The sequence below is a fragment of the Amphibalanus amphitrite genome, unplaced genomic scaffold (genome assembly GCF_019059575.1).
Source record: "Amphibalanus amphitrite isolate SeventyFive unplaced genomic scaffold, NRLGWU_Aamphi_draft 000663F_arrow, whole genome shotgun sequence".
Classification (NCBI taxonomy): domain Eukaryota; kingdom Metazoa; phylum Arthropoda; class Thecostraca; order Balanomorpha; family Balanidae; genus Amphibalanus; species Amphibalanus amphitrite.
The window spans coordinates 8009-77643 of NW_024882157.1; the positions used below are offsets into that span (position 1 = coordinate 8009).

The window sequence follows — 69635 nt, forward strand, 5'->3', positions numbered from 1 at the left end:
GCGAAAAACAGACTTCACCATTGGAATCAGCGTCCAAAACTGTAACCATGGACCAGTTTTTATGAAAATCTAAGGGGTCCCCCTTCGCCCAAAAAAAACTTTGAATGCCTCTAGGGGCCAAAGTATAATATGTGGCGAAAAACAGACTTCACCATTGCAATCAGCGTCCGAAACTGTACACATGGACCAGTTTTAATGAAAATCTAAGGCGATCCCCCTTCGCCCCAAAAAAACTTTGAATGCCTCTAGGGGCCAAAGTATAATATGTGGCGAAAAAACAGACTTCACCATTGGAATCAGCGTCCAAAACTGTAACCATGGACCAGTTTTTATGAAAATCTAAGGGGTCCCCCTTCGCCCCAAAAAAAACTTTGAATGCCTCTAGGGGCCAAAGTATAATATGTGGCGAAAAACAGACTTCACCATTGGAATCAGCGTCCAAAACTGTACCCATGGACCAGTTTTTATGAAAATCTAAGGGGGTCCCCCTTCCCCAAAAAAACTTTGAATGCCTCTAGGGGCCAAAGTATAATATGTGGCGAAAAAACAGACTTCACCGTTGGAATCAGCGTCCAAAACTGTAACCATGGACCAGTTTTTATGAAAATCTAAGGGGGTCCCCCTTCGCCCCAAAAAAACTTTGAATGCCTCTAGGGGCCAAAGTATAATATGTGGCGAAAAACAGACTTCACCGTTGGAATCAGCGTCCAAAACTGTACCCATGGACCAGTTTTTATGAAAATCTAAGGGGGTCCTCTTCGCCCCAAAAAAAAACTTTGAATGCCTCTAGGGGCCAAAGTATAATATGTGGCGAAAAACAGACTTCACCATTGGAATCAGCGTCCAAAACTGTACCCATGAACCAGTTTTTATGAAAATCTAAGGGGGTCCGAATGTGATTCTGAAAGTGAATCTGAATGCCTCTAGGGGCCAAAGTATAATATGTGGCGAAAAACAGACTTCACCATTGGAATCAGCGTCCAAAACTGTAACCATGGACCAGTTTTTATGAAAATCTAAGGGGGTCCCCCTTCGCCCCAAAAAACTTTGAATGTCTCTAGGGGCCAAAGTATAATATGTGGCGAAAAAACAGACATCACCGTTGGAATCAGCGTCCAAAACTGTACCCATGGACCAGTTTTTATGAAAATCTAAGGGGGTCCCCCTTCCCCCAAAAAAACTTTGAATGCCTCTAGGGGCCAAAGTATAATATGTGGCGAAAAACAGACTTGACCGTTGGAATCAGCGTCTAAAACTGTACCCATGGACCAGTTTTTATGAAAATCTAAGGGGGTCCCCCTTCGCCCCAAAAAAACTTTGAATGCCTCTAGGGGCCAAAGTATAATATGTGGCGAAAAACAGACTTCACCATTGGAATCAGCGTCCAAAACTGTACACATGGACCAGTTTTGATAAAAATCTAAGGGGGTCCCCCTTCGCCCCAAAAAAAACTTTGAATGCCTCTAGGGGCCAAAGTATAATATGTGGCGAAAAACAGACTTCACCGTTGGAATCAGCGTCCAAAACTGTACCCATGGACCAGTTTTTATGAAAATCTAAGGGGTCCCCCTTCGCCCAAAAAAAAACTTTGAATGCCTCTAGGGGCCAAAGTATAATATGTGGCGAAAAACAGACTTCACCATTGGAATCAGCGTCCACAACTGTACATATGGACCAGTTTTTATGAAAATCTAAGGGGGTCCCCCTTCGCCCCAAAAAAACTTTGAATGCCTCTAGGGGCCAAAGTATAATATGTGGCGAAAAACAGACTTCACCATTGGAATCAGCGTCCAAAACTGTACACATGGACCAGTTTTTATGAAAATCTAAGGAGGTCCCCCTTCCCCCAAAAAAATTTTGAATGCCTCTAGGGGCCAAAGTATAATATGTGGCGAAAAACAGACCTCACCGTTGGAATCAGCGTCCAAAACTGTACCCATGGACCAGTTTTTATGAAAATCTAAGGGGGTCCCCCTTCGCCCCAAAAAAACTTTGAATGCCTCTAGGGACCAAAGTATAATATGTGGCGAAAAACAGACTTCACCATTGGAATCAGCGTCCAAAACTGTACCCATGGACCAGTTTTTATGAAAATCTAAGGGGGTCCGAATGTGATTCTGAAAGTGAATCTGAATGCCTCTAGGGGCCAAAGTATAATATGTGGCGAAAAACAGACTTCACCATTGGAATCAGCGTCCAAAACTGTAACCATGGACCAGTTTTTATAAAAATCTAAGGGGGTCCCCCTTCGCCCCAAAAAAACTTTGAATGCCTCTAGGGGCCAAAGTATATGTGGCGAAAAACAGACATCACCGTTGGAATCAGCGTCCAAAACTGTACCCATTGACCAGTTTTTATGAAAATCTAAGGGGGTCCCCCTTCCCCAAAAAAAACTTTGAATGCCTCTAGGGGCCAAAGTATAATATGTGGCGAAAAACAGACTTGACCGTTGGAATCAGCGTCTAAAACTGTACCCATGGACCAGTTTTTATGAAAATCTAAGGGGGTCCCCCTTCGCCCCAAAAAAACTTTGAATGCCTCTAGGGGCCAAAGTATAATATGTGGCGAAAAACAGACTTCACCATTGGAATCAGCGTCCAAAACTGTACACATGGACCAGTTTTGATAAAAATCTAAGGGGGTCCCCCTTCGCCCCAAAAAAAACTTTGAATGCCTCTAGGGGCCAAAGTATAATATGTGGCGAAAAACAGACTTCACCGTTGGAATCAGCGTCCAAAACTGTACCCATGGACCAGTTTTTATGAAAATCTAAGGGGGTTTCCCTTCGCCCAAAAAAACTTTGAATGCCTCTAGGGGCCAAAGTATAATATGTGGCGAAAAACAGACTTCACCATTGGAATCAGCGTCCACAACTGTACATATGGACCAGTTTTTATGAAAATCTAAGGGGGTCCCCCTTCGCCCCAAAAAAACTTTGAATGCCTCTAGGGGCCAAAGTATAATATGTGGCGAAAAACAGACTTCACCATTGGAATCAGCGTCCAAAACTGTACACATGGACCAGTTTTTATGAAAATCTAAGGGGGTCCCCCTTCCCCCAAAAAACTTTGAATGCCTCTAGGGGCCAAAGTATAATATGTGGCGAAAAAAAGACTTCACCGTTGGAATCAGCGTCCAAAACTGTACCCATGGACCAGTTTTTATGAAAATCTAAGGGGGTCCCCCTTCGCCCCAAAAAAAAATTTGAATGCCTCTAGGGACCAAAGTATAATATGTGGCGAAAAACAGACTTCACCATTGGAATCAGCGTCCAAAACTGTACCCATGGACCAGTTTTTATGAAAATCTAAGGGGGTCCGAATGTGATTCTGAAAGTGAATCTGAATGCCTCTAGGGGCCAAAGTATAATATGTGGCGAAAAACAGACTTCACCATTGGAATCAGCGTCCAAAACTGTACCCATGGACCAGTTTTTATGAAAATCTAAGGGGGTCCCCCTTCCCCCAAAAAAACTTTGAATGCCTCTAGGGGCCAAAGTATAATATGTGGCGAAAAACAGACTTGACCGTTGGAATCAGCGTCTAAAACTGTACCCATGGACCAGTTTTTATGAAAATCTAAGGGGGTCCCCCTTCGCCCAAAAAAAACTTTGAATGCCTCTAGGGGCCAAAGTATAATATGTGGCGAAAAACAGACTTCACCATTGGAATCAGCGTCCAAAACTGTACACATGGACCAGTTTTGATAAAAATCTAAGGGGAACCTTCGCCCCAAAAAAAACTTTGAATGCCTCTAGGGGCCAAAGTATAATATGTGGCGAAAAACAGACTTCACCATTGGAATCAGCGTCCAAAACTGTACTTATGGACCAGTTTTTATGAAAATCTAAGGGGGTCCCCCTTCCTCCAAAAAACTTTGAATGCCTCTAGGGGCCAAAGTATAATATGTGGCGAAAAACAGACTTCACCGTTGGAATCAGCGTCCAAAACTGTACCCATGGACCAGTTTTTATGAAAATCTAAGGGGGTCCCCCTTCGCCCCAAAAAAACTTTGAATGCCTCTAGGGACCAAAGTATAATATGTGGCGAAAAACAGACTTCACCATTGGAATCAGCGTCCAAAACTGTACCCATGGACCAGTTTTTATGAAAATCTAAGGGGGTCCGAATGTGATTCTGAAAGTGAATCTGAATCTGAGGCTGTCTTGACAGACGTCCGGTCAGTCGGATGCGTGGAGCCGACGGGGCAGTAGCTGCCGGGCCCAAGGCCGTATGCCGGACCGGGGCGGCTCGCATTGGACATGGCTGCCTTGCGGTTGCCGTTGCAGTAATAACGATACAGCAGAAACTAGCGCTCGTAATTAGCGCACTAGCCTTCGTTATTGCATTTATCGCAAATTAACCTACACCATGTCAATCAATAAGATATACCTACTTTAATACTAAGAACAGGGCTAGTGACTGCATTTTTCTTGAATGAACGTCATTAAAAAAAAATCGTGGATGTCAATTGACTGTGAACTGATGCAAGACGTCGGTCAGCCTACGTCAAATTTGCAAGACATGGTAAACAGTTACACCGTAGCATTTAAGAAGTGTGGTTGCAATATGAAATATATTATGCTTATGCGTATGCTTGAGATGGATTCATGTGATTGCGGTGCAACATGAACACCTTCACAACTAACCCATTTTATAATTGGCTATAGATTGAGATCACCGGACTGACTTGACCCCAGGCTTTCGTGTTGAACTGCAAATAATTAAAACACCTGTAAGTAAGTAACCTACTGCCTCACTATTGGAGAGCTTGTAAAATTACTTTAGTTTCACAAAGAGACGCGATTTCTTTACTAGCCTATGCGCCTGTTTCCCTTATTTTGATGTCACATTTCTGCCATGCGCAGTAAATCCCACATCACATTGCTGCTTCCCGAATTACGAACACAGCTCGTGGAGCGATTTCTTAGGCAATCGTAAGTGCTCGCGACTCATCATCCTAATCTGTTGTTTTCTGGATAGATATAACAGCGTCTTCAGAAACAGCGATTGACGCAGCCAATCATATCGATATTTTCGAGTGGTGCAGAGACTTCGCATGATGTCATAGGTGACAGAATAGTGGCACGACCTGACCATGAGATATGGGCGACAGAATGTGCATTCATTCAGATATTCAGCTGAGTCAGCTCTCTATTTAAAGTTGGTTCTGGGGAGGTTAATATCCTCATTATGAGTATTCTACATATTCTGAGCTGGATCGGATCGGTGTTGATATACTAAGAAGGGAGAAGCGGTTACCAACTCCCCCAAATGAAGAGCAAGCTTTCGCTCAGACACCCTGTGTCGATTCCATGTATGTTTCCAGTGCGCGGCCCCCGTGCGACCTCCCCGCGGTGCTGCCGCCGGGCGCCGACTGAGCCGGCACAGACCCAGCGCGGTCACGGCCAGTGGGCGGAGTTTAGTTGGGCCCGGCCACAGACTTCTCTATACATGGACTGTGCACTGATCTGGCCGAAGTAGCATAAGGGGCCCAAAATTGTGGCAATACGTTTGAAGCATTTGCCAGGGAGCATGGCCATTTTTCTTTGAATTATTCATTTTAACGTTCTGGAACCTTCGCTTAAATGGAAAACAAAACATTTTCCGCTATGTTTTCAGGCCAGAATTGCCAATCTTGAGTCAAAATTCCAGCCTGTGGACTTAAATATCAAACGAAGATCAGAGGCATGCAAGTGTTTCTGTGCATTTTGAGTTGTGTGTTCAATGGTAGGTACTGTCATAAAACAGAAAGTTATACTCCCAGCTACAAGTGGACTACTTTTCACCATCGATCAGGTTCAACAAAGACAGTTTTGGTTCCCACACGTATGTATTCGTAACGATTCCCTACGGCCAGCATGGGCACAAACACCGATTTGGTCCACTATCCCAGCCCTTGGGCCGATTCTCCTGGGACGTCTTGGGCCGGCTCGTCAGAAGAGGCAGCAACAGCATGCTCTGTGATCTCTGTGACGGCTCGCTGGTCGTTTTCCAGGCGTTGATGAGAGACAGGGTGCATGCTACATGTTCTTGAACAGGCATGAACTCAGCTCGCGCCCGTTAGTTTGCGGATCTTGTCCGAGTCCACACCGCGCCCACTGGTGCGCGTCGGCGGCCCCTTTCGTTTCTTGCTATGCACTTGGCTGTTCACATCCTTCACGTGGTTAGACACGAACACGTTAAACAGCGCTCCGGCCATGGTGGCGAGGATATTGCTGGTAAACTTGTGCCCCCTTCCACAAGCCACTTCCTTCAGTTCTTCGTCATCGCCGAGCATGTTCTGAACCACAGATCTGAACACATTCTTGGGACTTGAACTGCCAAAGAGGATGGTGCGAGTCTCTGACTGTGAATTCACCAGAAGTCTGTAGAGCTGGCAGACCTCCATGACGACTCGCAGGCACAGTTCACTCGGTTGCAGGAGCTTTCCACGGTTGAGGAGGTCGGTGAAGCTAGCAGCCACCAGCTTTTCTTCAGCATTCTCTGCCACCACGGTTACCAGTTGCGCCCTTAGCCCGTCAGAGAGTAGCGCGCGACACTCATCACATCTGTGAATCTTCTTGACTGAGTGGGCTAAATAGCCTGCTATGTGGTGCAGAGCCTGCTGTGTCCCTTCTGGGACGTCTTGGGCTGGGTCATCAGAAGAGGCAGCAGCGGCATACTCGGTGATCTCAGTGACGGCTCGCTGGTCGTTTTCCATGCGCTGCTGAGAGACAGGGTGCATGCCAGCCGTCACTGTGCTCAGACCATAGCCTGAGAGCCAAATTAGGCTTTTTACGCGGACGATAGCCTCTCCTTCAAAAAATTGACGAGAGCTCGCCCAGAAGTTGCCTCCGGCCAGTTTCCGGAGATGGCCGAAGTGACCTTCTAGCCGGTCGGATTGAATCTTGCCAAGCAGGACATACTCGAGATCACACTGTCTGAGCAGATACTTGGCCAGCCCGACCAGCCCTCGACAGGTTGCTGCCACTCCACGTATCGTGTCGAGCGACATTTGCGTCTTCTTGTTTCCCTGGGCTTCCCAGCGCAGCATCATCTTTCCGAACTTCTCGATGTATGCCAGCCCTTCTTCATCTCCAGTGGAAATAGGCTGCAGAGTCGAGTCGTTGCGACGAACATGCTTCCCAGGGGACTTCACGTTGACGATGTCGAACCACCTCCGAACTTGGTGCAGGAACTCTGCTGTACCGTTTAAGGAGCCGTACTCTGCATGTTGCCCATAGTAGCGGAGCGCAGCGATGGTTGTCTCGTGAGTGGCTGCTACGGCGAGCTGCACGTTCACGCGCTCTATGCTTGTTGGATGGAGCACCTTATCCGTGAGTCGGTATGCCATCTTGGCATCAGAGCTGTACTCGATGGAGTGTACCTTTTCCAGGTGGCTGAGGTGAACATCCAGAGGAGGCCCACCTGCATCGAGTGGCGGACAGTGCAGTTGTTTTTTGTTCAGGAGGTTGAAGTACATGTTTTTGAACAAGTGGACTGAGTCGTACATGGTGTATATCCTGTCATCACTGTGTGGACTCCAGGGATTCAGGATATACTCCTGATGCCTCCCATCTTCTCCAAGCGCTCGATGGAAGGCTTGGTTTGTTCTGTGTCCGTCAGTTGTAACGGACACTACACGGTACCCAAGATGGGTGAGACATCGCAGGACTTGGAAGAAGATTCTCTTCATTTCTTGGGTTGTGACGTGGGTGACTGGCGACATGGTTACCAAGTCCTCGTAGTTCCCGGCAACCGACGAAATGTGGGTGCAGAACAAGGTACTGGCGACAGCTGTTGCTTCTCCGCTGCTCTCCCCATGCAGTCTTCCTCCCGCCAGATCGAGTGCTGTGGCACAGTAAACCTCGTCCATGGCCAGATTTACCAGCCGTTCTCTTGGAGACAACTTGGCGACCCGCATCTCCAAATACTTGATGGTCCCGATCTCCAGTCCCTCTTGCACGCTTAGTGCTGACGTAAGTCTCCGGAGAGTGACTCTGTGTGGCAGGACCAGAAGACCCGAGCTGCGCATGTCTTCATACAGTCGGGGACTCGTTCGACTCCACACCACTGCAGTGGACATGAGTGTCGTGCTGTACCTCCTCCTTTTTGCTGGACTGAGTCGGAGTTGCAGCTGTTCAGCGGCGAACTCCCCAAAAGTACCGCATGATCCAGCTGCATCGTCCGTGCTGATTTTCTGCAGAAAATGCAGTGCAGTCATCACGTTGCCATCTTTCAAAGACTGTGCCTTGAGGAACGCCAGCACGTTCAGGACCTCAGTCGTCGTTTCGAAGCTCCCGGGAACGCTTGTCAGATCAGCTGCCCTGAGAGTAGGCAACTCGCTCCCGGCTGCGTACAAACGGAAACGAAGATCACTGTAGATCGTCAGGTTTCGTACGATGACTGGAATACCTTGATCTGTGTCAAATGCCTCCATTCTGATCGTCACAATGTCCTCCTGAAGTTCAGGAACATGCATCTGTACGAGCCGGTACCCAGTCGGCAGGTCCACCGTAGAGAGCTTTCTCACCATGTCGGTAAGAGATGCCACGTTCTCGGAACGAAACATGGATGCGGCTTGTTCCTCCCACAGTTCTCTTTGCAGCAGCCTTCGTGCTGTTGGAGTCGCGCGTATAGTGGGTCGTGGAGTCTCCTGTCCGCTCTCATTCCTGCAAAAGGAGAGAAATATTTCATTTAACAACTGCATTTAGCAACGGTTGCAAAATATATGGGAAACAAATTAGCATACATGAGTAATTTGGACATTGCCGGATAAATGCTATAAATTGATAAATGTAGCTCGGAACTTTTATACACAAAAAGAAGTTATATACAGTTATATACACAAAAAGAACAATTCAGCAGCATGTGCGACCCTTTTTAACCGCTATGTATGCATGCAGGTTAAAAGTTCGGCCTATGGAGGTCATGTTGTAAGGTCAGCTTGTAAGGTCGGGTCGGGTCAGAAAAGGAAAAGATTAAAATGTGCTGAAACCGACTCCAACTCCGGGCCGTCAGAGTTGTCTGGATCAAAAGTTATTCAAGAAAACCATCAGAAGTAAAAACGAACATTTTTCTTCGGTTACCTCTGGTTGGTGACCCAGTTTTTGACCTGACCGAAAAATGACCGAAGTACTTTCTTACTGTTTTTTTTTTTACCGTTCTTTCGAACGCCGCCTACCGCTTGTCTCTACGACGCCCCCCCCCCCCCCCGGCCCGCTGATGGGGCACCGGCCCGGCGCGGGTTAACGTCTGACATGATCACATTAATGACGTAACAGATCAAAGGTTATTTGAGGTAGAGTTCCCAAATTTTCATTTTTCACAGGTGTCAAAATGTAAAGACCATCCTCAACACCTAAGATGTCCTTAATACCTTACTAATGCCCATATTGCTTTGATGAGGTATAAACATATCAACTTACTTGTCCCGGGGTGGGAGCACTGTTGGAACTGCGGTTGGCTTGAGGCGCCGTCGCTGACGGTCGGTTCTTCTTGTCGTGGCAGTGACACAAAAGTCATCACTGGAAAAGTGGAGCTCACAAACCCCACCACTTTTAGGGTATGATTCTTTTACACCTCGTCTGATTGCTTCCAGCCACTTCTTTCGCAATGCACATTCGCGTGGAAAGCTAAATACCGATACCTTTCCCTTTCTCTTGTCACTTCCTCTCCGATGCCGTGTGATTCTATATCCAGAATAACAATTACGTACCGTACACTTCCGTGTCATCAAAAACCCTTTCAAAGGAAAATAGAAAAGATGGAAAATAGACAACTAAAATCATAGGCTAAATATCCTAAATGTGGCGAAGCCTTGCTTAATTTTAGGGCCTTGGCTTGATTGTGGCAGTATTTCCAGAAAATAAAGAATTTGCGTGCAACTCATTGGTGCTTATTTGCGGGAGATACCTCCGATATTCTCAGATATCATTTACCACTACTATTTTCATGAAAACTGTTATTGTTTTTAACGATTTTTTTTGTTTATATCGAAATCAAAACATTTTTTTTTACTTACTAGACATATAAAACTTCAAACAATATCCATGTTAAATTTTGCCAGGTTTGCAGGGTTCTTAATAAGTTAAAACTAGGTTCACTTTTGGGCCCCTTATGCTACCTCGGCCAGATCATTGCACAGTCCATGTATAGAGAAGTCTGTGGCCCGGCGCAACGTGATTGGCCAGCGCTCCCATCCAATCCGCTGTGGTAGCGAACGAGCCTCTATCCGGGTGCAAAATCTTATTAGCATTACGAGCCTATGACAAGTGCTCTAAATATTGATATTTTGTTAAGAGACCATATTGATGAAAATTGGCGCTTGAGCTGAAATGTCCAATGTCAAAATTTCAAACCAATTAGACAAAAACTGAAGAAATAATCGCCGAAAAACAGGGTCTCATGGGGTCTGAAATAGTTAGTAGCTGACGGCTAAGCTACGGTCCGTCCCGGCCGGGCCTGAGGCAGGGAATTGATGCACGATGGCGATTGAGCCAATCCATCCCTCACCCTGGGGAGGGAAGCAGGAGTGAACGTCAACATCAGCAACAGGAACCGACGGACCGAAAACGCTGCACGTGTTACCGCACGCACCACAAAACGCACACACACTCACAAACACGAATATCCTGAGCCGCTGATGGTCGGGTGTGAGCCGAGACGGTTCATCGTTCAGTGGCCATTGACCTCACGGTTGGCCAACGCTCCCATTTTTATAGGTACTGAATGACACAAATAATGCGTTGAATTTAGGTTGCACAAGAGCCTGTTTGGTTTTGTCAAGATAAGTCTGGTTGAGTGTAAAACTAAACTTACGATAGGTAGTTTAGGAAATTAGTGTAAACAGTTTTATGTATTGCTGCACGCGCGATGATGAGAGCTACCCTACCCCGTTGGTCGCCGTATGTCAAATAAGGCACGCTGTATGCTGCAAGTGTGCCTTATTTGCGTCCTCCCCACTGAGCACCAAGCTACCGTAGTTGACGTACAGCTATGTTGCAAACACAGTTCTCGGCTGGCTGCACCCCGCTGAAGAGGCCTTTGGAGTTCGGTGCAGCGAAGCAGCTCACAGGCTCCCGCTACACATACCGACCCACTCCACTTCTAACGAGGCAGTGCCGAGCCCAGGAGCCTGCCGGGGAGGTGAGCCGACTCGGCGCGGCGGGGGCAAACAGTGGCGCAGACGCGCCACGGCTCGCCGCATTTGTCACCGCCCGCGGCGCACTCCAAATACCGACCCTGCGCCGGCATTGTCGCAGCGGCAAACACACTCACCGAACGCAAACACGCGCCGCAATGTAACTGTCCCGGGGGGAGGGGGACACGCGACTGCCGCGGCCCACACAGCCACGGGTTTTGTGTGGACTGACACCCACTGGCTTGGTGTGGACTGACACTTTAATGGAACATTGGAAACTGAACTCGTGTGGATTGACAGGGACCCAAACCGACTGCGTGATGGGCAGGCTCGCTGTTGTCACACGATGCCCGTCGATGTCTTGAGCGCCTTTTGTTCGACGTAAGCAATAAAAAAGGACAGAAGTATTTTCGTGATGGCACTTACTAAGCTGCATACTGTCAGTCCTTTTTTCTATTATCGTCAAGGGTCATTCCACTGTTACCACCGACCAAACCGTGTTGGCTTGGTCTTCCGCTGTTTGTGCAGACTGCTGCAGGTCAGTTTGGCATCTGCTCAGACTATGTTGGGCTGGTCTGGTGTCTGATCTCTCTCGTGCAGACTATGTTGGGTCAGTCTGGTGTGTCTGATCTCGTTCGAGACCGCTGCTCAGACTATGTTGGGTCAGTCTGGTGTGTCTGATCTCGTTCGAGACCGCTGCTCAGACTATGTTGGGTCAGTCTGGTGTGTCTGATCTCGTTCGAGACCGCCGGTTAGCTCCTGACACCGCTATGGACGGTGGTGCCATTCGGCAGAGCCACTAAACGATGCCGTGTCTCTCCGTGATGGCCGCTTGTCAGCACCATGCATTTATGCATGCCATAGAGCTGAGCTCGCGCCGACAGTTGGTGCCGACCCAAACGGCCCAGACGGCCGTGCCTCACTGACACGGTGGCCTTCTCTGATAGCACGAATAGCGGCATTTGTACCTAATAGCGCAGCGACGTCAAATTGATAATTTCAGACGGGAAGTGGGGAGAATCGTGCTGCTTAGCGCTCCGTTTATTTAGCAATACTTTTCCATCAGATTCGTTTGCAGAAAGTGTCATGTTTTGTCTCCATGGATTACATTGACACCAATTGGCACCGACTGCCAAATGTCATTAGTGTCATCATCGATATGTCATGGGCGCTGATGACCTATGAAACCCAGGCGCCTTAAAATCACAATCATTCATCATTATTCCGGCTGATCCCACCATGCAACCAGTTTGTATTTGACACTGAACCTGAATCTGAGTTTTGATTTCTGCGTTTCCAGTGTCATTTTTACACCACCGGCCTATATCCAACTTAATTTGGTTTTTATACATAATCCGCGGGGACCATTTCATGTCACTGTTATTTCGACTTATAGCCAATATCGAGAGTCGTTGTTTCCAATAAAACCTGGAACATGGTGGCACTGCGCGAATAAAACAGGCGCCGGTTCAGCCGTGTCGTAAATATCCAAATTGGCTATAGAAGTGGTTTGGGGACCACGGCATCTTTTCTGCGTTGCTATATTCGATCAGATGGTCTCGCCAGTAGGCACACAAGGCAAAACTGCCTTCTGTAATTTATTGTTAATTCGCTGCATTGTGCATACGCCACCCAAATGCACGCAGGCACTCACATTACAATAGATGCAGATGCATACATTGCATGTATTTATACATAGATGCCTACGTATTACATACACTCAGAGCGAGAAAGGGGAATGATCTTAGATCCTCCCTGCTGATTGGACAGCATGATGGACGACGCGATGCCTTGTCTACGTGTGCAGAAATTATTCGCCAGTATATGAGCTTGGTGATTGATGTTTGGCGGTTGATCTTTGTTAGACTCGTCCGCGCAAGACTTATCCCCGGGACGATCCTCGTGACCGGCCGGCCGCGCGGCGATCATGAACATTATTAATAAAGTTGGCGGCTCGTTTGTATTATGCTGATGTGATGAAGTTGTGCGCGATGATCAGCCCGTTAAGCCGGCGCAGGGCGGCGGCCGCTCCGCCGCCGCGGTGGTCGTGTCTGGTTAGCTGGAGCTCTGGCGGTGACGCCGTCCCCCGCAGACCGGCCACTAGCTCAGCACTAATGAGCGCAAGCCGGCAGTAGCTGGCCGAATACGCCACCCACGCCACAGATGGGACCAAAGGCCGCGGCGGCGGTCAGCTGGGGAACGAGTCCCGGGAACACCGGCGGGATATCATATTCCACACCGCACACCGCGGGATGGGACATAACTCAGTCTGAGCGGTCAAATCTGACCAGAGAGGAGGCAACGGCGATAATTTTGAACCAGACATCGATCTGGGGCATATTTTTGGACACTATTCATAACAGTGTTTCAATCTATTTTTGTAAAGCGGCTTTTGATACCCACAGGTCAATTCTGCCTTAAAAAACGTTAAGTTAACCCGCGCGGGGCTGGGGGGGGGGGGTAAATTTTACCCCTCGCGAATTTTTGCAATATCTAAAAAACGGCAGCGCGCAGCGCCGCCAAACTCTCAGTACCTTTTCTTACATCAATTTAACACGTTCCCTTAAATTTGAGCGAAATCCGTCGGAAATTTTTGAGAAATTGACGTTTTAGTGGCGTCATGTTTGCCATTTTCGCCTCAAAAACGGCAAAATTTCAAACGCCGCTAACATCTTCATTTTAAAAGGAATCAAGACGTAACAAAAAGGTTATACGTAATTCTACTTTGTCTATCAAATGGCTATCTCGGTTTTTGGAAAATTTTGGATTTTTGCCCGAATTTTTCCAAAAAAACTGACTTTTTTGGGAAAATAATTATAAAATCCAAAATTTTGAGTGTATCGAAAAAACCGGAATAAATGTCAGAGAAATGGTCTTTGTGCACCTACATACCAATTTTTAGAAGAATCAGTTAAAAAATGTGGGAGTTATTCAAAAATTTATGACGTCACGACACACAAAAAAAATTGAAAAATGATTTATACGGCTTTGCACCCATGACCGCGACCTTTACCAACATTAAATGAAGGTACCCTGAATAAACCGAAATAGCGGACACCAAAGGCAGGCCAGGCTATTCAATTTCGCAGCTTCGGAGATTCACTTAGGGTGCTGATAGCTTTCGCAGAAATCCCAGATGATGATTTCCGTTCATTTGTGATATTTATAGATAACCCAAAGGCATCGCGATGAGTACCTAGCATGTAGTTTGACAACCCTGATAATGAAACTGGAACGACCAATAAACCACATCTCAGCTGTATACGAACGTTAGCATCTCAGCACGGTATCTGCAAAATGTGCTCTACCTCATTATGGAATATAAATGCGCTTAGATTGTGGCGTTGTGGCATGAAGAGAGGCCGGGTCATAAAGTAAAAATACGCACAGTCTATAAATATGAAATATGGTGGCCATTATTCTTACTGGCTTTTGGCTTTTGTAGTCCTTTCAGTGCTATGCATTGCAAACCTTTCTGTGATCGTTGTAACATAACCATACTGATAAACGTATTGACATCAGGAGCAAAGGGTAAAAAATTGACGTTTTACCGCAGATAGTTCGAGGATATCTCGGCCAGTCGCACCGACTGTCACTCTTTCCCTGCCTCAAGTGTCGGACAGTGTTATCAAGACTGTCAAACGCTCGCCGTTCTGCACATGCAGGCCCGCACATTTCATACCTTGGGGACACGTAAACATTGTGTCGGAACGGAACGATAACAAGTGTGACCTTGTGAGCCTCATCGATCGAAAGCCAAACCCGGGCACACTCTACAGCTCGGACGCCATGCTACCAGTATCTACCTAAGTCCTCTGTGGGATAGACACAGATAAACAACAACTACGTTCCGAAAGTTCAGTTGTGATACCTGCATTGCTTTTGGAGATAACAAGAGGAGAACTTAGGAGGGGGAGGGGGGGGGGCAGTGCATTCTCGTACAGGCTAATATTCAGAATGGTGTTTTTTTTTTACTACCAAATTTTAAGATATACCTCCTTTCTCATCAGTTTAATAGATACACATGGGGGCCAAAAGAACGCATCACTCGAAGACTCCCCGTGGGCTGTGCTTTAGCGTGATCCCTCCCTGAGGGATGGTGATCGATGGTCGGCGTCTAGGAGGTGCCAGCCCGGCTGAATTGAGCGTGCTTCAAAGACGTGCTGGGACGCTTCAGCGAGCGATCGTCTTTGAGGCGTCTCATTCGATCTGGCTAAGCCCAAAAGGCACAAACAAGCACAAATACGTACACGCAGCGCACAACGCAACGGACAACACAACGCTTATTAGGATGTGGAATCATTGACTCGCGTGTTTAGCGTCAAATTATGTTTAGAAAAACGACAATAACATATGACCATCTCATGGAGATATACTGAAACATAGACCAACATCCATGTATGTTTCAGCAGCCAGCCATAGTTAGCCATACCTAACTAGTGGTCTATGGCTGAAATTTGAAAGCATATCTTTCTTCATATTACTGGACAAAGGCCTCAGAAAAAGTTTAGTGCGTAATGCGCTGATACGTTGATGATACAATAGGCCCTGGACGAAATGACTCTATTTACCGGAATGACTGGAGTGGAACGACTGGGATCAATCCATGGGGAGGGTCTGTGTGGGAGGCAATGGCTGAGCGATCCGGCCGGGTCAGGCGCGCAGTGGTAGAGCTGCTCCTGTCACAGGGTGGCTCACTGAGCACAATAGCCTCAGTGCAGTGGGCGGACCGACTGTCGTGGTAATGCGCCGACTCGGTGCCGCCCAGCCGGCGGTATTTGAACCGTCCCCCATCCATCAAAGAGCCACCGCTGTGCGCCCGGACGCGCCTCCCTCCGCCGGGGCCGGCCGAGTCAGCAAGGCGAGCCCGCCGCGCTGTATTAACCCGATCAGGGCGATTACCATTCCGAGCATTAGCCCGCGCTGGCACTCCGAGAGTGGCAGCCGAGGGAAGGCGGGGTGGGAGCGGGGAAGGCGGGCGGGAAAGGCGGGATGAGGCGGGGAAGGCGGGGTCCAGAAGCTGGGCGAGGGGTGATAACGGTGTCTTGCTCAGTGGCTCCGAATTGCGCTCCCCCACCCGAGAGGAACTGCCAACCTGAGCGAAACAAATCGTATGCGTGGCAGAAAGAACAGCATTATCGGTCAAAAATAAAAGTAACGTTGCGTTTCAGTAAGACCGACCATACATGAGGAAAATAGTATGTGGGCGAGGGAAGACTGATGTGAGAAATTTTAGTGCATCTGCCACAGTGCAGCAGTCACGGATTATGGCGTGAAATATGCGCATACAACGCTCCTCTATCAATCAACGCATTTGCAAGGAAAAAGTTCCCAGCATGCCTCAGGCAAATAAGCCTATCCGCCTTGATGGGCGCGCATCATTTCCTGTGAAAGCCGGCAGCTTTGCGGGTCTCTCATATTGGGTAGATGTTTGTCTATCTGATTGATGGCACACTCAATCTCATAGATCATCGGTATTCTGGCCGCGGCTGGCTGCTGGCCGCCGGCGGCGGTGCCAGTGTCAGCCGTCCCACACTTCCGTATACACACGGCGCTGGCTGCAAGAATAATGCTGCGTCCGCGGGGAGTGCCGTGCAAATATCACGCACTTTTACAACAAATGGAGGACGGCTATCACATTTCGCTTCCTTTCAGCACATCAAAAACGTTATATTCACAAATGTGTAAACACATTTTACTGTGCCAGTGACTCTCATCCTCCTCTCCATTGCGGATCTGAGGTGACATGCAGGAGGTCCGAAGAAATGATGAGATGAAGAAATGGATCGAGATGACGTGAGAAGAGATTTAGCAATCAGGCTAAGGGTAGGAGCCCAGTCAATTGTTCTTCAGTATCTTCTTCTATCTTCAATGCCAGGTTCAATATTAATTGCTCAATGTATGCATGTCTCATAAGCGCATGGGAATGGAAAAGCCCCTGGAAACGGTGAAGGAGGCATACACTTACGTCAGTTAGGAGTCGAAGGCTCTAACAACTTCGATGCCACATCGCATTGATATAGGATGAGTTGTTTGTGAAAATTTGAAAACAAACTTGAATAGACGGCTGTGTTTTGTCAGTCGATGTTAGCGATGTCACATTAAGTAGCGAGTTTTAATGTTGAATGATGCGGACGGAGTTTGTTAGAATGTTTGGCTGGTAGACTGCAGGGGGCTGACGGGGACGTCGTGTGCCAGAGGAAATTGAAGGACTGTGACTGGGTATACAGTTAGGCTGAGGGACTGGCGTTGGAAGAAGGTTACAAGGAGAGGATGGGGATTGCCCGATGCGAGCAGTGGCCAGGCTGAGATAAAGGAAGAACTTACAAACGTTATAACGCTCGCTTTGACGAATAACTATGAAGTTGACTGAGCCAATTGACGTATCGGACCAGCAGTCAATCGTGTGTTGTTTTGTAGAGACTGATCGCAAGTAAAAATACCCACACTTCCCTCGCCAATGTTGGATGTCTTCGACTGTCCTTTAGCCATTTGGATTATCAAATAAAGCTTGTCTGCGGGCGGCTCCAGCTCGGGTTCCCCAGCGGCCCGAAGCCTGGTTCTGGTTAGTACAGCAGAAATCAGCCCAGTCAGGGTACCAGTAAACAGCGCCATTAGGCCGCCGTTAAGCGCAACTTGGCACCGTTTCGGTCGGCCAGCTGCCGGAAAGCAGCTGCTGCGCTGGCAGCGCTCTTGCCGTCAACGCGCCATTAACGTCACCGACACGACGCTCTGCGACAAACGCGGCGCGCTTCCGAGCCGCGCGAAACCAGCTGATTTTGGCGAGCGCTGCCGGACTTTTGATCCTGAGCCATCAAAAGTGCTGACAGTCTGTGGGACTCAGTGGGAGGGGAACTTTTGGAGCGTGAAGCCGGCCACTGGCGTCACTGGGGTGGGGTCGCTCCGCCTGGCGCGGCGGCAGACGGCAACACCCGCATTGTTGTCTCCGATGAATAGACTGCTCGCGCCGGCCATTTATCAAATTAGCAGCGACAACTTCATGTTGCTGATAATGTAAGAAAAATGTCTTCTATCATCCACGGCTGTGCCTCTTTCAAGCCTTTTCGCACGAAAGCTAAGGAGTCGCACACAATGCTCACCACCTGAAAATATGACGCGAAGAAATGGTCAATTTCAAACCGTGAATAAGACTAGAACTTTGGCCTATCTACTTTGCCAACTGCGCGCCTTCCTTATTGCCACGAACACATTCTGAAGCAAAATTGGAAACGCCTTTTCCATGTTAAGTGCCTGGTGCTCCGGCGGGCTGGGCCAGTGCCGTCTGTCCCAAGCCGACTGTGGCGGGGTGGCGTTGGGGGCAGACAGACGGGGAGGGGAGAGGGGGCGGGTTTCGTGATGGGACCGGAGGCGTGACTGAGGTGCCATCGCCACTAGCAAAGGACGCCTGTCGACAGTCGGCCCGACAGCTGCCGTGTCCGCCACGACCCGTGGTCGATACAGAAATGGACTCAGGTCGGCCAAGGGTTCTGTGGGTCGGCCGGGCCGGGGCAAGCCAGCGCCACTGGGAGCCGGACTGCCACTCGATCTCCGTCGTTCCAGTAGATGCCAATCCACCTGCTTCTCCCCAAACGTGTATGTCAAAGTTCGACCTCTGATCTGGTCAAACGGGCGGGACAGAGAGGGACACGATGAACATTCTGAATGCCTGATGATGTCTACTCCAGTGACACTGGCCTTGTATACTATTCAAGTGTCCACAACACATCAAGATGCACACGTGGAGCGCCTTGAACTTAGAATCCAGATTAATGCATTCATTCGCCTAAAAGCAGAACAGCCAATCTTGTCTAAAACAGCATACACAGAGGTCAGACTGTGTCTATGGACCATCAAACGATTAAAGGATGACGCGTTGGCATATTTGAAGAGATCATCTAATACTCAAGAAAGCATTTCGTTCGTTTGCTAATGTTTCCGGCCAAATCCAATATTCCTCGGGGCTGCCTGTGTCAGCATAAAGCCGCCGAACATTGGACTTTCAGTCCGTGATTTTAGTTTCGCGTAGCTTAAGCCAATAACCCTGCAGCGTTGGAGCCTTCACTGTCACTTCCGCATTGGATCCCACGCTGAGCCGATTTTATAACGATGGACATCACTATGAACACTCTGAAAGTGGCGGTTCAGTGACGAATAGCGGCAACTAAACCTTGCGCTGTTATTTCTGATCTTTCTAGAACAACAGCATAAGTGAATGTTTTTCTATCCCAGTTATTTTAGTTCGTAAAGTGGAGACCTTTTCACGTGCATGCGTGCACACTGCACTTGAAACGTGCCTCCGCCACATTACTCTGTCGTCACCATCGATTTGCCTGGTTCTCTGGATTTCTCTGAGCAGCATTCAATCAACCTCGTTTTGGTCGAACTACACCAGACAGTGCCTCAGAACAGTCAGAAGCTTAACACGTTCATTCAACTTTTATAAGATGGCTACTTAGTGAATTAAGACCGATGTTTTTTTTTCATTGCTCTGCTCGATCGCATCATGTTCGTGGATACTGGAAGTGGATAGGCTGTGCCGCTATCACACTACTATAGTCAAGCGGCACAGTCTACCAATAGCGGCGGCTGCTGCCAGTGCAGTGCTGAACTATAGGTAGCTGGTAGCCACTAGCCAGCCGTGAACAAAAGAGTTGCAGACTTGCATTTTTAAAACCCGACTGTGAACAAGTGATGAACAAGTAACCATATAATATTGCCACCATATCTATATAGGTATATAGTGGACTATGACTAGTGCCATATAATATTGACATGTCACATGAGGTTAGTATGTGCTATAAACGGCCCGGATCCGCTGTCGGCATGACCTTTTATCTTCCTTCGGCTGTTGCAGGTAATGTAGATAATTCACCATGGCTGTTCTTTGTGGCAAGTTGTTCCCTCCGGTTAACAGGCGCCCCATGAGAAATTCAGCGACGGCTGGCTTTTTCCTCTGAGACAACCGCAGCAATCAACAGCTTGACCGGAGCATTATGGGCTGACTGGATGCGGTCGTTAGCCTTCGCTTTGGCAGTTACCGTGACCTTTAACGGGTTTGCTCCCAGCTCCCCCCGGTCTCGTCAGTACCCAGAGGTGATGCCTTCTGTGGTACGGCAGAGCCATGAAAGGCCAGAGCACAGACACTGCGATCACAATACGGAAAAACAGGGAGGTACTGCCGTAGGTCATAACTACTTTATTCAGTCACCAAATACTGGCTGACGTACAACGAAACTAGCAAAATGCAGGTTTGAGACCTTGGAGAGCATTTCTGAAGAACATTTTCATCACCAACAGCAGTTACATCACATTACAATCAGCATTGTCGTCGGTATCAATTGTTGTAGATCCCCACCATTTTAGGTAATCATTTACATTTTCCTTTCCCCGCAGACCACATGCACACACTTAACTTTCAGTAGCAACAACGGGCCGATAATTTTTCGTAACATCTCGACAGAACTCGTAGAGATTAAGCACAGATCCAAAACGCAGTCGTCTGGTAACGCCTTGGGACCATCCAGAGGGCCCAAGTACCGACGCCCTTTTCCCTCATCCACCCAACCACCCCATCCTCTGTCCTTTTCTTGCACTGCCCGTCACAACAGTCACCGCCTCGAACACATGACAGCAGCCCTCCGTCATCCCATACGATACGAGCCGTCCTTTCATAAATAATTTGGACACATCACTTTCAACAGTAAGCCAAACGATATCTCACATCGCACACGTTCTTGCATATAGCACATCGTCACATTACTGTCCATTTCATAAAGCATACATTTACTTCACATGTAGCACCACAAACCCAATCATTCACATCAGACATCTTCTTCAGCTGAACTGCGGCAAGCGAACCGCTCCAGCGGCAGCGCTGCGTCACCAATCCTGGAGACGGCTGTCTTGACCCAGCGGCCAGAGCTGCTGCCAGTCCTGTGGGCCGCTTCGCCGTCACAGAGCTGATTGCGCGTTCTCAACCCCGAATAATGCGCTACAGAGATGAACAGCGTTCACGGCCCGTGCAAGAGCTGAGATCGTTTGTCATTCATTTGGTCCGAACAAACATGCCCTGAAGCATTCAACGATCAGAAAGCATTTGCCCAAGCCCCGGCTGTCCACCGACTGACACTGAGACCGTCTCGCATCTCCGACTCTCCCGAAAAGGAACAGTCTGATGAATGGGAAGATGCTCTGACTCTCCAGTGACAGTATTACAAACAGAGCATCACAGTCTCCAGGCCATGGACCAGAGTCCCTTAGGCCACAGCCCAGCTCTGGCGAGCTGAAGTGCCGAACACTCCCCGCACTGTTCCGACGAGCTTCATGCGCCATCTGGCGGTGCCGGGCGGCCATCTTGCTGTCACTACCTGACCTTGACCCAGCGCCGGTCGGCCAGAGGCGGCTCCAGCGCCACGTGCAGGGTAGGCACCAGCAGCAGAAGCGCTACCAACACCATCAGCAGCGGTGACGTAGACCGAAGGTGGCTGCTGCCTCCTGTGTGCATCGCCTCTGGCCTCTGACCTCCTGTGGACACGCGGTGATTGATCAACATCTGATGAACAGTGAAAGGAAACAACTGATAGGCAGCATAATCTGACAGATAGGAAGGGGGACGGCACAGATAAAGGCGTCCGGTAAGCGTCGGCGAATACGAGGGCAGGTTGTGTTGATCAGATCATCAGATAAAGAGGGAGAGAGAGAGGGAGAGGGAGAGAAAGGGAGAAGAGAGAAAGAGATAGAAGAGAAGAGAAGAGAGAGAGAGAGAGAGAGAGAGAGAGAGAGAGAGAGAGAGAGAGAGAGAGAGAGAGAGAGAGAGAGAGAGAGAGAGAGAGAGAGAGAGAGAGAAAGAAAGGTCATAGAGAGAGAGAGAGAGAGAGAGAGAGAGAGAGAGAGAGAGAGAGAGAGAGAGAGGGGAGAGAGAGAAATAGAGAGAGAGTGAGAGAGAGAAATAAAGAGATAGAGAGAGCGAGAGAGAGAGAGCGAGAGAGAGGGAGAGAGAGAGAAGGCGAGGAGAGAGAGAGAGAGAGAGAGAGAGAGAGAGAGAGGGCGAGATGAGGGAGGGCAAGGGGAGAGAGGGCACAGTGGAGCTGTTGCCATTCGTGCCGGAGCCGGTGCTCCTCCATCAATGCGCCGGCCATCTGCGGGATGGGGCCGCGTTCCGCCAGTCCGGCATGACAAACCAATCGCCGAGAGTCGGGCGCCAGGCGCGCCGCGCCGCGCCGCGCCCGGCGCCCGTCTTCCACTCTCCCAAATGATTACCTCGCGTCGGGGAAGAACAATATTGAGCGTGGCCAATCTGGGCGGCGAGCGGCCGGCCGGAGCGAGGTCGGCTCCCGTGGCGGCGGTTTTGTTCCGTGGGCCGGCTCTGCGCGGCTTACTGCCGGCCTGGGATAGTGGTCTGGACAGAACCTCTCCGGGCGGTGGCCGAGCACCGCGGCGGGTCAAAGCACGCTCCACCGCACGGAGACAGAAGTCGACTGACACGGATCGGTGCGGAGGAGAGCCGCCACTCGACCCACCCGGCTCAGTCGTCAGCCGCGCCAACTCTCACGCCAGCTTCGATTCAAGGGCGCTATTGTGTCGAGTCCTGAATGAGGGGCGAGAAAAACTGGTCCGTGCTTCCGACGAAACGTTAGCTATAATATATCCGTTATATTGAGCGTAATTTATAGGTATCGGTGTTCATCGACGTTTTTAAACGAGGAGACAGATTAATGACTTTTGCGTCACATACCACTTATTCCAAAAAATTATTTCCCTTTTATTCAAGACGCATTTCAAATCAATAGCAACAGATTTGATGCTGTATCAAGAAACTTCGTCGTTGAAACCCATAAGCAATATTTTCTGGCAAGCTCAATTTACTGATTAACGGGTACGCTCCTTTCTGTGTTTCCAGTCCAAATTGGACTTGTCATGGTAGTGAAAAATCTTCAGCGGGGATATCCACTCCCATTGTTACTACAACTCATGATCCAATTTGGGAACATCATAAACACGAAAAATCCTCGCTCGAACTGAAGGCTCCCATTATTTTTCAATAGGATCATTATTTTCTCGCCGGCGTTTCTCCGCGCTCAGCTCAGCTATGTGGGATGCGTGGAGGCGGACCAGCCCAGTGTGGGGCAGTATATAGGTATACGAGTATGTGTAGGGAAGAGCCTTTAAGGAGGACACCCACCTTTGAGGACGTGCACACTGACGGCCGCCGGCCGTGAGCTGGCCGGTCGACAGGTGTAGCGGCCACTGTCGGGTGGTCGGGCGTGTCGGATCAGCAGCTGCGAGACCGTGGTGCGGCCCTTTGTGGTCACCACACTGATGCCGCCCCGGTCTGAGTCGTAGTTGATGACCTGGGGAGAGGGGGCGGGGGTCAGAGATGTGGGAATGGAGGTAGGGAGTGAGTGAGGAAGAGGTAGAAAGGGGGAGACATTGTGCTGCGAAACATGGATGATTTCCGTCATGTAATGAATGCACATTGTTAATAATGAGACTAAAGTTACCAGCGAGAAGGTGTGACTTCCATGGCAAGTCTAGCAAAAAATTATCTTAATAGCTTTATCAATGCAGAGTGCAGACGTTACGAAAAGTAAAAGTAAAAGTAAAAGTAAGTTTCTAGTAAACGTACCAGAAAATAAACAGGTGTGCATTCAAAGCACGTTTCCATAAAAAGTAGCCCTGTGCTGTAGCCCTATGCATAATACAGCTGACCGAAATCCCGAGGATATAGCGCGGAGCTCACGGGATCTACAGAGAGGAGATGTTGCAGAGGGGACGCCACACAGTGCCTATCGGGTGCAGTGAATGATTACCTACCAGTAAAACGCCTTTTGGGCGAAGAACGAGCGACCGAGATAGTGAGCCCTGCACGTGCGGAAAGGCGAGAGGGTACTTCCAACGGGCTTGCGCAAAGCACCCTTCTAACCGGTCGCTAGCGGTGTACCAAATTTGAACGCAATCGGCCCAGCCGTTCCTGAGACCTGGAAGCGGCATTCTGCACGTGCGCACGTGCAAACGGGGTCCAAACTGACTTTTGCACGGCACCCTACTAACTGGTCCCCAACCGTGTACCAAATTTGAGCGCAATCGGCCCAGCCGTTCTCGAGATCTGGAAGCGCCCCCTGCACGTGCGCACGTGCAGTAGCACCTTAACCGCAACACATGGGAATGCATTGCACTGAAAACAATTTAACCCAAGGCCCGCGAGTAAACCGGTGTTTTGCAGGTACCCCTATCCGCAACCATTTTTAACCACCCTCCCAGGAGTACAGTAAGGTCCCATTGCAGTGTAGTCGTCCCTGCTCTCACGGACTTGTTCGCTGACAGCGGTTATATCCGCTAAGAGCAAGTACGACTACACCGCAATGGGACCTAGCACTACTCCTGGGAGGGTGGTTAAAAATGGTTGCGGAGAGGGGTACCCGTAAAACACCGGTTTACTCGCCAGCCTTGGGTTAAATTGTTTTCAGTGTGTCTGGTGGGTGCCTACCTGTATGCCAAGTTTCAGCGAAATCGCCCCTGTAATTACCGAGTTATTAAAATGGGAACAAATTTGACACCTCTTATTGTTGTATTTTTCACGTGCACTGGGGGTGACCCACATGCATCGAGAGTATCCTATTTTGGGTAGAAGGGATGCTGCTACCCTACAAAAATTACCGCAAGCCAATCGCCCAAGCGGCTGCTGAGATATGAGCCTCTCAAAAACACTACTTTTGCAAAACAGCTTGAACACCCTTGACTTTTCACGTGGCACGTGCCACGACGGTCACTGAGATGTATCAAAAGTAGTCAATTACGGGGTAGAAGGGATGGGGCTACCCAACAAAAAAGACCGCAGGCCAATCGGTCCAGCGGTTGCTGAGATATAAGCCTCTCAAAAGCGTTACAGGCCGGGCCGGGCCGGGCCGGGCCGCTCATACTGAGATTTTTCCGTTATATTGAAAAGACTCACTTCGCTCGCTGCGCTCGCTCGCTCGTAATAACTGGCTAACTACTCGTGATGAATTCTTATCACGTCCGGTTACAAAGAAACTATCCATTCGAAATTAGAAGTGAATCAAAGTCAGCTACAATATACACCATATAAAACAAATCTATCGATAAATTGAAAAAAAGACACTGATTTTGCTTTGGTAGAGTGATCAGCTATTGACAGCTGGTGGCAGCGACCGCTGTCCTTGACCGGCGACCACGTGACCCGCGTGCCCTAAGCAGCCGCTGATTGGCCCATGATCAGTGCAGACGGCCGGCGGCTACAGGTCACGTGACGTGACCTGATAGCTGACATGCGCAGGCAGTGAGTCTCTCGGGCCGCGGTGGCGGGCCGTTCTAGCCTCAAACCTCACCTTGGAGTTGTGCTCCCAGAATATGAAGTCTGGCGGCTGCGGACTGTGCTCGATTACACAGGTGAGGTTGATGGTGCTCCGCTGGTCAATAAATATCTCCGGACCGCCCAGAATCTCCGTGTCCGGCTCTGGAGTCGGGAGAGATCGACCGGTCAGGTCAGACAGGTCACACATAGCCAGGTCAGCTCAGATTTCTTTCGGTCAGGTCAGCAAGGTAAGACGCCGCCGTAAGGCAAGACTCAGTGCGGTCAGGTCAGGCAGGTCAGGCGCCGCTGAGTAAGGTAGGACTCGACCAGCGGGCAGATGAGACGGATAAGGTCTGTCACAGTCAGCTCATACCAGATAGGTGTGAACACTGAACACCTCCGTGACATGGGTCGTGAAAAAATAGAGCATGTATCTAATAAACATGATGCGTCAGCTTTATAGCACCAGCACTGTGTCTATTTTATTTTGCTCTAAATGATAAGTCTACAAGAGACAAGTGAAGAATGTATACTGCGACAGAAGAGCGCTATAGCTGCTCAGCCTTCTTGACGACCAAGAACGCGGTTGTTGTGGTAGTGTAATCGTAATTGTTGGAGCTGCTTGATATTACCGAAGACAAATGTTCTTGTTTTCGAGCATTCAACAAGAGATAAGCTCAAATTCTTTTGCGATCTCAAACCTGAAAATTGCGAGTCAAGCAAACAAGCGTGTTATTGCTGCTTGACTGAAATAAATTGTTTGTTTTCCTTCGCGTGACAGTTCCCTGATGTCCAGTGTTGCTGGTTTTACTGTTTAAACACATTATTTGATTTTATATTCCGCAGTGAGTGCCGAATTGGTTGGTCTAGCATGCAACCTTGTTTAAACCCTTTGGAGAAAGCGCAAATATCTGACGTGGTCAATGCATTTTTGACGCAATGAAATGGTCCTTTTGCTGAAACTTGCGCTCTAAAACTGGTGCTCCATGAGCTATATATAGCCAACCCTATTATGGGTGGACCACCCTACCCTACCAGGCAGAAGCAGGTCGTGGCAGCGCCTCGCTCAGAAGGGGAGCCAGCTAACAGGAGAAATGCGGGCAGATTTTGACAAACCCAAGATACGACGATGGCGATACAGCCACTCCTAAGAAATCAAAACACCGAGATAGAACCACGCGATGCTCCACGCCAAAAGATTAAAGGTAGTGTGCCAGCTTTCTTGGACCGTATGGAGTTAATGGCCCAGATAAGGAGAACCGGATTTTTAGAACTTATCCATACCTTCAAAACTCATGGAAACGTCTTAAATTCTTCAAATTTTGAGTACCCCAGTGCGAAATTCGCCCCGACGGGTTGTCGGTCGCACCCCAACCACATTTCACACCACTATGAACAATAAATGCACACACTGAAATCGCTATTACCGATATGCTCATCCAATCAAGTTTCGATAAACCCGTTCATCATCAGCTCCTGCGGTTTCGAACACGCCTGTTAGGTGGTGCGGTAGACCACGCCCAAAGCCAGGGCCCCGGTAACGTGAGGTAGCCGAGTCAGGGCAGCGTGCGCTGACCCAAGCCGGAGCCGCGCGTCCTCCCGGTGTCATTTGATAGCCCGGGGCTGCCCGCGGGGATGCGGTAGACCGCGCCCAAAGCTGCGGCCCCGGCTTGGGTCAGCGCACGCTGCCCCGACTCGGCTACCTCACGTTACCGGGGCCCTGGCTTTGGGCGCGGCTTCTGCTCATACTTTGTGGTGCGGTGGTGGTGCGTCGGGCTGCGCGCTCTGACTTCGGCCAAGAAAAATGCGTCAGCTGATCATTGTCATTTCTGCCACTTGGGTGTGGTGAAATGGGGTCATAAATTATAAGACGGCTTTTTCATATCAATTATTTTACATAAAATCATATTTCAAACCATAAATAATGTTCGACAGCCAAATAAAAGAAACAATACCAATACGGGCTTACAGTTTAAGGCTCGACATTGTGTTGTCTACGATTAGACAGCTGATAACTCATTCCCGTACGTCGTATGGTCGTAACACTATAATGACCTTTGCTTATTGTCACAAGTGCGCCGCATTCGCGATTGTTGCCCGACGCCTGTTTGCAGGTGAGCCCACTACAGTTGTTATACATATCTAAAAACCGATAAACTTTTAGGCGAAAAAGGCACTATTCCAGGCCCATTTTTGATTTTTTTTTTTGCGATATTATAGTTCGTTTTTCTTAAGTTTGCCCCTCACTGTAAACGTCTTTTTGAAAACAGCACGAGAATTGCTAGCTGAATTACTGAGAAAACTGGTTGGCGCACATTGATTTCACCAGATTTCACAGACGATCAATTTTACCAAATTCGTTTACTATTTCACAGACTCATAGCTCGTATTTACCCATACCTACAGCTCCACAGTGATAGACGACTTCTCAGGAATTATGTCTGAACTAATTAATGAATTGCACGGCGTTTAACATTAACGTTACATCGTCGGTGTTCAAAACTTATTTTGAAAATATTATTCATATCTCCAATACAATGTGCGCCAACCAGTTTTCTCAGCAATTCAGCTAGCAATTCTCGTGCTGTGTTCAAAAAGACGTTTACAGTGAGGGGCAAACTTAAGAAAAACGAACTATAGGTAAAAACAGAAGCTTCTTATCCTCGGAAAAATAAAATGGGAAATCTTTCAAAGGTGGCACACTACCTTTAAGCAAAAAAATTCATTCCCTGACTAGTGTAACTTGCAGCGAAAGGTAGAGTTTTGTGTTTGGTCAGACTACAAACTTTTGACTTTTATTGTTGCACGCTGAGTAGCCCTTCTTATCATAATCCAGGTCAACGAACCCTTCAGGTTCTGTAACTGTTAGAGGTGCCACTTCTGTGAACAATATACGATTATAAAAAAATATACGATACACATCTTCACGAAAAATAAGCATCCACCACGGAACACAAGGCAGAAGTCCTGCCATCACCTAAGACAATAACACCAAGACTAGCAATGCATGAGTCGAATTACTGAGCAAACACATCCTCACCACGCCACACGTCCGTTCGCCGAAGCCATCCAATCGTGTGTTTTGCATGAAAGTTTGAGCGAAATCGTCCTGTTTCGTCCAAACTTTTGAGGAATGGCATATAAATAATTGCTAAGACTAAAACAACTCAGCCTTTTAGTGTCACTTGGTTACTTTTCAGAAGTGGCACAAAAGGGTCGCGAAGGACCAAGCACTTGTTTGTTAGCCAGCTTCTCACTTGGGCACATCGATTTGAGTGTGTATGATGGTTATGAGTTCGTTACAATGACTTGCTCCTCGTGTACCTAATTTTGAACTGGTGCTGTGGTATGATCGGAGACAAAATCAGGTAGATATACATAATAAGGCTCTTTTTATTTCACAGTTATTACACTAATAACCTTTGAGCATCATCGCTATTACATATACGTATATTGTTATTAGTATCTAAGCACCTGTAAACGTGAGGAATATGATATTATATAAAATTTGACATATTTTACGCACATTTTATATTAAAGTTATGCATGCGCCTGTCGGCTGAATGGTGATAAGGAAGCACTTGCCGACTTTCCATCCATCTAATATGTTCGGTCATCCGTCTGGATGCCCTTACATTCTCTTTAGGGCGGAGTGTAATCACGTAATGCGGCGCCTGCCGACGGCGCGGCTGCGTCTTTCGTCGGCGAATGGCAGGCGCCTGCACGGAGCCACTAATGTCGGCCACATGCACTGACGATCAGACACTGGCACACATGTGTGAGTGATGGTTCCATAAAAACAGAATGTGAGAGTGATTAGGGAGTAACGACGCACTTCGTACACTAGCTCGGACACTTGGAAAATGCATACATTTTAATGGAATATCGTGCATTTTAAATGTTATATAACGCTCCATTTCAGTACATACCTATCCGTTTAGAATTTGTTTGGGGACAGCAGGGGAGGAAGATCATCTTGACAAAGCGCAGCGCATGTAACTGACGCCATTGCATCTACAGCAGGAAGGACCAGAAGATGATGCCCTCATGTCTCACAAAGATCTTCTTAAAGTTTATTTTATATCAATATACCTACCCAATGGTTTGAATATTCAACTAAGTCATAGCTGAAGCTGCTGCTCGTCATGTCTCAAGTTTTTTATATAAATATTTATTTGAGCTTGACATACCCAACGGCTTAAATCTTTCACAGCTTTGAGCACCGTGGTGCTGTGGTTCAGATCTTTAAGCCCCTTCTAGCCCATTCGTGAAGCCGTCAATATATCGTGTGAACTGAGCTTTGCGTACGATGTGTAGCGACGTGCTGCGCCTAGCGATTTACTTGAGGGCACCGCGGATCGACCCGTGGTGGTAGCGATCTAGAGGTAGCCGGCGACTGACGTCTTGAGGAAACCGAATAAGGTGGTCATGGATGAGATAATAATCTCATCCATGCTATCTCATCCATGAGGTGGTCTTCAAATGGAAGCTAGTGATCAACCGGCGACTACTGCCTCTGGTAACTACATATAATTAGCGCCAGGGGTACTTACCTACGACCGTGAGGTGAATGTAGCAGTCGAGCGGTAGCTATAATTACCGCCTGATTTACCAGCACTTACCTACGACGGTGAGGTGGATGTAGCGGTCCAACGGCGGCGTGGTGCCCACTTGACAGTCGTACACGCCCGTGTCGCTGTGGGTGGTGTTCCGCAGCGTCAGCGTCCAGTCTGAGGACTGACTCTTGTGCTCCACCTGTACCCGATTGTCCATAGTGTACAGATAGGCGCCGACAGAGAGCAGCTTGGGAACGTCAGCCACGCGCAGCCAGGACACCTGTCGGACACAGAGGTGTGGTGTTCATACAGGCCGGTTATTGTGCACTAGGCGGTCTCAGAGGACACTATTCATGGGCCGGTCACAGAGGCTACTGTTAACCCGCGCCCCGTTGGGCTCTGCCGAGCAACGCGCCCCGTTGGGGCAACACGTCACACAGCTGTCACCCGAGTCAGTTCCCCTGTGATCTACGCCTGACCGCGTCCCGTGCCGGGAAGGTCAGACAGCACTCTGTCCATTGGTCGGGGGCCGCGGGATGTGAACTTTGGTCGGCCGCTCGACCTCCGATCCTCGGGAGGGCGATGATCACCAGACGACATCGGCTCTCCTCAGTGCCGCCGTCCCCACCCAGTCGAGTTGTCCGACCTACCGACAGCCCCGCGCTCCCCCGGGGCGACTCGACGCCTAACGAAGCCACTGAGCGCCGTCGGCGGCCGTCGCGCCGCCGGCGACGCTCACGCCGCCCAATCAATGACCGGCCGGCCGTCCGGCCGAGCACACGGTGGACACTGAGCCGCACAGGGTATATACGGTGACGGAAAAACGACCCGCCCAGTAAATGGGCTGGACAGCACCTGTCACACTCACAGTGGCGGCTGTCGCCAGCGCGCACATTGACTGCGGCGGTAATGGTAACACGGTGGTCCTCGGCAGTCACACAACTGTGGGTGGGCGGACAGAGGGGCCGATATTCGGACGGCAATGGTAGCTACTCAGAGTCACACACACGTGCACGCACACAAGCACACAGATACACAGTACTTACTCAAATAGACTTGCATACGGATACACAGAAAGATGAAATATTTATTGTGAATGAAATAAAATATTTTAATAAATACGGTGAGTTAGGATATGAATGTTGCCAGTATTGTAATCTGTTAATCGGTGAATATATGATTCGTCATAAAACATGGTTGAACGGATGGCTGACACCGACTTGTTGAAGTGTCGTGATCTTATGGGTGACGTGTGGCTTGTGGGTTTGTGATCTTATGGGTGATACGACGTAGGTCAAATCGTTAAGGAGTTAATGCCGTGAAATTGAGAGGAGATTTCAAATAACCCTCGATCGAAGTTTTGCTTTAGAGATAGTCTTGCTGATTAGTGGTCGCATATCATTTTATCGTGCGGATCCGCATATTTGTACCTACGTGTTTTAAATGCCTCTGAAATCATTTTAGCGAGCTCATCGCCAACCAAGATCGTATCGTCTGTGTTTTAAAGTGAGACTTAACGCTTCATAACCAGATTGTATCTCAGCGACAGAGGCAGCGATTTTGGAACCGCTGCAGTCGCAAGGTGAAACATCAATAACTCAGCTGATGCATGGCCTATTTCTATTTCTATTATAAGATATCTCAGTCGCTCAGGATATCTAAAATGGGCCCGGGATTTCAGTAATATGTAACAATTCTTAAAACAGATGCAGCGACCGGTCCCTTTTATTCGATGAGGCTTGGCTCATTGTTAGCATGACCTAAGTCGTCTTATTTCTCGTCAAGCTAAAATCTACTCCCAACACCCCTTGTGCTCTTTATGTTCAAGCACGCTTGCAATCGTTTCTCAAAAGTCAGAAGAGAGAAACTCACTTTGGTAATGAATCGATTGACCATGTGATAACTACTATTCAGTAGCTGACATATGAGGCCTTAAATCAGCAGTTTAGATGATTGTAGGTGTCAAACTATTTACCAAGTGATGCAGAATAACCTTCAATTCCACGCTTTCACTAGCAGACTATCAGATTAGACGATGCCGGTCTGCTGATGGCGTTCTCTGAAAACGAAGCTACGCTTTCCATTCATTCCGACACGAGCTGCTTTTGCCACGTGAAATACGCCATCCACGAGAGAACATTCAGCCAAATGAAAGTCACACATCAGTCCCGTGAGCAAACGACGACGGGTGTATAATAGAAGATTCAGGCTTTTCAAACATGGAATTCGCTGCCATGCAGCTTCAGCTATCTAACTCACCTTGACACGGACTATGATTGCTAGATAGCAAGAATTTCTATGTTATAAGCAATTAAAAATGACGAACTATCTTATGGACGGAATAAAATAATGTAAATATGATCGGAATGAATTATTTCAGCGTCAATCAACTTCAATTCAGCGCATATAATCTGCAATAGTGAAGGACTATCACCCAAAACGCCCATGCTATCACCATCAGCAGCCTGATAGTGTCCGACAGCGCGAGCCCCAGGCTGTGTGTTGAGGCAGCGGCCAGACATTTTACGGGCTGAGCCGGCAAGTGGGCGTCCCGACGGCAGTATCGCGCCGAACGTCGTGAGTTTCCTCTATACAAGACGGCCATAGGCCTGCCAAAGCGAGCTCTCGCGTGACGAAACGTCACTCAACGGCCTGTACACTGATGTGATGACTATGGAGCCGGGGAGGTCGCGGCCCAGTCGGCGGCGCTGCTAGCATCGCGCTGTTCACTATGCACTTTGAATTTGCCGAGTGGCCGGCCGCGACGTAAGCGCCTGAGCGGCCTGGAAGGGTAGACTGACCCGCATAGCTTGCGTGTACGGCGGTGCAGTCTACCATGCCTCCGCGCGCTGAAGGCAGTCAGCACATCGCGCTAGTTGAGAAGCTTTCGAGTTTCGCGGCACAATCACCAAGGTATTTTTGCTAAGTGAATTCGGTTATATAATCGATCAGCCCGTGCTCACACAGTTGAGATAGAGCCGCAGGTGGAGGAGTCTGGCATGTTTTCCAAAATGAAACTCGAAATTAACCGCGGTCCCAGAGGTTCTAACTGGACTTTTGTACTCTCCTAATCTATTCCGTTCAGTTTGAAAGTTCTGAACGTGTCCCTGCTGAGTGCTGAATGATTCGCTGGTTGCTTGTTAGCAATCGCAAAATGTAAATATCAAATTTGAACGGAAATCCTACCCTATTCATCGTGAAATGATTAAATAAATTCATTAACGACCTTCATCAGAACATCAAATGCATATGTAAGAGCCGGCGTAACGACACAACTTCCCCAGCTTAATGGATTGTAAATCCTCCGGACTTGCCGAATTCCCGATGTCAAACAGGCGACACTAGGCCGTGATCAGAGGCCCTGTGACACGAACTGGCATGATGTGAGGTGACAGGGCATGCAGCGTCGAACGGCGCCTCGGCGGCACCAGTCTCAGAAATGCTCGGCACGGCGCTTTGTTGCATTCCGGAGCACGTCACATGGAGCGTCGTCACGTCACGCCGGAGCCGGCGGTGGACCTTGTTCATCGTGACGGCGCAGTGGTCCATGCTTGCCGTTACACTGGGCAGTGACTATTGCTAGCCGTAACCGTGATGACAGCGACTGTTCTACGTGCCGGAAGCGACTGCTCACTTTACCTGTCGCTACTGTTGCTTGTGGTCACCGTGATGGTTCGGCGGATGCTACATGCATTGCTCACCAAGACTGCCACCAATAGGTACTCACTGCGACAGTCGCGGCAGCTCACTGTACTCACCGTGATGCCGCTGGCCTGTTTGACGCGACAGTTGAGCGTGGCCTCTGTGCCGAGAAGCACGGTCACGTTGCCCGAGAAGTACTCGTCGTAGTAGGGTCCCGGTCCGGGAGTGCTGACCACCGGCCGAAGCACGCGCTGGAAGTCGAGGCCTGCCGGGAGGGGGGTGGACGGACCTGTCAGACTGTCACGGCCGTCACGCCCCCGACATCCGTCACATGTGACAGCGATCAATCAGCGCCACAATGTCGGGGTCCGAGAGGTCGGCCCCGCCGCTGAGTAGACGAGTGCCCGCTGGTCATCGCAACTTTGAGATAAACTTTGAGGACAATGCGGGAAATTAGTAGCACCATGAAGAACTTTGATGCGTCGTCGCTGCAGCTTTTAAATCTCGATTTACCTGCTCTAATCCTCGTCATAGAGGTTTGCATTTAGCATAGTAAGGTGGGATCCAATCACGTTTAATCTAGCATTACGTTTGCTAAAAGCTGTGTACACGATTTTGCATATGTTCAGCGTTTCGCCGTAGGTTCCTGGAAGTCGATCAGGGTCGCAGTGATTCAGTGAACGTGTCGACACACCATTAACACTCCATAAAAGTGTCAAAGGCTGGCCATAATTTGTTCACGCGGTCTATCAAAGCTGCAATCATCGTCACGCGCCACATATTCTGATAGGGACAGCTGGTATTTAACTCTTCCGAATTCTGTCATTTGCATTTCAACAACTTTGTTGACGAGGCCGGCTGTTGAGTGGTGAGATGTGTCAATGTTTTAAACATGAGCTTGCCGCTGTTCACGAGACGACCGCCAAACCTAACCTCAGGCGACAAACGTGAGCCACTCAGGACAAGTTAGCACAAAACGTCGTCAACAATGTTTCGGATAAGTATGGGTGCTCCAAATGCGGCTAGGAAATGAGATGTGTGTATGACCCGCTAGCCTGTTTGACGAGTCCAGGGCTGTTTCCAACGTCGAACACATTGAATGATGGGCGGCTCAAGACTATGTGTAGTCGCCGTCTTTGATAATAATGATCTTGTGCTGCTTCTTCTACTGCTGCTGCTGCTGCTGCTGCTGCTGCTGCTGCGCTGCTGACTAAAACGCACTCCAAGTGACCTTCAAAACGAATCTGTGAATATCTGTGGACGTTTCAAGTCATTAAAGTTTGGGGCGTATGTACTTAGCAAAGGCTACTGGAACTTACAGGGTGTCTCAAAAGTTCGTTGACAGGTACCAGCCATGCTTTTTTGTCAATACTTCTGAATCAACAAGAAATTAACAGTCGAAATTTTGCATGGGCATTGGTGACAACCTTCCTCAAGCAATCATTGTTTTCAAGTGCATTCGACCCTTCATGAGCTCACAAAAAGGGTTCACCTCTGACCATGGATCAGGCACGAAAATGTAGGTTGCAAAGTCGGGTATGTTGTGAAACTCTCTGTTTCAGGAGTAATGGGAATGGTTAAGTCGGAAATGACACATGGCTAAGTGTCGGCGAGGATGAGTGCAACATGATGATCATCTCATAAAAACGGTGGCTAAAATTTTTGAAGGACGAAATCATGCGAGACTAACGGTGTTTTGAACGACCCTCGCACGACAGCAGACTCGTGTTCCGGAAAGCAGCTGAAAATGCGGTCATAACTATTGAAAACTGGCAAGAAGCTCACACACAGAGGTTACCCATTTTCAAAAAGTGCAGGTCATCGTAAAATAAAGACAAATTATAATTTAAAATTGTTTATAATATCTATAACGCTAATTTTTGGGGACAATAACACAAAAATCGTCAATGCCAAGGACACCTCACCCTCCAAAAGTGTTAGTTATTGTAAAAATTTTATCTAACGAAGTTTCAAGAGGGCAGATCTGCAGCGAATAATTCTCTTTTAAACACAAAATCTCGATAAAACCACACGATGGACAGGTTTGGGCCGTTTACAAAGCAGAACATCTCCGAGGAAAACACTCCGCAACCGAGCGAAGGTCTTGGCATGGGGAATGACGAGCGCTTGGAATTTGCAAAATTTGCACAATGTGTCTGAGAAACAGACGTCCGACACATTCTGCTACCATATGATGCGAAAAATTTACTCCTGGCACTTCCCGTTGTTCAGGACTGGGGTCGTTTTGAAAAGGCGCTTGGGATGTCGGCGCAGTCATTCATGAAGGAGTTAGCGCCAGAGAATGCCTACAAAATACTCATGAATGGTGTCGATGCAAGCTGTCGGCTTTCAGGGAAAATCAGATGTTGCCGGGGAGCTAGTGAAAACTAAATCCGACGCAGAAACTGCAGGGGATTCCCTTGCAAGAGCTTGCAAGCTGGTAACCTTTTATCAGCCTCCGGCAGCTGACGGAGCAACAAAAATCGGTATGGGCAAATATTTTTGGAGATACAGCAAAGGGGTTGGTTTCCAACCTTCTTAATCAGTTGTCAAAACATGCATATTTGTGTAGTGTACACACAGACACCAAAACCTTATACTTTTGGCCGGTTCTTATATGCTTTATTGGCATGGGAATGTGTAAGCGAACTTTTGAGACACCCTGGAAATCTAAAAAATGATGGTTCAAAAAATGTCCTGACATTTGTATTTTATCTCGGTTATTGATTTAGTATTGACTGTTTTCGGTTACGCAACTCTCTGAACTCCAGGCGCAATTTTACACACAGCCTCAGGGGATGCCGATCTCAAACACCGGTCCATTCTGCTGACAGTCGGCGTTCGCTCCTTTCCCAGGGAGTTCGGCCACTCAGCGCACTCCTCCATCTGACGGACATCTGTCCAGCTGTCAGCTCGTGCCCGAGTCCCCGGGGTGCGGAACTGGCCCCCAGTAGTGTGCCCCGCGGCCCACCCGCCGGTGAGGTAAACAGACAAACTCGACCGGTTGGCGCGGCGCTCTGTCCGTCTTCATATTTTCGCCGCTGATGGCGGTGGAAGCTGCTCCCAAGCGCAGCAAACAGAGGCGTTAAGGCGTGCGTAAATCCTGAGACTTAGGGCCGGCCAGGCGGGTGTCACCGAGGACTACCAACGGCGGTCGGCAACGGCACAGAAACGGGACAGGGCAGGGCGGGAGGACAGACGGAGAGACGGACAGACGGACAGACTGACAGACTGACAGACGGACAGACGGACAGACGGACAGACGGACACACGGACAGACGGACAGACTGACAGACTGACAGACGGACAGACGGACAGACGGACACACGGACACGGACAGACGGACACACGGACACACGGACAGACGGACAAACGGAGAAACGGACAGACGGACAGACGGACAAACGGAGAAACGGACAGACGGACAGACAGACAGACGGACAGACGGTCAGACGGACAGACGAACTAGAGGTATGACCTGAAGGTATATAAAGACTGCAGAAAAGAGGGCAGTCAGCCGGACGACACGATAATAAATGCACTAGATGCAATATCTATCCACATGCTTCTCCGCCCTTCCATTAGTCGTTGAGTGTTTGCGTCTGTTGGTTTAACCACCGGCACGCCTCAACTAAGATGAGGCGGACGGGAGCGTCGTTTATTGTGGAGCGTTGACAGGGGAGAGAAAGAACAACAAACATCCGAAGTTGGTGGCCAGTTGAGCGGAAGGCAGCCACCAGAAAAACTGAGGTCGGTGGTGTTCTGGAGCAGCACTTGGTAAGAGAGATAGTGAGTTATCTGATCTTGTGATCCGCAGGTGGAAATGAAACATGTCTGGTGTCTACGCTGTATAAAATAAAATTGGAATGAGTTAGTGTTTTCTTTACAGGATTACTATAATTTGCATGTAGGTATATGTGTTAGACGTGGTCCCGGAAAAGTACACCATGATTCTCGACATTCGCTTAGAATTTCAGCCTTGCCTCAGCTGGAGCACCTTTCAGCCAGACTAAGTGAGTGCCGGGATGGAAAATGGCGTCACGATCTCCCAGGCCGACTTCCGTAGAAGCGGCGAATTTCCAGCGGCCGCCGCTCTCCAAGCCACTGACGGAGATCGTCCGAGGTGCCGGGCCTCATCTGGGATGATTCCGGCAACAGATAGGTCGAACAAATGGTGTCCATCAGGCAGGGCGCTGATGGGACGCCCATGGGACAGCTGCTGGATGGCTATATTACCGCGCGGGGTGAGACGCAACCGGTACCAAACGGCAGCAACGAACGGGCTACGGCCCGGAGGTGAGGCTCACATTGGTGGGCGGAGGGGAGAGGAGAGGGGAGGGAGAGGAAGGAAGAGGGAAGGAGAGGGAGGGAGAGAGAGGGGAGGGAGGGGGAGGGAAAGGGAGGGAGAGGAGAGGGAGAGTTAAAAGGTAGAGAGGGAGGGATGGAGAGGGATAATTTGGGAGAGGGAGAGAGATGCATATTGCATAATAAATATCAAACGTTATTCGGACGGACAGCTCTCGAGCAAAGAAGCATTCTGCAACGGTGATGAAAATTCAGTGAGAGAAATGCGGGACAGGTTTTCTTCATTTAGTTTGATCAAATATATGCACAAAGTCATTAGCCAATTAAATATCACCTCATGCAGTGGCAGCACAGGGTGCTATATATTCCACCGGAGGGATGTGACGCGTCGAGCGCCACCCCACCATTCTGTATTATCACAGTATGTATCGTGCGGCATGGGGAGGGACATGGGAGACGATATAGGAAGATTTGCAAAATAATTATGTTTTACGGGCTTTAACCCTATTAGTGGCAGGCTCCTGGCTACCCTATTAGTGGCAGGGGGGGGGGGGCTGTTTACGACCCCCCTGATATCTCGAGATCTAACGGGCCGATTTTCAAAATTCAAACGGCATTCGATTTCGCTCAACGTGATCTACATTTCCAAAAAATAAAAATTAAAAAATGTCAATAGGGGGGTAGAGTGGGGTAAAAGCGGGCAAATTGCAGATACATTTTAGACTGTTTATCACGGCCAGGTTTCTGAACCAATCTTAACGCAACTTTTGCCGATCGATAGAGAATGAACCAGGAATTCACATGGATCCTAAAAATATGCATTCTCAAAAATCATAGGTGGATACAGATCATTGAGATTGGGGGTACACAAAAAGTATAGTAAATAAGGTTTTTGTTGGTACTGTTTCTAAAAAGGGTGGTAATGGTCTTGTTATGTTACTATTTACTTATGAGAGAACGACTACAATTGCATTGGTCATGCATAGGCGGTGTCAGGGCACCTATGTTGGGAGGTAAAACACCTAACCCCCACTTTTTGGACGCCTGGATCCGCCTATTATAGCAAAAACGTGTCAAAAGAGGATGCAAAATAACTTTGTATATGTTATCACATGATACCTTTCATTCACTGTTCGTAAAACTGGTGCATACAGTTATAATACATCAGCATCGTGATCTTCGCCCAAATGACTCGCTTCACGAATAGGACTCCCCAATTCCCAGTGCTCTGGAGCCGCCTCTGGTAAAGTTATGAACTTGAAATTTTCAGGAAATGTGCCCCATTTAGTTTCAGGAAAAGTCAGAAAATTTCAGCATCGAAGCTTCAGCGGTTTCGGAGATATTCCCGAAAACCCTGAGGGGTGGATGAAAACAACCCCCCCTGCCACTAATAGGGTTAAAGGAAGATCCGCGTGGCACGTTGAAAGCATATCCTGTGGAGACGCTATACTCTATAGCACACCCTACAATAACCCATCGCGCATGGAGCAACTACCCCTTTATCACACAACGCACAGTTTTGTTATTCATGTATTCAAATGTATTCAGCGGTGTCATTCAGGGGAACGATGTCTCATGTTTTCTCCAAACAGAGACATTGCTGCACTGTTCACCGGTTCTTGCCTAGCAGGCTGCCAGCTGCATAAGCAGCTCTGGATCAGCACAGGGCCGTATACTGATAGGCGTTTCTGTGTTACCGCTGTCAGTGTGACAGTGGCGGACAAGGGGCAGTCACCGGGCTGGGTCGGTGTCTTCGCGACCTGGCCAGTGGCCACCCCGCCGCGCCGACAGGGGACACTTCGGCTGGTGGGTCGGGTCGTTGTCTCCGACCTCATCGACCCTCCCTGCTAGGTATGACCCCCTGATGACTCCGACCCTGGACCCATCAGGGCCGTCCAGCCCACCATGGAAGCCGCAGTGACCGTCCAGCCCATCACTACTGGAGCTGCCGTGACCGTCCACCTCCTATAGACGGCCGTCACTCGGCGATTGACCGTCCCGGCCAGTTCATTCTGCGCTCGTTACGGCCGTCTGGGGCCGTCACTGCCCGCCGATTGGCAACGGGTCACGTGATATACCCCTGGGCGGTGACCCCCAAGTGCCATTGTGGGGGGGGGAGGGGTGGAGGAGGGGACAGACGGCGCTCCGTGACCCGGTCTTGTGAGCGACTCCCGTCCATCATTGGCCTGGTTGACGCGCGGCGCCGGTCCGACGCGCCGAATTTGTGGCCGTCGGGGCGTGCGGCAGAAGCTGGCGCAGTCGCGTCGATCGTGGCGAGAATTCATTAGGCGTCCGGTGGAGCGCGGTCGGGCCGTCCTGAGGTCCGCACCGATCCGTCATCGTGAAATATGTCCGTGACGACGGACGGCCGAAATCGCCCCTGGCGGCAGGCCGACTACCACAAAGACGAGACGGACGGCAGCGGAGCGCACTGGTCGGGCACGGGCCGTCGGAGACAGTGCGGTGTGTTCAGGCACGGACGGAGACATGTGTGAGGAATGAGCGGACCGAGATAAGGGTTGGGAATGGACAGTGGGGGACAAAAGCAGTGCAAGTGTATGTAGACGGAGACGGTATTGGGGTATACAGACGGAGAGATAAGGTCAGTACGGATGGAGACAGGGATCGGGAACGAGCGGACGGAAATATTATTTGGGTGGATGTAGGTATACGGGGGGACGCATTCCAAATAAGGACCGGTACGGATGGAGACGGAAGACAAGAACAGGCATGGGTGAGCGGAGGCAAGCACTTTCAGATAAAGACAGCCGGAGTCGGGTACAAGCTTCATAAATTCGACAGATTATCTCCTTCCGATACGGAAATAGTCACTACATCTACCAGCGCCGATGATCGCTTCCCGCCAGACATTAGTGTCGCTCTATTGAAACTTTGGCCCCTGCCTGGAAAGTGGACACGGCGAGCCTGAGGCCGAGGGCGAGGTCGGAGCAGAAGCCGGGTCGTGATCAATGGGCCGTATGCTCGACTGCGGAGGTTCGTGCCCCCAGAGTCGATTCCAAGATTGGATTAGGGCGTGATGTCATTTGGTAGGTGAATGAATGGACCGACCGTGCGTGGCGAACAATTTAAGCGATCAGCTGGAACGGTCGCGGTCACAAATCAGTGACGCTTATTGCCTATTCTAGATTTTCCTGAAAACAGAAAGATTATCTTTGGACGCCTTAAATAGTATTTTAGTGTTCTAAAACCACCTAGTATGGTAAAGGAAAAACTTGCGTTGTCGCTGAAAAGGGTTGTGTTGTAACGCCTATGCATGGATGTGGATAAAAGGGCCCCCTCCCTGCTATCTGAACAAATGAAGGTCTACATATGTAACTCTATGCACGAGTGTGAGGACTAGCAATGTAAAATCAGTCTTGAAACCCCGTAATGTTGTAAGTACTGCAAAGTTGCAAAACGATGAAAATTTAAAGTCAGGATTGATTTAAAGTAAAAGTGTTTCAGCACTTCCTCAGTGAAATTGGTTAAGGACGCAAGTGTTGTGTTTGAATGTTCATATAGCCGGGCGAGTGCATTGGGATGAGCCGATCAGCAACCATAAGCAGCGACAGGAAAAACTGAATTACTTCTCTAAAAACATATTCAGAAAACGTAATCCACTACTTAGACTCAAAGTTATCAAGTTGACAAGAGAAGAGTCTGATGCTATCCTTTGACCGCATTTTTGTGAGGAAAATATTCGGTTTGGGGTCACAATTTGAGGTGCCTGGTTCAAAGTTTGCAAAACTGATATACAGGGTGCGCCATAAAGATTTACGTCATAAAGATTGTAAAGATATGTAGTAAGTTACTCCACATGTATTTCGGATATTCATAAATTTTGGAAATTGTGAGCATGCGGACACCGTTTGAAAAATGTTTAGCTCGAAAACTTCATAAACAGTCCATCATTTCCTCGCAAGGAAAAAAACACGCAATAGAAAACGTAAAATCTATGAAGCATTAAAATGATATTTACAGAAATTCACTTTTACGTTGATCACGCCACTAACTATACGTATATCTAAATTTATGGCAAAAACTAAAGTGATTTTGTATCGTCCAGTAAAAAGGGTAATGTTTAACTTGCTAAAAGCTGTTTTGATTGTAATTGATCAGCCTGACATGCCTCTTCAATGATCATTGACATTCGGTAAACATTCGGTAAACATTAACAAACGATAAACATTGATGCCAGTAAACACACTCAGTACATATGGTGCAATCGGAAAGCAACCAGGCGCTTTAGTACACTTCACCTCTCTCAAAGGGACAGCTGCGATCAATCATACCCTCCGACACCAAATCTGTTGAGGGACATTTATCAAAGCCGGTCACATGCTGCTCAATTTATTGGTCATGCTCTCTATTGGATGACCTCTAAGGGAGCCGTTCCATTTGCTTTATCTAAATTATTTTATTCTTCGGATAAGGCAAGTCAGAAGCATGTTGGGCATGACCGGTTCCCAATATCACAGCGTCTGGGGATCTTTGAGAGTGCGTATACATTATGGTATGGGACAGGCGTTTTTGGTTACCAGCGCTTAACGTAAGTATTTCCATTCTGTGACCAACCGGGAACCTTCCGATAAAAGGTCAGGCTCGGGACAGCTGCGCAACAAGCTCTGGTTAGCCTGAGCTCTGCTAATGACTTTGTTTACACAGTCACTATTATGTGATGTTCTAACCAAATCCACAACATTCTCGCAATATGCATAAAGCTAAAATGCATCCTAAAATTATCCATACCATAGCTAGCTGGATTTAAAAGTCACGGAACTTTGTGGTCATATACTGCTACCAAATTTGCAAGACATTGATCCGACGGACGCTCAGTTTATTCTTGGTTGCTACTCCCCTCGTTTGTAATTGTCAACGATTGATTACCCACGCCGATCCCTATATGTTCCTTACCGTCAGCGGACGACCTCAGCAGCAGGACAAACGCCAGGGCGCCGAGCATCCTAGACGTCCGTCGGCTTCATCTGGAACCAGGCCGCGCCTTCTCGGCGCCACACACCGTCACCAGGTCCGCTCCCGGGAGAACACCAGCCGGCGATAGAGGCGCGCCAGTGGCGCCACAAACGTCACTGCACTGCGCCGCGCTCGTCACCCAGGCGTCAGTCGGATTCGCCGCGGCACGTCAGCGGTGCGCCAGGTTCGTCCCCGAGGCAGTATCGACGCAATTGGTAATCCCCTCTCTGACGTGGCGGCTCGATCTTGTGAGCCGAGCGGTCCGGTGGGCGCTCGACGGGCGCTGTAACGGGAGATGAAGTGTCTTAGTTAGCTGTGTTGCTTAAATTGGGCGACCATATACCTGTGGCGTGGCCGCGACGCCCAAATGAAGGGGCGGAATAAAGAGCTCCGTGAAATTACACCGGGGAGGTGGGGGCCCGGCGGGAGTCGTCCTATAGTCGGTCCTCGCCGAAAGACGCAAACGAGACAGTAGACACATAGACAGAGGGATCGCTGAAAGATCAAAGGTAGATTTTGAATGTCTCCAAAATGTCTGCGTACTGCAATGGAGGCCTCAGAGACAAGATATGCATTATTAGGGGGGTCCGAAATGTATTTAAGTTGTCCGAAACCACGGGAACCGGGGTTTTCCCATAGGTCCTTTCAATACGTTTCCAAAATGGTGCGGCAATCGAAATTTTAAAGAACTTTCACCTTGCCTCAAATCGATTGAAAGTTTCTCAAATTTAGCCAATTTAGTACTTCATGAACTTTCGCTTTTAACATACGTCCCACAGTTTAATGCGCAATTGATTGGGCCGGTGATCTTGTTTTCAAGGAAAAATAGCTGCACAAATCACAAAATATATTATCATGCATGCCAAGAGTCAAATGATGAAATCACATCATGACTAAATACCATGTGGATTACAATAAATCACTTAAAATATCGCGTATCAAGATCCCCAGAACAGGAATCGTTTTGGTCTTTATTTGTCCAAATGCGCCATATGCATCGAGAACATCTACCTCGCCTGACCTGAGTTGAAAATATCTAGGCAAGGCTATGATTTGAGCCGCGATCTGTTGCGAGTGCAGGCGCCCCCCCCCCCCATTGCGGGTAATTACATGCATGTCATGACCCCTCAAGGTTGGCGAGTGGCGCTTCTCACATTTCTTAATCCTCACAACAGCAGCTGCTGTGCACTTATGCCTGGAGGGAGGGGGGATGAGACATGGCCCTCATGCATTGCCCGCAAAACACTGTGTCAACCATTGTGTCAATTTCACAGCACTGTGTCATCTCGCCTTCAGGTGATGGCGCCATGTCTACCGCAAGACAAACAAGAGCTGGGGCATCCAAGCCTCTAGTTGGCCAGCCGAGTGAGGCCGTTGCTGACCAGTGGGCCGTTGCCTTCCTGGCTGATGATGATACCAGCGGGCTGCTGGCCTTCACCGGAAGGCCGCGACTATTTATATACACTGTGGCCGCGACTGCCGACCAGGGGGCAGGTCCTCAGCCTCTACCTCCACATGAGGCAGGTCAAGGGACAATGGTTTCCAGTCAGCGAGATCGCTGACATCGTCCTGACCGAAGTATGCAAATACTGGACAATGGGGAACATCCCGATCGGGGCCAAGAACAAAACGAAGGAGAAGACGTTGGCCCTGATCGACGAGTACCGTAACCTGGGCAGTGCCCAGGTTACCAGTACCAGTGCAGTGCCCAGGTTACGGTACCAGTGCCCAGGTTACGGTACTCGTCGATCAGGGCCAACGTCTTCTCCTTCGTTTTGTTCTTGGCCCCGATCGGGATGTTCCCCATTGTCCAGTATTTGCATACTTCGGTCAGGACGATGTCAGCGATCTCGCTGACTGGAAACCATTGTCCCTTGACCTGCCTGATGTAGAGGTAGAGGCTGAGGACCTGCCCCCTGGTCGGCAGTCGCGGCCTTCCGGTGAAGGCCAGCAGCCCGCTGGTATCATCATCAGCCAGGAAGGCAACGGCCCACTGGTCAGCAACGGCCTCACTCGGCTGGCCAACTAGAGGCTTGGATGCCCCAGCTCTTGTTTGTCTTGCGGTAGACATGGCGCCATCACCTGAAGGCGAGATGACACAGTGCTGTGAAATTGACACAATGGTTGACACAGTGTTTTGCGGGCAATGCATGAGTGTTGCGGGAGCTGAACACACTCAGACTCGATGCTTTACTGTATTATCGGCAGAGGCCCAAACAAGAACCACAGAGCCAACCACTCGTAACCACGGTCTCCCTGCCTCTCCCGGGCCGCCGACCGCCCAGCCAGCGCCAGCCCTCGACCCCGCCCGAGGGCCACGCGGCAGGGGCGGCGCCGGGCGCGGCCAGCCGGGGAGGCGCCACGGGCGGCGCCAGGCATGCCACAACGGGCGGTCACAGCCGCCCGTAACACCCCTCCCCCCTCACGGAAACAATCATACATTGAACAATGCGACACTTACGACACGCTATTTACATTACAACTATATACACAATCACAGCCTTCACCACCTCCACCACACTCATAGTCCCGCCTGGAACCTTTCAGGTGGTCGCGATACTCGGCCTGATCTGGTCACGTATGACATTGGCGGCAACATTCCCCTCTGAGCGACGCCCACATCACCAGATGGGCCAGCTCTCCCGAGTAAGTGCATTAGCGGCACCTCGAGCAGAACGCCATGCTCGTTACCACAGTCGCTCACGGGATCCACCCCCACGGCCTCACCACGTCCATTTGGACCACTCGGATCCTGAACTGGCTGCAAGTCGGTCCGACGAGGGATGAACTCCTTGAGGTCGTTGTGGTGCACGACGCGTGTCTTGCCGCGGACGTCCTGTATCCGGTAGGTAACTTCCTCCCCCGGTGTGCCTCTTCTCTCGACGATGGTCACCGGTCCTTTAAACGGCAGACCCAGCTTCGGTTTTCCTCCCACAGCGGCAGTGTGGTCTCGTACCCACACCTTCAAGCCCGTTGGGTACGCGGTAAAATTGAGTTTGCTGTCATGGCGAACCGCCATTCGAGCAGCTGATTGGGAGGAGGCTCTCCTCACCTGTGCGAAGACCCGCTTCATGTTCTTCAGCCGTTTGTTCAGGAAGGTTTCAGCTGGTATTGCGACTTCATCGGTTCCGTACATTACATCCAGAGGCAACCGAGGCTCAAAGCCATGGATCATGTAGAAAGGTGTGTGACCGGTGGTTTCGTGGAGGGAAGAATTGTAGGCCATGGCGTATGATCTGGTACTTTCGTCCCAGTCAAGGCCCTGGCTGTCGATGTATTTCGACACCATGTCTTTCAGGGTCCTCATGAAGCGCTCCACCATCCCGTCGCTCTCAGGATGATAAGGCGTTGTTCTAGTCTTGTGGATGCCGAGCCTCTGATACAGCTCACGCATCATCAGAGATTCGAATTGAGCGCCCTGATCTGTGTGAAGCCTCTCGGGAACACCAAGCTCCTGAACCCAGTGAAGGAGTGCCTCCATCACCGTTTCTGTCTTCTGATTCGGCATCGGGAAGATTCGTACGAACTTTGAGAAGTAATCCATGATCACGAGCACATATCGGTTGCCTCTTCTCGACACAGGCATCTCCGTGATGTCCATGGCTATTCTCTGGAAGGGTCGTGAGGTAACCTCGGTAACCATCGGTGCTCGTCTTTTGGGTGCCGGTCTGTACCGCCGCTGACACGGCGTGCACGAGGCACAGAAGCTCCGGATGTCCTCATTCATCCCCGGCCAGACGAATCGAGCCTTCACCCGGGCGATGGTCCGTCTGCGACCCATGTGCCCGCTCGATGGATCATCATGCGCCAGCCGGATGATCTCGGCCCGTTCAGTTTGAGGCACCGCCGCCTGGAACTGTCGACCCGAGGCAATGCCGATTACTCCATTCATGACGCGCACCTTGCTCCAGTGTTTTCGCAGCACTCCCCACCCAGCGAACGCTGCAGGCCTTGGCTTCTCCTTCCTCTCGTGTGCTCTTCGGAGAGCCGACAGCGTCGCGTCACTGGCTTGCGCCTGGGCGATTGGAGGGAGGGTCCGTTCTTGGACTGATTGTGACACAGCGACTGATACAGCAGCCGGTTCCTGCGTAAGCCTTGAGAATACAGCAGTTGGAGCTACAAGAGTCACAACCGACTCAGGCGAACCGCCTTCCGTCGGCGCGGGCGAGCCGCCCGCTACTGACCCCACCGTCTCCGTTCTATCTCCTCTCTCTGAGACAGAGCGACCGGGACACCACCCCTGGCCTTGGGCTTGACCAGATCGGACCGCAGACGCCATATCTGGTGGTCTGCGAGACAGCGCATCAGCGTTCCCGTGGGCCAGACCGCTGCGGATCCGAACATTGAAGTCGAAAGAACTCAGCTCGATCGCCCATCGACCACGACGTCCTGTGCCGTCTCGCTCTGCTGCGATCGATGTCGGTATGTTTGCCAGCGGCTTGTGGTCGGTCACCACTTCAAATCTGGCACCAACAGTGTACTGACGGAAATGTCTGATGCCATGAACGATCGCCCAGAGTTCCTTATCGTAAGTCGGCCATCTCGTCTGCTGCTTTGTGAGTGCCTTACTCTCATAGGCGATCACCTTTTCCTCATCTCCAATGCGTTCAGCCAGCACCACACCCACGGCAGAGTTGCATGCGTCTGTATACAGGACGAACGTCCCTTCACCTGTTGGCAAAGCCAGTACGGGAGGCGAGGACAGAGTGGACTTCAACAGCTCGAATGCAATGCGCATCGGTTCGGACCACCTGATTCGTCCCTCCTCTACTGCGGCGTCCCTAAGTGGCTTTGTAATCGCGGCATACCCCTGAATAAACCGCGCGTAGTACCCGCACAGGCCTAAGAAGCTTTTCATCTCCTCCTCAGATGACGGCTGCGGCCAGGCCAGGACCTTGTCCACGTTATGCGGATCTGGACGTATCCCTTCCTCGGAGACGAGATGTCCAAGGAAAGTCACCTCCTTGCGTGCGAATCGACATTTCTGTGCCTTTAGCTTCAGCCCGGCTTGCTGAATCCTCAGGAGTACCTCCTGCAGGGTAGCCAGATGTTCTTCCTCGGTCCTGTTGAACAAGATGACGTCATCCAAGTACACCAAACAGCTTTTGGTGTCAAGGCCTGCGAGAATCAGTTCCATCATCTTCTGGAAAGTGCCGCTGGCGTTCTTGAGACCCATTGCCATGACTCTGAACTGATGAAGGCCTTTTCCAGTCGAAAATGCCGTCTTCTCTCGATCTTCAGCCGCCAGTTCAACCTGCCAATACCCTGTGGCCATGTCCAGCGTGGTAAACCACCTCGCCCTTGACAGGGTATCGAGCGAGTCGTCGATTCGTGGGAGCGGCATGGCGAAGCCCTTCGTCACTGCGTTCACAGCCCTCAGGTCGACGCAGAAGCGGAAGGATCCATCTTTCTTGCGCACCAACACGACCGGCGAACACCACGGACTTTCGCTTTCCTCAATGACACCATCCTGTAACATCTTTTCTTTTTGTTTCTCTACCTGGTCTCGGACTTTCATGGGTATCCGTCGTGGACGTTGTTTGACTGGGACTGCATCCCCCGTGTCAATCCTGTGTTTTGTCACACCTGTACGACCAATGTCTCCCGGTCTTTTACTGAAGACGTCACTGTAGGTCTCAAATAAACCCCGTAGTTTGTTACGACCTCTCTCACTCAAGTCTGTCAGTTCTGGTGACAGGGCTTGCTGCACCTCCGGTTCCACCTCTCCAGGATCATGAGATGGATTACCTCCATCTCCACAGCTCGCCACATTGCAATCGGCACAGTCTGCCCCGGGACACAAAACACACAGGGCGTCTTCACCGCCCCCAAACGCAAGGAACGTCCCGACATCAGAGCCCTTCAAGAGACGGACGCCCTCCGCTCCGACATTCGTCAACCGGATAGGTATGGTGCCATTGGAGGCGATCACCACCACAGCCCGTGGAATCAATAGATCCTCACGCTCCGCCGTGCGGCTTGGCTCCATCATCCCACTTACCGAGCCTGCTGACGTCACAAAAGGTCCCTGGCCATCAAGTCGCTGCACCACTGCTGCTACCGTTGTTACCGAACGACCTGGTAGTGTTACTGCATCGCCAAGAATGACTCTAGCCCGCGGGGGACGGATCTCAGGGTATGTTGGAAGTGGAATCGTCATCCCTTTCATACGGATCACCCCCTTCTCATCGTCAATGATAGTTCTGTTTTGGCAACAGAAGTCACGTCCAAGGATCACGTCATAGACCAGCCCCGACACCACAGCCAGTCGTGGACACACAATCGACTCCTCCTCCACCTGGATAGGGACATCACGGAGCACCTCAACGATGTTCAGGGGGCTACCACCAGCTCCCTTCGCGGACCGCGTCGGGGTGGTGGCCTGACAAGCCAGTTCCGTTTTCAACCGCTGCTGGAGCCCATCCCTGACCATGGAAAAGTCGGCACCCGAATCGACCAGCGCCCATACTTCGAGGCTGCCCAAGTGGACTCGAATGGCTGTTGCAGTTAATCGGGACTGGATACACGCAGCCGGCTCTTGTCCCACAGGGCCAGCTGCTCCTAGTTTTCCGCCGGCTTATCAGATGGAAGGGCTTCCCTCGACATCAGCCCCCGACGTCCACCCATTGCTGGAGGCCCCTGCTGCAGGCGAGAATGGCATGCCGCCATCCAGTGCCCAGCCTCGCCACAGAATAAACAAAACGGTTGGAGCGGGGTGGCAGCTTGTACAGCCGACTGACAGTTGCTCCGAATGTGACCCTCCTGCCCGCACGAAAAACATTTCACCCTGGTGGCTCTCGGTCCAGTTCTCGGCTGACCACGGCGTACCACCGGGCAGTCACGCCGAAAATGGCCGGGGGCACCACACCCGTAACATTTGACAGCCTCAGGCAGGTGGTCCGTCTTGGCAACGGCGAACGCCTCCAACGAAGACCGCAGCTGGCCAATCTCCTGCTGCAGCTGAGCTATCCTTGCATCCTGCTGCGACCCACCTCCTACCTCTGCATGAACAGCTGACGCTACAGCACCCAGGGGAAGGGGCCCAGTACCTGTATGCGTCGATGGGTTAGCAGCGCGTACCGCCTGGACGACCTCCTGGCGTTTATGCAGCTCTCGGATCACCGCTACAGCCGCAGACAGTGACTCAGGATTACGGTGGCACAGTTTCGTCTGGAGCCACTCATCCCGAAGTCCACATATGAACCGACTCGTCAGGGTTTTCATCACGAACGCCCTCTCTGCATACGTTTCCTCAGGACCTTTTCCCTCCCCTGACGGACCGGTAGAATGAGGGAACGCAGCCCGCCCCAGTCTCTTAATACGGTCAGCGAAGCTCTCAGCTGATTCCCCCGGCGACTGGGAGGCGCGCCCCAGCTCGGCCTGCGCCTGTAAGGGCTCGATTAACCGACCAAACCGGACCCCAAGTCCTGACTTTATCTCAGAGTACGAACTGTCACCCTGATACAGCGAATGCGCATAATCGAGTGCGACGCCATCCAGCAGAGGCAACAGCCGCTTAACTCGCTCAACGTCTCCGAGTCCCACCGTTAACGACTCGAAACGAGATATCCACCGCTCCCAATCATCTGTCTCTATACCCGCAAAACGAGGGGTTCGCGATACCAAAATAGTGTCGTTGAAATCCATGGCCAGCGGAAACAATTCACCAAATTATTCAAAACTGCACCCAGGCGGACCGCCTTATTCCTAACGTTCCCCCCAGAACAGAAAATATCGGCGTTCTATTTTCGAGCAAACCGCCCGCTTTTTGTCGAGCACAGACTAGTTACGACAATCAACATTCATGAACTAAATTTCAATAAATATCATCAAATGAAATTAATGAACTCACCCTTTGTCGTCTTCTGCAGTCCTACCGGCCGCGCCAAATGTTGCGGGAGCTGAACACACTCAGACTCGATGCTTTACTGTATTATCGGCAGAGGCCCAAACAAGAACCACAGAGCCAACCACTCGTAACCACGGTCTCCCTGCCTCTCCCGGGCCGCCGACCGCCCAGCCAGCGCCAGCCCTCGACCCCGCCCGAGGGCCACGCGGCAGGGGCGGCGCCGGGCGCGGCCAGCCGGGGAGGCGCCACGGGCGGCGCCAGGCATGCCACAACGGGCGGTCACAGCCGCCCGTAACATGAGGGCCATGTCTCATCCCCCCTCCCTCCAGGCATAAGTGCACAGCAGCTGCTGTTGTGAGGATTAAGAAATGTGAGAAGCGCCACTCGCCAACCTTGAGGGGTCATGACATGCATGTATTTACCCGCAATGGGGGGGGGGGGGCGTCTGCACTCGCAACAGACCGCGGCTCAAATCATAGGCTTACCTAGATATTTTCAACTCAGTTCAGGCGAGGTGGAAGTTCTCGATGCATATGGCGCATTTGGACAAATAAAGACCAAAACGATTCCTATTCTGGGGATCTTGATACGCGATATTTTAAGTGATTTATTGCAATCCACATGGTATTTAGTCATGATGTGATTTCATCATTTGGCTCTTGGCAAGCATGATAATATATTTTGTGATTTGTGCAGCTATTTTTCCTTGAAAACAAGATCACCGGCCCAATCAATTGCGCATTAAACTGTGGGACGTATGTTAAAAGCGAAAGTTCATGAAGTACTAAATTGGCTAAATTTGAGAAACTTTCAATCGATTTGAGGCAAGGTGAAAGTTCTTTAAAATTTCGATTGCCGCACCATTTTGGAAACGTATTGAAAGGACCTATGGGAAAAACCCGGTTCCCGTGGTTTCGGACAACTTTAATACATTTCGGACCCCCCTAATGCATTATACAGGACTAGGCATATCTCTGCACAGTGCGTACTTTGCAGCTAACGCGGGAGTAGCGAATCGTGTAACAATGCAAGAAAGTTACACGATTCGTCTTCCACATTTCTTTGGGAGTCACCTTGCACTTTACTGCCGAAATAGGTATATGCTGCGGCACAGAGGTCTATGTATGGCTGCGATAAACATTGCATGATTCCACATTCAAGCTTCTGTAGAAACGCCAGTCACTGCGTCTGTAGGAGAGCTGATACCAATATAATCTAGCACTGGCTTCAAATTAAAGATGTGTGGTCTAGATGCATTTTTTAAAGCATGTTTTATATGACTACGCCATCATAGAAGTCATTAGATAAAACCTCGTTACGGAGCGAGCGAAGCGAGCGTAGTCTTTCCTTAGATTAACGGAAATTTCTGAGTATGAGCGGCCGGCCGGCCGTGCGGACGCTTTTGCGAGGCTTATATCTCAGCAACCACTTGACCGATTTACATGCGGTAAATTTTGTAGGGTAGCTTCATTCCTTCTACCAAGTATTGGACTATTCCCGATGCATGTGGGTGACCCCTTATGCACGTGCCACGTGCAAAACGAAGAGGTGTCAGTTTTGTAATTGTTGCAATATCTCGGTAACTACTTGGCCGATTGCGCTGAAACTTGGCATGTAGGTAGGCACCCACTAGGCACTGCATATCCATGTGCCAGAGTTGGGGTGCTGCTGCACGTGCGCACGTGCAGGGGTCGTTTCCAGATCTCGAGAACGGCTCGACCGATTGCGCTCAAATTTGGTACACGGTTAGGGACCAGTTAGTAGGGTGCCGTGCACAAGTCAGTTGGGACCCATTTTGCACGTGCGCACGTGCAGGGTGCCGCTCCCAGATCTCGAGAACGGCTGGGCCGATTGTGCTCAAATTTGGCACATCGCTAGAAACCGGTCAGTAGGGTGCCGTGCACAAGTCAGTTGGAGGTACCCCTCGAAATTTCGCACGTGCAAGACTCACCCCCTCGCTCGCTCCGTTAGTCGCCCCAAAAGGCGTTATACTGGTTTTAGCCAAGCCATTCATTCAGTCACGACTAAAATCAGTATAAGCTGGAAGACGGCATTTATGCAGACAGCTAGTTCGCTAAAATTATACTGATTATCACCTCGCCTTTCTGCGAAAAGGAGACTACTGAAGGGAGTTTATTGGATGGACGCTAACGCTTCGGAATTTATCAGAATATGTTCATCCAATTTGAACTGGGCTGTAAACAAGCGACCCCTGCTGACGTCATCGGCTCAGATCAACCCAATGCTCTCCAGTAGAATGATGAAGGTCTTGGCGCCGTTATTATGCAGTGCCAGGGCCATAGTTATCGACATATCACTTTGGGCGCTCGTAGAATAAAAACATTTTAATGTTGGTTTATAGTGACTTGAGCAAAACGTTCTGCTTCTGATATTCAACAATTTTTTTCTTTTTACAATCTTTCGATTTTTTCCCTGTATTCCATTTTTCATTATGCCTGTCCCGTAGCTCAGTTGCTAGAGCGTTGGACTCGCAGTAGTGAGAGCCCGAGTTCGAGTCGTTGCAGCGCTCGTTATTTCAGACTCCTGAAGGGGATGGTCTGCGGTTGGTGGGAGCAGCCGCAGCTAGTTAGTTGAAGTCAGAGCTAAGTGGCGCAGGTAGTATCCGGCTTTGAAGTGAACGTTAAACTTTGACATCTAAATTCTCCCGTTATTCGGAATTGCACGATCGGATGATAGGGGTTGGGGTCTACGCAACAAGCTCCGCTTAGCGATGGGCTCTGCCTCTGTCAATCCGTCCATTCACACATTCGAGCTAAAATTGTTTAAAGAAATAGTAACTCTGTCTCAATGCACCTAGCCAAGCGCATAGTTTGGCTCATCTGGTTAAATTAATAACATACAAAATGTTAATGTACAGACATGTGACAACAAATATGATCTTGAGATATTAAAATTTTAAACAAGTCAAAAATCGCATTTATTGGATAAAAGGTGGACATTTTTATATTTTAATTTCTATGCCAATGTCTAAAAGTTTGGTTCCAAAGTTTGGTAAGCGCGGATTGGCTTGTCGCTCGTCAAAGACTGCGCCAAGAAGATTTGCTGAGTAGATCCTGCTTCTTTACGCCCAGTCGGAAAATTCCGGGTAATTGGTAGAAGTTGAAGGCCAACACAAAGCCAGAGCGCAGCCTACCCAACTCTACGACTCCGCCTAACCATGACCGTCGCCCGCGCCATCTGCACTCGGCTGTGCAAACCTAAACCATCCCAGTGCGGGCTGGATTCTCACGTATCGAGCGCCGCAGCGAACCGGTTCAGTCTCACAACTGAAAGTTGTACAAGTTAGTTTCTCAACAGGTAAATAATTAACTATGTTCAAAAGCTATTCCGGAACTACGGAATGAAATAACGCCTCCCACAGCAAATGTCAGGATAATAGCTAAAGCAATGCAACAATAGATAAAGCAGCACGCATTAGGATTGCCAATGCATTAAATGATTATTTATTGCATTTGCATACTGCACATACCTAAGAGTCAGTATCAGCGAGTTAGAGTATAGAGCTGAAGTGGCTTGAGCGCGGCATTGTTCAAAGCCGGCTGCGATCGACAGGAGACGGCAAGTGGCCGTTGGGATCTGCTGCATATGCAGGGCGGCCCTCAGGGAGCCGCTACTGCCCGTTATCATAGTACTATAGGTCGTGTCGAGAGGCCAACACATCCCGTGCATATTCATAGCCGAGAAGCGGGCTTAGCCAGCGGCGGCGCATTGCTCGTACTCAGCCGCTGCTCGCCCCTTGCCGTCTTTATACCTAGATCTGAGAGAGAATAGGGAAACTGAGAGCGGCTAACAACAGAACAAGACCCGGAGATGGATTAGAATATAGATAACTGAGTTTAGATTGGTAATTGGTATGCTTCAGAGGCTGCTCTTTAGCATCTTTGCATGTTTTAAAATCAAGAAACTAAATGCCACAGGTAAAAGGATAATTGATGCAAGGAAAGGCGTAACAACAGGCCATCCATAACTGTCGTTATGCCATTTACACTGCAAATGTAAAGTCAGCAACCAAGAATACGCAAATGAAAGATACATATCAACTGTCAGCAATAAATCATAAATCTACTCATGAATAACAATGCCTACTCGAGGGTGGCTGAGCCAAAGTGAACTCCGAGTTAATCTGATAGAGTACGTAGGTATGGAGGACATATACCCTCAAGAAAAAGGGACAAAGCTCATAACGTAAATCAACTGATGTCGTGGAAATGTCCCGTTTTACACTTTGAAGACCTAGGGGATATGAAGCAATCTACTCTGTGACACAACTTCTGTCTTTTCTGTCGGAAGCCGCAGTCAACTCCCACGACCAAACTCGGCTAGAGCGACAGTCCTCTTAGACCAGAGCTATAGAAGCAGGGCGAGATCTCCAATTACAACTGGATCCACTAAGGTTATTGTGGTCGGGCCACAAAGTAAAAACTGATCTCGCGACCAGCTTTAGACCGTAGACGTTCCCGCGGTCACTTATATTTTTACAATGTAAGTAAGTGAATGCCACCCCGGTTTTATTTACAGCTGGAGCGAAGATGTTCAATGCTGACATTAACATTGGAACCATGAAAAATGTAATACTTCTGTAATGTAAAGCAGGGTTGTGCTCGACTCAAAAAAATTTGCCGACTCGACTCAGCATTCAACTTCAAGTGTGTTGACTCAAAATTGACTCATATAAAAAAGCTGTTGAGCGGGGGGGGGGGGGTGAAAAAATTCGGCAGCAAGGCCAGGCCTAAGCTGTTAAGCGAGGGGAGAATGAAAAGCTTATATATTTATGTTTCTAGAAAGGTGAGTCAGCTGACTCATGTTCCTAAATGTTTTTGACTCAACTCAATGTCAAAAGTTATTTTACTGACTCAACTCTGACTCAACTCAACACCTTAATATTTTTGTCCGACTCAACTCTGACTCAACTCAACAGCTCAACATTTTATCCGACTCGACTCAACCCTGACTCATTTGAGTCAGAGTTGAGTCAAATTTCTGACTCGACTCATGAGTCAAGCACAACCCTGATGTAAAGTGTCATTTTATCTTATGCTGCTTCGTCACGAATTCGATGAAAGAGTAAATACCCGGTAGGCATCTATTGTTTTTTTTTTCTATAAAGGATATAACAAGTCATTTTATATGTATAGGGCATAACATTTCTATCGTTTGCTAAAACGAAAAGCTTTGTGGACTCCAAGACGGCTTATCCTTATGAAAGTGTATCTCATCAAAGAAATAGCACTTCCTCTACATTACAATCCATATTAGCCGTTGTCACGACGGGCTATCTGGTGAATGCACCTAATCTGACCAAATCTGCACCCAAATATCTTTTACAATACAATAAATATCTTTCTATCGTGTATTTAATCGAAAATGTCTGATAGTTTGAAAAATGAGGTGTATAAGCATCTGCGCAACCCAAAATGGTAACTTTTAAGAAACACAATTAACCTAATTTGACCAAATCTGCACCTAATCCGCACCAAATGTGAACCAGATGGCCTTCGTAAAAACGGGTATTTTTATTGTTTACCTCTCGGAACATTGCACTTAGTATGCTATATATTGTCCCTATCACATCTGAGTTATAACGGTGAGAGGTGGGGGAGCGAAACACTTCAATACCGTCGCTCCAGCACTCTGGTAATGTGCGTACCTATGTGCATATTTCCTTGGACCAGGACGCATCTAATTCGCGCGAAGTCACTTCAGCGTTACAGTGGCTGTCAAGATCTAAATATTTAACGTAATCACTCACTTGACCGCAAGTGTTCAGCGTGCCTTTCTTCAACAACAATGGCGGACATTTCTAAGAGCAAAGCTTAGGCATCGTCCGAGCAGAAGGCTTGAACGTGGCGTAGCTTCTTAGCATCACCCATTATCTATTTTACAATTAATTTGCACACAGTACCTGAACACTTTTTAAAAAGCCTGAGACATCACTTTTCCAGTTGTTGTTACTTCCATTTCCAAACAAAGCAAAAATGAGCAGTACGTATAGAAATACCTATCTTCATATGCGTAACAAAAAGCTGTCTGCGGCGAGAACAACCCTAAATTTCACGAGATCCATATGCAATCGTCATCCCATCGCGTGCTCACCTTCGATCAACGCTCCAGACTGCAGCACCGACAGTTGGGCTGCACGACCACAACCAATTTCAAAGTTACCATGGCCCGGACCGCCGCCTCAGTTGAACGTTCTTCATAGTACGCTCACTCCTCAAATGCAGGCAGACGACATCCAGTGTGTCCCGTGGTTCCACTATCACCACCGTTCATCCACCAACCATTCAACACACGCTCCACCGCGGCACCACCAGGAAAAGCCACAGCTCCAGACTCCAGACTCCAGAAGCCACAGACTACCCTGAGCTGACCGGCATGGGTCGCCCCACCCTCCGCCACCCGCCGCCAGCCGGCGTCTGAGCTGAGACAGACGGTCGGGCACAGCGCGCGGCGCACCGACCGACCCGCCGACGAGGCGCGCCACACGGGACGCATACACGGCACGGAACGCATACACGGCACGGGACGCGTACACGGCACGGGACGTATGCACGGCACGGGACGCATACACGGCACGGGACGCATGCACGGCACATGGGGCTTAGACGGTGCACCGCTCTTTCTTATATGATACAGATCTCTTATCCCGCGGCCGCGCCCCGTTGAGGTCTGGCAGGTTCCACATCCTGTTGGGGGGGGGGGGGGGCAATGGGCCCCCCGTCGTATCTCCGGAACCAATAGCCGGATCGGAAAAATTCAAACGGCATTCGAAAGAGCTCATCGAGATGCACAGCACAAGATAAGATATCGATGACTTTGATATTTGACCTGTGACGTCACAGGGAGGCCAAACAAGGTCAAATCAGTCCAATTTACAATGACGATAAGTCGGTCATAAAAATGCAAAAAAAAAAATCGCAATCTTGGGTTCTTTTATCTGACGACCTGGAAGGTCACCGATTGTCTTGAAATCCTAAAAATGGGCACCACTCACTGCGTCTTGTGAGGGCACACATGCTTCTTCTTTTCCCGTCATGACCTAGCGCAATTAGGGACAACATGGTAAGGGGCGTATCGAGAGTACATGAACCTCCAGGCTCCACGAATTAAACTATTAAAACAGTTACATTTAAGGCGTACCGGTTTCGTCTATTGACTTCTTCAGCGCCGTATGAAACAAGGAAAACAAGGTTCCTTGTTTCATACGGCGCTGAAGAAGTCAATAGACGAAACCGGTACCGGGTACGCCTTAAATGTAACTGTTTTAATAGTTTAATTCGTGGAGCCTGGAGGTTCATGTACTCTCGATACAATACTTGTCCATTTATAACTACAATGGTAAGGGGCCTCCCTCTTGCCCAAGACGTGTGCATAAAACGATAGGCTTTTTCATTATACGCGAGTGCTAACGCGAGCACTGAAAAATCCTCACCAATGCAAACTTCTGAGACAGTTGACCTTGAAGATGCTCATTTTTTGCTCGACTGCTCTCTGGGTCTACGCTATTAACAAGGCCGCTTTGACCGCGAATTTAGTGAGCGTTTAAGTAGGTAGCTAAAATCCCCTTCGACCTGTGCTTGTGGGCGGAGAATCAATAGCCCGGTTATAGAGCCGACCTTGAAGGTTTTTGGTCGTTTGCCAGATGCCGCTCAGGCAGACGACAGTGAGGGACGATTAGCATTGACCGCTGGCGGAGTGGTCGCCGACTGGGCCCTGGTTATTATATCGTTAGCGATCTGCACCGGGGCCGGTAACTGCCAGGCTGTGAGGAAGGTTTTTTATCTCCGAGAGACCGCCTCACCTCCTGATGGCGTCCGTAACCATCGGCGCGGGAGCCGGGGGGGGGGGGGCAGTGGGGACAGCTTGCCCCCCCAACTCTGGGGCCGTGGGGGCGGTGCCCCCACAGCTTTGAGACGGAATACCACACTTTTTTTGCAGATGTTTTCTTTTTTTGTTGAAAAAGCCGAGGGGTGAAAAATAAGCGGCCTAAAACCGGTGAGAAAACTAGATTTGGGGGTACCCTAGGTTAATCTCTATTATGGTGTGCCCCCCCCCCCCCCAGTCGGAAAGTAGTTCCCGCGCCCCTGTCCGTAACTCCGTCTCCTCCAACATAAGCATGTGCTTTCCCGATAATTTTGTTTGATCTAAGAAAGAATATGGAAATCGTTAATCGCTTCTCTCTTTCTTTCTTATTCTCTCTCTCTCTCTCTCTCTCTCTCTCTCTCTCTCTCTCTCTCTCTCTCTCTCTCTCTCTCTCTCTCTCTCTCTCTCTCTCTCTCTCTCTCTCTCTCTCTCCCCTCTCTCTCATAATGTCAAACCTTGTTTGTATCGACACAATTTCCAACACGTTTAAAATTGAGATACAAGCTTTGAAGTGATCAACTCGCTTTTGCTCTTGCCAAAGTCAGACAGCACACTAGGTTCACCGCTACCGCAATCGGCAGTGAATGCTGAATTTGGCATAGCGGAGCTTATTATATAAAAATGGATGGAATATAAATGGATGTCTTATTAGTTTTTCTCCGTCCTAGCAGACCTTTAAATTTTCAAATGTCTCTATAATTGTCTCGCGACCTTAATTTTTTGGCTAATGACCTTTGCCATCGATTGTAGGTCAGACGTCAAAAAATATTTTCATTGCACAAGTATGAATGTTCGTTTTTATTTCAATATATTGTGAAAATGAAAAAGGCGTCTCATGTTGCAGTTCGCAACAGCGATCCATTCACACAGTAATATCACTCGTTCTTCGGTCGGTCTCCATATCAGCGTTTCATCACGGGGATCAGATCCAGTACGATCAGCTTCCTGGCCGGGCGGTGAAGGATCCCGTGCTTCGTTTTCACTAGGGCAGAGCGGACGTGACCGTCCTCAGCGCGTACCACTTCCAGTACCTTTCCTCTCGGCCACAGACCACGTGGGCTCTGCGGGTCGACAATGATTACTACGTCTCCGGCTTCAATGTCTCGCTCACTTTTGTTCCACTTTGGCCGTTTTGCGAGCGTTGGCAAATACTCACGAACCCATCTCTTCCAGAAGTGCTCTGACAAAAGTTGAGCGTGTTTCCAGCGCTTCCGCAGGTCGATGTCGTCCTCGGCAGGTGTCCCATGGGGATAAGAAGGAGACGGCCGCCCGATCAAAAAATGGAACGGCGTCAGGGGTTCTTCATCATCTGGGTCTACCGGTACATGGAACAGCGGGGTGGAGTTCAAGATCTTCTCGACCTCGCATATCACCGTGCTGAGAACCTCAAACGTCGGCCGTCGCTCCTTCAATATGACACGGAGCGTTTCTTTGACCGTGCGAATGTTGCGCTCCCAAACTCCTCCGGCTTCAGGATCAGCTGGTACATTGAATCTCCAGGTGATGCCGTCCAAGCTGAGTTGCTTGGTAATCTTCTGATGATTGAGACGCGCGAACTGATCCTTTAGCTCCTTGTTCGCTGATTTGAAACTGCTTGCGTTATCTGTCCACAGCGTCTTCACGTTCCCTCTTCTTGCTTGAAACCGCGCTATAACCATCAGGGTAGCGTCGGTGTCCAGTCTCTCAGTGAGCTCTATGTGTACAGCCTTTGTCGCCATGCACCGGAACAGAGCTCCCCAGATCTTGCCTACGGCTCGTCCTTTCCTGATCTGCATCGGACCGAAAAAATCCAGTCCCGTCGCACGAAACGCTCCACCCAACATGGTGACTCTCGGCAGGGGCAGAGGTGCCATCTGCGGTGCTGCAGGCTTGGCCTTCCTGATCTTGCACAGCTGACACTGAGAGACGACCTTCCTGATCTCCCGTGCTGCCTGTGGCACCCAACACCGCTGTCGTAATTCAACGAGAACGGCGTCGTGAGCGCGGTGAGCCATCTTCTCATGGATGTGCTGTATTAACAGACGTGTGTACAGGTGAGCGCGTGGTAAGATGACTGGAAATCTAGCAGATGTACTCATTTCCGGAGATCGTCTTGTCCTTGAGTCTAGGCATATCAGCCCATCCATCAGTGTGACTGTCAGCGCTGACAGAGGGCTCTTGGGATCCAGGGGAATGCCGGCCTTCAGATCGCGCAGCTCGGCTGCGTAGACATCTTGCTGAGCCAATTTCATCAGCAGGGCTTCAGCTTCGACTTCCACGGACTGGCCATCTTCTGCTGTAGCTTTGATTCCATATTGCCTTTTTGCGCGATTTCTCCATCTCAGGATCACCGAGACGGTCCGAACTGCTGTACTCCACTTTGAGAATCTTGACAGATCTGGCATTGCAAGTCTGATGTCTGGAACTGGGAACTGAGCGGCATCAACCGTGAATACAAGCTTGGTCTCCGGATCATCTTGCAGAATATCTTGAGGTGATGAGTTCAGTTCCTCTGGCCACGTGTCACGTGTTTCACGCAGGAAATCGGGACCTGTCGCCCAAAACCCGTCTGGATGCAGGTCACGCAGCCGGTGACCCCTCGAGCCACCATCAGCTGGATTCAGCGCTGTCGGTACGTAGCGCCACTGCTTGGCCGACGACCTGTCGAGAATTTCGGCCGTCCTGTTGCTCACAAAGACATGGTATCGTCGATCTTGCGCTTTGATCCACGCCAAAACGTTTTTGGAGTCGGACCAATAGGTCACAGCCGTCCAGTCGAGGCGACTTTCCTTCCGGAGCGAGCAGACTAGTCTTGTCGCCAAGACGGCTGCCTGGAGCTCTAGGCGAGGGACGGACAGCGTCTTCAGCGGCGCGAGTCTGGACCGTGCTGCGACAAATGTAGTGAAGACTTGAGAGTTGGACGTCCACTTGTAGTACACGACCGCAGAAAATCCGTCTGTACTCGCGTCACAAAATGCGTGTACTTCTACGGCAGTGATTTCGGCATCTTGTCGAAAATAATGTCTGGGCATGTCTACGGAGCTGATGAGAGCTAGCTCACGGGTCCATTCTTCCCAAACTTTCCTGTCTTGTCCATCAGGCTCGTCTTCCCATCCTTGACGTTTTGCCCACATGTTTTGCAGCGCCTTTTTCACTGGCAGTAGCCACCCGGACAGGTAGCCCAACGGATCGAAGACGGACATCACGACTGACAGGATATTCCTCTTCGTGGGCGTCGGAGTCGTCAGTTGGGCACTGTATGTGATGACGTCAGAGCTGGGCTTCCAGACCGTGCCGAGGGTTCGTTGTGAGTCGGTCACACCCAGTGTTACATTTTCTTCGAGTGATGTCTCGTTCCCCGACCCGTCCTTCACCACTGTCGCAGAGTTTGAAGTCCAATCACTCAGTTCGAACCCTCCTTGAGCCAGGGTCGACGTCATGTCTTCAATGAATTTGATCGCCTCATTTTCCGTGTTGACGCTGTATATGATGTCGTCCACGTACGTACAGTTTTCAATAGCGTCCATCACGTGTGGAAGTTGGCTTCCGAATCGTTTGCCCGTCTCCCTGAAGCAGTATCCAGCGACAGCCGGTGAAGATTTTGCGCCAAAGATGACGACTTGTGACTCGTAAGTGTCCACTGGTCCCGTCCGGCGGCGTCCTCTCCATAGGAACCGCAGACAAGCTCGATCCTGGTCCCGCACGAGAATTTGCGAGAACATGGCCTTGACGTCGGAAGTCACGGCGATTGGCTTTTCACGCCATCTGCAGATGATTCCAGGAATGGAGTTGGAGAAGTCCGGTCCTCTCATGAGATAGTCGTTGAGACATCTGTCCTGACTCCTCGCGGCGGCGTCGAGAACCAGTCGTACCTTTTCCGGCTTCATCTTGTTAGTGACTGCTAACAAGGGAAGGTACCATGTGCGGTCAGTTTCTTTGGCTGCCTCTTCCGTGCTTAGTCTCCGGAAGTGTCCGTTTCTTATCATTTCGTCCATTTTTTCGTACACCAGTTTGGCTGATTTTCCATCTCCTGACTTTTCAGTTTTGTCCAGTTTTCTTTCCAGAGTCTTAGCTCTCCTCTCAGCCATCGTCCGGCTGGGAGGAAACACGGCCTGCGAATCTCGCAGCAGAATGGGCGCGACCCAGCGCTCTCCATTGTGGAACACTTCTTGTTGAAGAGTGGACTCTGCTCGGCGGTCTTCTGGACTGTCAGGTGTATCTTTGTCGTACACACAGCCAAACGACTCAGTAGTCCAGCTGGCTCGAAACGTCTCGTCCAATAGGGTGCAGTCATCTTCATGCCGCCGGATGAACTGCACTTGCTCGTCAGTAACAGTGACAGCGGCCAGGGCCCGCCCTGTCACTGTCCAGCCGAGGAGGGTCTTCTGCAGCAGAGGACCATTTTTCGTCGTTCGCCGCAGCTGTCTTGTGGCGATGAGCTCAGCGTTGTCCATCCCGATGATCATTCGAGGAGCCTCATCGAGATAAGGTATCGCCATAGTTTCGAGCAGGGGATACTTTTTAGCGAGGTCCGTCATAGTCACTGGGCTTCTGCTCAGTTCCAGCTTGTTGATGGCTACGGCATCCTTCAGCTCAAACTCGTTTCCTGTTTCGACGCTGCTGACGAGAAGGTCGAGTTTTCCAACTTCGTGCTCTGTGACGCCGGTCATCGTCCTAATTCTCATCTTGTCCGGCTTCGTGTCAAGCCCCAGTTCTTCTGCCAAATCACTCTCGATTAGTGTCAGGGAACTACCTTCGTCTAAGTAAGCTACGCACTGTCTTGTGACGCTCGGTCCGTGAACACGTACCACCACCGTCTTCATCAGCATAACTTTACGATCGGCGTTCACCGTGCCCACTACCGCTGTCGTCTGCGGCTTGGTGTGTAGCAGAGCGTGATGTTTTTCTTTGCAGCCGTCGACGCCACATGGCAATTGTCTATGACACTGTTGTGTGCGATGTGACGTACTCAAACACCTCACACAGACGCTGTTTGACTCGGTCCACTTCCATCTCCGGTCACCGGTCAGCTCTTGGAAAGCTTTGCAGCGCGAAATCCAATGGGGCTGCTTACAAAAGTAACACGAAACCTGCGCGCGACTCCGTGTTCCTTGCCCACTGGGACTGGTTGCGTCTGACGCGGCCACACGACCCACTTCAGCAGCGCTGTCCATCGCGTAACTCTGCCTTACTTTTCTGGGTAGTGGGCGTGGCTTCCGGGTAGGTTCTCGGCTGCCGGGCTCAGCGCGAACGGCGCTGAATTGCCGGTCTTGAGCGTGCTCCTCCAGAAAGTCACAGAAGGTGCGGCAGGTGACGTCACCGTGTTCGTCCGCATGCTGTCTTCCGTATGAGCCCCATGCATGCTGACTGTCCAGAGGCAGCTTCTCTACGAGCAGGCTGATCGTTCGAAAGTTGTTCATTTCGTTTTCGCTTCCCATCGATTCGAGGACTGCTATCGCGTTGTATACCTCTGTGCTGAAGCGAGCGAGTTCTTCAACATCCATGACACTCATTTTTGATCGTTCTAGGAGTTTTCTCGTTACAGCTTGAGTTACGCGCAGTTTGTTTCCGAATCTGGAATCTAAGACGTGTAGAATGCGCGTCAGAGAGGCTCCAGCCAGGAGGGCACCGTGCACGGCATTAAATGCCTCCCCTTTCAGCCTCTCTTTGAGGTGAGACACGATTTTGGCTTCGGAAAATAGGCCGCTTTCCAGTGCCTCGTTGACTTGCCGTTTGAACAGTGGGTAGTGTGCCACATCACCGTCAAAACACAGTACATCTAACTTAGGAGCCTCAGTAATCGTGATATTCACAGGCTTGTTGGCTTGTTGGCTTGCGTTTCCCAGGCGAGCGGGACGCTCAGCTCGGCTCGAATCAGCCACTGACGGACCGATGTCTTCACGATTTTCAAGTGTGGTAGATGGCAAAATGTTCGGCCTCTCCTCGTTTGTCTCCTCTTCCTCTTCGAGCACAGCCCTTTCTACATCATGTTGGGCTCTCAACAGCTCCAGCGCTCTTAAGTTTTCTTCGTGTTTTCTTTGTAGTGCTTGCTCCTGCTGTAGTTGTCTCAATCTTAACTCAGCAGATCTGCGTGATGAAGCTTTCGACGACATCGAGACTGATGAGCAAACACTCATGGCCCCGGCTTCATTGATGCTCTCCCGTTCGTCGTCTTCGAAACCATAACGAACTGGAGCGCGTCTCACTCTGTCTCCTCTTCTCGGAGTGGGAACCGGTGTACGACTCATGGTTGTTCAGCAACAAGTTTAAGCAATATTTAAAGTCATCGTTTACTTTAATTAATGCTATGCTGCGATTACAACGTGACGTGAGGAACGATAAGTCGATGTTACGTTACTCAGAATAATAGGAATTGTAACGATTCGAAGTGTAAATCTACATTTACGTTACCGTAACGACATTTAAAATATTTTCATGAAATGTTGCGAACTGCAACATGAGACGCCTTTTTCATTTTCACAATATATTGAAATAAAAACGAACATTCATACTTGTGCAATGAAAATATTTTTTGACGTCTGACCTACAATCGATGGCAAAGGTCATTAGCCAAAAAATTAAGGTCGCGAGACAATTATAGAGACATTTGAAAATTTAAAGGTCTGCTAGGACGGAGAAAAACTAATAAGACATCCATTGCTCTTTGCATAAAATAAGACGATGACATCTGCAGAAATAATATAGAGCGAATTGAAACGAATGAGTGAATGAAGGTGAGCATAAATAAGTGAATGAATGAATTGATGAACGAATCAGTGAATGAATCGGCAACAGTCACAGACTTGCTTTGATCCTTCTTTCGAATGATATTAGCGTTAAATATCCTCATGAATGCGTCTTGTGATCGTAGCAGGACTGGAATGATAAATAGTTCGAGTTGGAGAAAGGTGTCTTGTTTACGAATTGTAAATGATATTGAATGAATTGCGAAAGTTCATTTACATCATTTTGCCACTCGTCGCTTCGCCTGCTCCGCCAGCTATATAGGCCACTGTGGCCTGCAAGGCTGATGAGCGTTGGTCTCCCTGGCTGGGCGGCGGCTGTCCCTCCTGCTCTCTCAGCCAGGGTATATCTCCCAGCTACTAAGGCTGCTGCATCCTGCAGCATGTTGGTCTTGCTGGCTAGGCGGCTGGGTGAGACCCTGTCTCGCTGCACTGCTGGGTGGCTGGGGGTGTTAAGCCCGGTCTCACTGCACTGCTGGGTGGCTGGGCGTGTTCGCCCCGGTCTCGCTGCACTGCTGGGTGGCAGTAACGCTGCTGGGCCGGGAACTGGTCGTGTCTTGGCTGGCAGGCCTCAGGCCTGCACTGCGGTCGCGGGGAGCGGGGCGGAGCGGCGGCTGCCGGCCGGCTGGGCAGACCATTATGCCGCCCGGCCGGCTGCACTTTTGATATCCGGCCGTCCGTCGGGCCGCCAATCTGCCTATTTGGCCGGGCGCGCCGCCCGTTAGCTGTCTCAATGCCGTCAAATGGCCTCCGGTCAACGGCCATTTGCCGAACGGCCGGCCGACCGGTGCCGCCGCCGCAGCTGGTCACGTGACCCGTGCAGGGGCAGCTCCAGTGCTGCCGGCACCTCAGGTGTGGCAGTCACGTGATAACTGTGCCATAGACTCATTCCGGCCGCTGGCTTTGGCATCAGCCGAATTTCCGTTCTTTCATTTCAAGTTGAAGTTTCTTTTTAATTAAAAATACCGACATGACCGCTAGAATTGTAAATACAATGGGATCAGGGACAAACCATCATCGACACTTTAAAAAAACAAAATTAGCCATGCATTATTAATCCCTCAGTTTCGCATGATGACGTCAAAGTTTGCCTTTGTAGTGTGCTGCATAATTTCATCTGTTCTATGTTTAATGTCCTCGGCGGTTTCCGTTGCATCTTATGGCTGCCATCGGAGGTGATTTAGCCGTCTCGATAGGTCCGGACAATCCTCTGGCGGGCCGTGATTCTGGCGTCTGACTGGGCTTCTTTGACTGGGGGCCGGGAGGAGCCATCAGTAACGGCCGCCGACGTCGGACGGGGCTGGCGGTGTGACGTCATCCTCCACCGACTCGTCCCCCCTCCCCTCCACCGTCCGCCCAGTACCTACGACGGCTGCCATCTGCAGACGACGACGCTGCGTTACTGCTCAATGTCAGAAATGTAACAAGGAAATGAGGCTTACTATCCAATACCATTGAAAAGAAAAGAGGATTCCTACCCAATATCAGAAAAGGAAACATTGTGCTACCCAATGTCGGCAAAATCCATGTGGAATAAATTATCACTACGTAATGCCAGATTGGTGTTTATAGATAGGTATGTATGTACCATGGGCTTCTGTGTACAGCATACACAGGTCTAGGCCTAGATATACAGAAATGACACTTTCCAGTGTCAGATAAATTCGGAAAGGAGTTCTACTACCTAGATAAAAAGGAAGGCCCTGATGTCAGTGGTTGAATTGATATCAACGTAACAACAACATCCACCGTCGATTTAATGTGTGCTAGACAGGCGCGGATACAAGGGGGGGGGGGGGCCATGGGGGCCATCCCCCCCCTTGGCCGATTTTTTTCAAAAATAAAATAAAAAGTTAAAAAGTTAAAAAGCTGAAAAGGGGGCCTCCTGAAAATAAAGTGGCCGAAATCCGATGAGTTTTTTTTAACCTACCCACTTAGTTATTTCTTAGAAGACTAGCTGAGAAGACTTCTTTGTTAGAAGATTGGTAAAGCTTTTCATAACTTGGAGGTCTCTTATACTCACAGAGATGACCACTTTTACAGGGCCTCCTAACCTGCACAGAGGGCCTCCAAGCCTGCACAGATGTTGAGATGTTGCCTGAACAGCTAGATAAGCTCAATAGACGCAGTTTTTTTTTGGGGGGGGGGGCCAACAAGTGGGAAGATGGGGCCTCCAACAGGTGGGATTATGGGGGGGCCTCCTGGTTTCTAATGGCCCCTCCCTTGGAGATTTTCTGGATCCGCCCCTGGTGCTAGATCTATCCATGATGAAGCAATATCTTACCGATCAGAAACTAACAATATGGAGAAATAAACTTTACTGACGGCGGAAAGGAACCAAACTGGCCATTTGAACAACAAATAGCTCGGGAAAATATACGATGACGATGTGGACTGAAAATGATGGATAATGGCCTCTATCGTCCCGAGTAGACCAGTGGCAATAAGAAATAGCGAATGGAGCCCTGCTGTCTCAAGTATGAGCTATTTTCTCTGCAACTGGGACGATCAATCTGTGGTGCTACCGATGCTAGATTCGCTGATTGTGGCGCTGTCTGACCCAGTAGAACGATGTCCTGGCGCTCTGAACCCACAGCGGTGGCACCGTGGTGCTGTGGGGCCAAGTAGAACAGTCGACCATCGTTCTAACCCCGCTCCGGCACGGCGGCGGCCCCGCCAGTGATCAATTCCCCCGGCCGGCGGCACCAACGACTCGCCGGGGACGCGGCGTGGCGACACCGGCCGCCGCCGATCGTGATTGAATCCCCCGACCGCCGCGCTCCTTCGTAATTAGAGGGCTTTACTGCCATTTCGGAGCCCTCGCGCGAAATTACGGATTTCGACCGGCAGCCTCACGGCCGGCCGCGCCTGTCCACTCAGCCAACGGAGAGCCGAGTTATGTGGCGAGCTATTGCGGTGATGGTCCGATTCCGTTCAGGATAGGGCCCGCTCATATGTTTCTGCTTGTATTTTAGATTATGGAACCGTTCTGTGTGAGCACATTTTGACCCATGATATGAAGGATGCGTCGTAAGTGATTGCCTTCCATTTGGAGTTGCAACTGCAGTAGTTACGAGCCCATGGAGTAGTGACGGGTTAAGTGGTATGATTGCGATAGCTCGTTTAGAGCAGTTATCATGTGTTTGTGTTTATTGCCGAGGCTTAGCACCACCAGTGCTTGCGGGATGATATGTTGTCCTCACAGGCAAACAGGCTGTGAACAAGACTATTATGGTGATCGAGCTTCTGACTTCGTTCTTCAGCATGTGATAGGGGAGAGTGGGGTAATTTGGCCGCTTTTTTTTTAGAAAACGATGTAGCTAAAAATCGACAACACATTTCTGCATTTTCTCAACGCTGTCAGGTGTGGCATACATTTTACTTTCCTGGACAGTAAACTTGAAATGATAGGGTAACTACTTATATTGAAATTGTGACGTATTACAAAGGTCTGCAAAGCGGCCAAATTACCCCACTAGCTCAGGGTTATTTGGCCGGGGGGTGTGGGGCAATTTGGCCGGTGTTAGTTTGAGGCCATGATTTTTGTTATCGGCGAGTCAGCTTCACATTCAGCAATGACGCGTGTCCTACGACGCATTTGAAGCATTTTGGAGGTTGACTCAGCCGTCACAGGGGTCGAAAATAGTCAAAATAGCGGCTCTAGATGCGATGACAGTTTTTTACGAATAGCTTTTGAAGTAATCAAGCTAGGCCAAAACTAAAAGTACCATCGTAATTCTTTCGTCATTCCGCATCGAAACATGTATGTTTTGACCTCGAGAGGTCAAGGTCAAAGGTTGGCTTCAGGTCGCGCTACCTCAGGTCGCTTGACCTCAAGGTTACGTGAGTTCAAGGTCATCATGTATATCATTCGATGCGCCTTGACGAGCTGAACACAATGAGACCATTTGCGCGGTTGTATCTTTTTTTTTCTGTAAGTATTTATTAGCAAAAAAGCATCAAATATCCATTGATGACGTCACATGCCCTTACAGCTGTCCAAAAGGAAATATGGCATCAAGGTAGTCAAAGTTGGTCATGAATTATGTCCTTTATGGTATAATTGACCATGACAACTCGGCCGTCCCAGCATAGTGACTCTGAGCGCACCGGCCAAGTTGCCCCGCTAGTCCCGGCCAAATAACCCCACATTGCCATTCTGAAAATTTTTGTCTATAAAGTCGTCATAGCTGTACAGAACTAGATGAAATTGCTCTTGGAACCGCTGAACACCCTCAAGAATGGCGCTATAATGTTGGAATTCGTTT

General features: G+C 49.6%; 1 protein-coding gene across 1 annotated transcript; it reads right to left on the reverse strand.

Annotated features, from left to right (window-relative positions):
• Positions 1–20288: 20288 nt before the first annotated feature.
• On the reverse strand, positions 20289–57423 carry LOC122364230 (zwei Ig domain protein zig-8-like). Its single transcript, XM_043334419.1, has 7 exons — positions 56876–57423; positions 42853–43195; positions 33750–33898; positions 30058–30271; positions 25470–25597; positions 23306–23474; positions 20289–21648 (listed from the first exon to the last, which is right to left on the reverse strand). Exons 2-7 carry the CDS (start codon positions 42899–42901, stop codon positions 21488–21490), a joined length of 870 nt encoding a protein of 289 aa, XP_043190354.1. The 5' UTR covers positions 42902–43195; positions 56876–57423; the 3' UTR covers positions 20289–21487.
• Positions 57424–69635: the final 12212 nt, after the last annotated feature.

Excerpts from the sequence above, each read along its gene's own strand:
- LOC122364230 (XM_043334419.1), bottom strand. The coding sequence starts at position 42,901 with ATGCTCGGCGCCCTGGCGTTTGTCCTGCTGCTGAGGTCGTCCGCTGAC. Across the intron at positions 33,899-42,852 it reads GCTGAGGTCGTCCGCTGACG|GCCTCGACTTCCAGCGCGTG; the intron begins GTAAGGAACATA and ends CCCTCCCGGCAG. Across the intron at positions 25,598-30,057 it reads CATCCACCTCACCGTCGTAG|AGCCGGACACGGAGATTCTG; the intron begins GTAAGTGCTGGT and ends TCCCGACTCCAG.